This window comes from Mizuhopecten yessoensis, unplaced genomic scaffold (genome assembly GCF_002113885.1).
Source record: "Mizuhopecten yessoensis strain PY_sf001 unplaced genomic scaffold, ASM211388v2 scaffold9385, whole genome shotgun sequence".
NCBI lineage: Eukaryota > Metazoa > Mollusca > Bivalvia > Pectinida > Pectinidae > Mizuhopecten > Mizuhopecten yessoensis.
The window spans coordinates 350,464-418,025 of NW_018408021.1; the positions used below are offsets into that span (position 1 = coordinate 350,464).

General features: G+C 35.4%; 6 protein-coding genes across 7 annotated transcripts in view; all 6 read right to left on the reverse strand.

Moving 5' to 3' along the window:
• LOC110457979 (perlucin-like) overlaps window positions 1-112 on the reverse strand; it is a 5,352-nt gene extending 5,240 nt beyond the window's left edge. The window contains exon 1 of the mRNA XM_021509498.1: window positions 11-112. Coding sequence (XP_021365173.1) covers window positions 11-83 — 73 coding nt within the window. The 5' untranslated portion in view covers window positions 84-112. The remainder of the gene's footprint in view (window positions 1-10) is intronic.
• A 6,432-nt stretch (window positions 113-6,544) lies between these two features.
• LOC110457978 (C-type lectin lectoxin-Phi1-like) lies at window positions 6,545-13,157 on the reverse strand. Of its 2 annotated transcripts, none has more exons than XM_021509497.1 (5): window positions 13,026-13,157; window positions 11,369-11,457; window positions 10,329-10,416; window positions 7,265-7,487; window positions 6,545-6,625 (listed from the first exon to the last, which is right to left on the reverse strand). In XM_021509497.1, the coding sequence occupies exons 1-5, from the start codon at window positions 13,096-13,098 to the stop codon at window positions 6,595-6,597; spliced, it is 504 nt and encodes a 167-aa protein (XP_021365172.1). In that variant the 5' UTR covers window positions 13,099-13,157; the 3' UTR covers window positions 6,545-6,594. The 2 variants fall into 2 exon arrangements, with proteins under 2 accessions (XP_021365172.1, XP_021365171.1); XM_021509496.1 differs by having other exon boundaries at window positions 7,265-7,505.
• A 4,558-nt stretch (window positions 13,158-17,715) lies between these two features.
• LOC110457976 (sialate O-acetylesterase-like) lies at window positions 17,716-25,652 on the reverse strand. Its single transcript, XM_021509495.1, has 9 exons — window positions 25,518-25,652; window positions 24,011-24,345; window positions 23,333-23,474; window positions 22,269-22,431; window positions 21,940-22,022; window positions 20,434-20,564; window positions 19,494-19,651; window positions 18,529-18,724; window positions 17,716-17,988 (listed from the first exon to the last, which is right to left on the reverse strand). Exons 1-9 carry the CDS (start codon window positions 25,570-25,572, stop codon window positions 17,758-17,760), a joined length of 1,494 nt encoding a protein of 497 aa, XP_021365170.1. The 5' UTR covers window positions 25,573-25,652; the 3' UTR covers window positions 17,716-17,757.
• Window positions 25,653-28,031: 2,379 nt separating this feature from the next.
• On the reverse strand, window positions 28,032-32,227 carry LOC110457952 (sialate O-acetylesterase-like). The gene is made up of 5 exons (XM_021509469.1): window positions 32,186-32,227; window positions 31,518-31,648; window positions 30,345-30,499; window positions 28,665-28,860; window positions 28,032-28,262 (listed from the first exon to the last, which is right to left on the reverse strand). The coding sequence occupies exons 2-5, from the start codon at window positions 31,596-31,598 to the stop codon at window positions 28,032-28,034; spliced, it is 663 nt and encodes a 220-aa protein (XP_021365144.1). The 5' UTR covers window positions 31,599-31,648; window positions 32,186-32,227.
• Window positions 32,228-33,402: 1,175 nt separating this feature from the next.
• Window positions 33,403-38,521, reverse strand: LOC110457953 (sialate O-acetylesterase-like). Its single transcript, XM_021509470.1, has 7 exons — window positions 38,438-38,521; window positions 37,595-37,615; window positions 35,988-35,993; window positions 35,512-35,819; window positions 34,667-34,808; window positions 33,620-33,782; window positions 33,403-33,520 (listed from the first exon to the last, which is right to left on the reverse strand). Exons 1-7 carry the CDS (start codon window positions 38,490-38,492, stop codon window positions 33,403-33,405), a joined length of 813 nt encoding a protein of 270 aa, XP_021365145.1. The 5' UTR covers window positions 38,493-38,521.
• A 1,949-nt stretch (window positions 38,522-40,470) lies between these two features.
• LOC110457974 (sialate O-acetylesterase-like) lies at window positions 40,471-60,295 on the reverse strand. The gene is made up of 9 exons (XM_021509493.1): window positions 60,200-60,295; window positions 59,431-59,765; window positions 58,870-59,011; window positions 54,203-54,362; window positions 52,778-52,866; window positions 52,250-52,380; window positions 43,676-43,830; window positions 43,002-43,197; window positions 40,471-40,735 (listed from the first exon to the last, which is right to left on the reverse strand). Exons 1-9 carry the CDS (start codon window positions 60,252-60,254, stop codon window positions 40,559-40,561), a joined length of 1,440 nt encoding a protein of 479 aa, XP_021365168.1. The 5' UTR covers window positions 60,255-60,295; the 3' UTR covers window positions 40,471-40,558.
• Window positions 60,296-67,562: the final 7,267 nt, after the last annotated feature.

The window sequence follows — 67,562 nt, forward strand, 5'->3', positions numbered from 1 at the left end:
CATATCTTACCTTCCGTATGATGCACTCCCAAACCGAATATAACAAATTTCAAAGCCAGAAATGCAAAATGGAGTCTAGCCATGTCTGGGTGAAGGATATCAGGGACGGGCGTACTAAATGCCTGAAGGACGCACATTGAGATAAGATCATGTTCATTGTAAAGTCATAAGATAAAATTGTTTGTACTGAGCGAACTGTTGGCTCTTTAGGAAATACAATGTTGTTTTCATCGCATGTTATATATAGGTTAAGCTCTATTAACGTTTACATTTATAACATAAGCAGATTTTGTAAAAAAATAATTGGCAGCACGAAAACTTTTAGGAGATAATAAATACATGCGTTGTTTGCAATTTAACCGTATTTTGTTATCAATGTGTAAACGAAATAGCAAAACAGTTTTGAGAACGCACATAGATAATACCTATGTCATATTTTATTAACGGAAGATAAGCCTTATTGGTAGGCATGGGACGACCTTTTGAATTCACCAAAATTTAACAACCGCGTATCACCTTTATCTGTAATAAATACTTTTTTATTTGAAGAATCCAGGGTTTCCTTTTTGTCTCCTGCTCAAAACACTTAGAACACTGAAGAAATCACAATTGACCTCCCTTTTGAAAGGGCATTTAACAAACAAACAAGCATAGAAAATGCTTTTAATGAAGATCATTTCATAAATTGAATTATTGTTTATTGATAATAATTCCTCTACTGCTACAGCATACATATACGTTTTTTTCCCTATTTCAGTTAAAGGTATTTTTGTATTTGTCACTCAGCTATATCTGTTTTGGTAAAGTATTGTTCTACGGTCTATATTTAATTTGAGTTATATGGGCTTGACAATACATGTACGGTCAAGAAAAGACGTTCACAAACAAGGAATACATAAAGAGTGTTTTTATAAAATGCGAAAATCAATTAAAGTCAACAAATTTGTAGTATGATAATTATATCTTCTGGTAAAATTCAATTAACGATTTTTATTTGTTTAGTCTTAACGGGCCCTTGGCACAAGGTCATTTTTGACAATATGCATAAAAAATAAATTAAAAAGACGTTATCAACATCAAACGCAAAGAAAATGTTAAAATTGGCAAGATGTAAATATCGAAATTGTGGAAGTAGTATTAACGCTACATTATTATGTAACGGTCCATTTCCTGTATGTACAAGGCAATAGTTGTCACATGGACTTGTTCAAAACATTCTTTCATGTTTGTACATTGACAAAAATATCAAGAACCTATTTCAGATCACAATATGTGAACATGTAATGTTCAACAGTGTATGGAGGTATACAAACCAAGTAAGGTAAGCCTTCACCAGTTAGCAAGTGTGGATGACTAATATATGTATGTCTCGTTCTGTTTCGGACCAAAACTAATTATCATTTCCTATTGATTTTATGACAGTACAATTGTAACACCGTTTACCCAATAATATGAAATGAATTAACAGAATGAACTCAGAATATGCGTTGACGAAGTATGCTCTGTATTTAACATATTTTGTGAGAACCTCAACATTTTAAAGGGGAAAACAAAATTTCGGTATTTTTCTATCATCTTTTCGACTTATATTTTGACAAAAAATATATGAATATAATATGGTTGCCCATTCAACTTTAGTATCTTCACGAAACGGTCTTAAAACGAAACTATGACAAAATCTAGCGATGACGGGTTTAGCATGTGTTGTCGGTTACTGCCAGGCTTGTATCATTTCAAAGAATTTGTTAATGGAATATGTAAACATGGCATCATCAAGAAAGAACTGATTGAGTAGAGAACGTATTGAGTTTTTGGATACATTGGTGAAGATTGAATATTACCCTATATACATAGATCTCTATCATAAACCTACAGACAAGCTGATGTATGTCGGTATGACACCTTCCATCCGGCCCCACCAAGAAGAATATTGCATTCGGTCTTGAACCTATGTTACAGCGTACCTGTGATAAGGACGAAGACAACGATACGTATAGAGCAGACCTCGAATCCCAGCTACGAATGTGTGGTTAATACAGAAAGTAGAGGGGATAAAGAGGGAAAATCCTCAGGCAAATATGTTCCGGAAAGAAGCATCGGGTAGTGTACCTATGGTTGTTACGTTTTCAAAACATTTACCCGATGTTTCCCGTCTAATAAGGAATCAGCATCATATACTACAGAAGTGAAGACGCCTTAATTCAATCTTTCATCAACCGCCTTTGGTAGTGTTTCAGGGGAGGAAACACTTTTGAGTGATGTGCTTGTAGATGACAAGACAAACAAAATTGTCAATAAAAATGTATCTGTTGTTGCTTTGCTTGAAGATAAATCATTAATTTCCTGGTCAGTAGCACTACTCGCATTGCGAGTTACAGCTCGGTAGAGTATTGATAGTGTACTTATATGAATACATGTTCTACCTCATGTTTGGTATGCAGAAATCTCTTTTTGGTTGTATATGTGGATGAGACAGAACGCTCGTTAGAATAACAGTTCAAACAGACATTTGAGACGTAACACTGAAGGCCCAAAACAAAATGTCCATTCCGACCATTCATACGATGATGTGGAGTGGCGATGCTACGGTGATTACACAAGTTAGGCAAGTCATATAGACACTAAGTTAAAGACATATTGATTAGGGAATTTATTACCAATTTTCCACATTGATTTGATATCCAGAGAAGATGTTGATGTTGACTCTGGACATTGTTCTGACGTCGTGCTTTTATGACGTCATAATATTTAACGAGATAATGTGGGGACACACTTTTGTACGTCATTTCCGCTACAAATGACGCAAGATAGATACAACTTGACTACATTACTAACTTTCGTAATTGAAAAAGGCCAGGAGGCTGAATTAACAATTGTTTTATCATTTTCCATCTACGGTATCAACTGTTGTTTAAAATTGTTCATTTGTTCAAAAATATAAGATTAACCCTAAACAACTTTACATTTGAAGATGGCATTTTTCTTCAACCATTTTGTTTGTTTTATGTCGTTTCTGTTAATACATCTATCTTTAATTGGCCCTAATACCTACCCATTATTTGCCTCACGGCATCTACGGTGTTAATAGGTCGTTGGAAATGAAATAACCAACTAACTGTTGTCAAATGACTGACGTTGGAGATATGGGTTCAAGTTGACCACCGTAACTTCTAATTGGCTGCGACACGAAGTAAAGGTATAACTTAATATCTATTCGGCTAATTTTGTTGACACTTAAACATTTAAAAAGCTGAGAAAATTAAGATCGTTTATTTTCATTTGGAACGTCGATTTCGATAAAACTTTGTGTGTCGCTTCGACATACAGCGAGATACAGCAGGTCAATGTTTTGCTGAACTCTCCAGCAGGCTCAGGGATTACCTTGTTTTTTCCAATGTAAACGAGACAGGTGAATATGCGTAGCTGTAATTAAGTATAACTAACTAAACAGGTACATGATAACCTCTTCGAGGTAAACAATATTTTATTGATAATTGTAACCGAGGTATTGATTGAGTAGATTGGGCTGACTGCAACTATAACTTCCAATTGCTCTAACGTCCTATAACGATGCATACTGACACTCACAAGCATGGGAGAGTTGCCTCCCGGTGAATTGCCGTTACAATAGACATCATTTGAACATTTAATGTATCTATTTGTCCTTTTGATAAGTTGAGCTACTCTGTTATTCTAATGATACTGCTGTAGTTTTGGTTTAGATTTAAAACTGGAACCGTTGGAAAATCTTTGAAACTCTTCGTTGTTACTTGCGGTTGCCTAACAGCTACTGAATGGTACATTTGCACGCAATTCAAGAAGGGGACTGTAATACTGAGGAAAGATGACGTTTTATTTTACTGATCATTCCCACTTAAATAAAGCTGTGGTAGAATGGTGGCGCTGGAAGTTCAGTGGCCCGTCCGTAAACTGCGCACTGCTTGAATACACAGGGACTTTCCCGCCACGCATACCGAACAGCAGTTATGGTCACGTGGCCACACTGACTTGTGTTTTGAGTGACAGATGCTACATTGTGTGATATTATTGGTGCATGTTTCCAATTTCCGTTGTTTTGATTATAATGCGCTGCTGAACAACATACCTATAGGTGGAGAATTGATAATGTTACTCAAAAAAATCTTTGAACAAAAATAAATAACTCATCTCTAATATTTCACATAAGATCTTATGTTAATCCCACTGATACTCTAAGTCTCTATAGAGGTGATTCGTATCCTGCTGTGTCTTCAAAGTAATGGTTAAAAACTCTGCTAATTATGTATTTTTTGTAAGATTTTGAAATAGCTGCCCAATACAAATGCGTCAGCGTTCTTCTGCACTCGTCTGTCACAATCCGTATACAAGAACTGAACGCTTGAAATCGGTAACTGTGAGGCAATGTGTAATCCGTATTGCTACTGACAAAGGGGGTAACTCTCATTATTTAACTATACCGTAACAATTGCTCAACACAATTGCATCTATGTGGATTTACTGTTTTCAAAATTTCAAATGATGACATAAGAAAAAAAGTTGTTTTCAGTTTGAATCCGTAGGCAGGTACCAGTGTGTTACCATTATATTCAAGACCTAACTGGAAACTCCTGTCCAAATTACATGTAATTTATCGTATTATCTGACACATACCTCAAATTGGAGACGTTAGTATTGACCATGATAGAAGCTCGTCCCTGGTCATACTCGGTATGTTGATGTGCTTGCCTCCTAGTAATAGTGCGGATCTGATGTAGACTTATAATGCTTTCTCACTGAAATACCATGCCGAAAGCACCCAGCAACGCATTTCGCCCGGTCACATTATACTGACAACGGGTGAAGCAGTTGTTGCCATTCCACTTAATGCTTAACGTTAAGCAGGGAATAACAAATACCATTTTTAAGGATTTTGGTTTGTCCCGGCCAGAGGACAAAACCCATTGCCTTTCTCACCTGGACGAATGCTCAATATTCAAACCAAAAGTGAGGTGTTGCCAAGAAAGGCGCTAGGAAATAAAGGATAGTTAAAAGTAGAAAGAAATATAGTGATCCCAAATACTGCAACGGGGACAGCAGATTCATTTTGGTCGCTATTGTGTCCCCAAAATAGAGGACACCAGAGCAAATCCCCAATTCTGTAGGAGGTTCCGACATTAGTCGCCTCCTACGATACATGCCCTGAGTAACAGCATGTGTATTCGTGTCCCGATCCCTTATCTGTAGGGGTGAACTACCATGATCTAGAAATGCAATGCATAATGAATTAAATAGGGTACTTTAACCATCATTGAACACACGCACATACCTAGACATGCTGACGACCAACACATCTCTACGTTCAGGAACAATTAGCTGGTAATTGTTTTAAGTTTGTGAGCAATAACAATGTATTACAGGACCCTAACAATATTTGCTAAAATAATCAATATCTATAATTAAATTTTGAAAGAGTTGTTATGCTTAATTCAATTATTTCGAACAGTGCTCTGAACAGCAAATAAGTGTAGACGACAATTAAATCAGTGACGTCATAAAAGAGATTGATGACGTTACACTAGCAAATGTATTTATAATCTTACAACAACATATGCATCCTCAATGCACAATGAAAGGATGCAGTGCAAATGTAAATGGTTACGTATCAACAAAAAGGAATATATCTCATTTTGATAATCATTATTTATAATCAATCTCCGAAGGAAAGAGCGAAATGAATAATGAATATATGATTAATTACAATTTGGAGGATATGCTACGAAAAAATTGCTGTTGAAATGTTATTTAATTCCTTCAAATGTTGTCCATACGTGTGAACCTAGTGATTGGCAATACATCAAAACAAACCGGATAATAGCTGAGAGAAACATAAAATAAGAAAGATCAACATTTTTACTCCAACATTTTCTTAGGTGGGTAACCATACAATTGAACGTCGAACTTGAAACACTGAGCCAATCACTGCTCCTATTTGTGTTATTTGACTTGTGTTCAGAATGCAATTTTATATTCGAAGTATTTTAAGGTCAGAAACAATTTGTTTTGTTTTGGTTTTAAATGTTTTGTTTGGTTTTAAACTTTTGGTTTGGTCAAAATTCAAATAAATAGCTTACGTCACCCAATGCTTGCCCATTACCTATAACGGGAATAGTCCTTGGCGGTACACGATAGGATGGCTTCACATAGTTTGCTTTGATAGCTTCAGTATCCGTACGCACTCTAGTTAGGTGATAGGTTATGACAAAACATACGACTGCAAACAGAAGATAAGGTTTTCATTTGCTAAAAGTAATGGAGTGATGACTGACTGATTTAGATGTATGGCCACCATCTGGACATCGTTTTTTTCTGTAGTCAGAGACGGCTCTCCCTATGGGAATAGGGCAATCTACATACAGATACATCTGAACCCTATCCGCTCTTGTGCGTTTCACTCAATCACGGGGCACCTGATGGAATCAGTACAAATATACATAGTGAGTCGGGAATAGTTGGCTGTTTATTTAAACACCTTATACAGCAACAAAGAAACTCGCATACCATTTTATTACGACGCAGTTTTATTAGCTAAGTGACACGTACAGCTATAAAGAACTGTTACCCGAGTGTTATCCAGTGGCCATGTGGTCTGAAAGATCAAAATACATAAGTAAAGTTGGTTACTTCAAGACCACATGCGTTGCAGAACATGTCATCAAATAAACTCTCAACACTAAGCTGAAGCGTGATATTACCAAGTAAGATTGTACAAAGCGACGAAGTAAATAGATAGGAGAACAAAATATAAGGGTTCAAAATGATGTGATTGATATAGCAGATTTATTTTGATTTAAGTCTCGAAGCAGAGGACCTTCAATAAAATCCATAAATCGGGAGGGGTCTCCTGCACTTGTCGCCTCTTGTAAATCATAATGAAAGTAGTCTTACGGAAATATAGTGAACCACAAGTTTAAGTATTTTCAAAATATCTAAAATGGGAATGAAAGTGATCCAACAGAATGTAAATGACGAAATATTGATTTCAACTACTTTTTGATGCATCATGTTCTACAAAGCTTAGTACAATGCTAAACAAATCTCTGTACCAATAACACAACTTTGGTTAATTCAATTATGATCTTTTGAAATTGAGAAAACTTTTAGATGATACATTTCCATGTAAACAAAATTCAAAATTGATGTAATCCGTGGTTATTTATGTAACAAAACCATAAATCGAATTTTGTATAATATTTGTTATATCTCTTATGGAAATAAAGACACTTACTTTGGTTTTGCTTCACAAATTGCTCCGCGTGATAACGTGCATTCGTTATCATTCCAATGAACGTAGATGTTTAGCTCCAGGCAATGTTGGTGTCTGTGCAAATTATTCGGTTCGTCCTCGCCCCACGCACAGAAATTGTTAGACCTACCACAAGGGGGCATGGGAAGAGGTGTATTGTCTTCTATCCAAACCCAAGTGTTGTTTTTGTCTATATCTGTACCTCCTATCCAAAACGATACACCTGTAAAGTTAGAGTCTACTTTATGTGTTAAAACATGAAATGAAATTTGTAGAATGTGCGAGTGTGTTAGGTGAATGTACGAGTGTGTTAGGTGAATGAACGAGTGTGTTAGGGGAATGTACGAGTGTGTTAGGTGAATAAAGAGTTTGTTAGGTGAATGTACGGGTGTGTAAGGTGAATGTATGAGTGTATTAGGTGAATGTACGAGTGTGTTAGGTGAATGTACGAGTGTGTAAGGTGAATTGAGTGTATTAGGTGAATGTGTACGAGTGTGTAATGCGATTTTACGAGTGTGTTAGGTGAATGTACGAGTGTGTTAGGTGAATAAAGAGTTTGTTAGGTGAATGTACGAGTGTGTAAGGTGAATGTATGAGTGTATTAGGTGAATGTACGAGTGTGTAAGGTGAAGGTATGAGTGTATTAGGTGAATGTGCGAGTGTGTAAGGTGAAGGTATGAGTGTATTAGGTGAATGTACGAGGGTGTTAGGGGAATAAAGAGTTTGTTAGGTGACTGTACGAGGGTGTAATGTGATTTTACGGGTGTGTTAGGGGAATGTACGAGTGTGTTATGTGAATGTATGAATATATTAGGTGAATGTATGAATATAATAGGTGAATGTACGAGTGTGTAAGGTGAATAAAGAGTTTGTTAGGTGACTGTACGAGTGTGTAATGTGATTTTACGGGTGTGTTAGGTGAATGTACGAGTGTGTTAGGTGAATGTACGAGTGTGCTAGGTGACTGTACGAGTGTGTAATGTGATTTTATGAGTGTGTTAGGTGAATGTACGAGTGTGTTAGGTGAATGAACGAGTGTGTAAGGTGAATACAGAGTTTTTTTGTGACTGTACGAGTGTGTAATGTGATTTTTCGAGCGTGTAATGTGATTTTACGAGTGTGTAAGGTGACTGTACGAGTGTTGTAGGTGAATATACGAGTATGTAAGGTGAATGTACGAGTGTGTTAGGTGAATGATGTAGTGGTTAATGCATGCATCGGGCAAAACGAGCGTAAGCGTAGTATACATTAGATTCACGTTCTTTTTCAGAGGAAACAAATGTTTGCCGAGTACAGAAAACTTCATTTTTTTCTGTTTTGTTTTTGTTTTACGGCACAAATGTAGCTCCAGGTTGTTTATTTTGACCAATATTATCAACGCTATTGATACAATTCGTCAAATGGTCTCGTGAAACTATCATATTGAGATGCCGATATACAAAAGTGTAAGTATGAAAGAGGCATTTATATCATTTGTAATATCACAAACTTTATCAGACCTATACTTGTAAGCATACATGTACCACAATACCGCTTGTACTGTACACACCAGAACATGTTACAGCTTGTTCCGAATTATTCTGACGATTTATCGACTTTTTTATATCGGTCTGTCGTCGATTTACGTCTGAACTCCGGCCCTCTATAATATGCGGGAATTAAGCGACCGCGCCTGGGTCGCTCTTCGAACTGATATTTTAGTAACAAATCGTCACCTTCACCCACATGTCGCACATGGATCGAAAGAAACAAAACGTCAGAATAATTCGGACTAGTTACAGTTTTTGTCTAACTAATAACAACTTCTGTCTCCAGGACGGACCATATCAAAGTCTTTGAAAATAGCAGTTGCTATTCCCTACTTAACGTCTAGCATTTAGGGGATGGTAACTTCTGATTCACCCGGAATAATGTGACCGGGTGGAATGCTGTGCTGGGTGCCTTCGGCATGGTATTTCAGTGAGATAGCACTATACAGTTGGCAACATAACCGCTCTATCACTAGGAGGCAGGTACACCAACATACCATGTATTCGTCATACATGCACACCTCTTCAACACACATGGAGGCACGTCCTTAAAGGACCAACTTTGTTGATTGGACACTAAACAAAATGAAATTAACCAAACTAAAATAACTCAAATGTCTGGATATTTATCGTCTTTATGTTTTAGATTTGCCGTTTTTAAATCGTTTTTGATGTTATAAACAGCTTAGGTCATTTCAGTACGTGCCTCCATGTGTGTTATGTATTCATGCATGTGTGATGGTGTGATCGAGGCAAAGCTACCGTATATTGGTTTGATTGCCTCCTTTCGATAACGCGGATCTGATGCCGGCTTTATAGTGCTACTTCACTAAAATATAATACCAAAGGCACCTAGCATAGCATTCAGCCCGATCTCATTTTACTGACGAACAAACTGTTGCCATTACCCTAAGTGCTTAACACTGCACGTGCACTTTCAATGACTGGGCATTATATTAATGAGTCATTCGGCGATTGGTCAATGAAAGAAAAATATAGTAGAATGAGGGCAAATGAAAGGTGCGAGCTGGAATTTTAAACAAAATGACATATAACAATCAACAAGGTTAAATACAAAATTGTAAATCTTTTAAACAAAAGTGGCTATATCTATATCTATTTAAACAGACCAACTGTTTTTAAGTGGTTTAGAATTTTTATGTATATATTTATTCTATTATTTGAAAGTGTTAAATTGTATATTATATATACATTGTAGCTGAACAATTTGTGGTAAAAAATATAATATCAGTCGTCCAAATTAGTCGTTTAATAATAATCTTTTATTATATGTATTCGTAGTCGAATTGTGTCATAAGTTGGAGAATCTCGGTAAGTTTAATTGGATGCAAACATGTGACTAGCAAGGCAAGTTGATGTGCCAACTTTATTACCTTTATAACCATAAGTGTTTTCACATAACCAATGCAACTCGCATGAAAGGTTTTTAAATTACTCATTTCCCTGTCTATAACTGGTCTAATAAAGCATAGTTTTAAAAATATCCATTAGCATACGTCGCCTCTGCACTTCTGCCTCAAGAAATGAATTCTCTGCTGCGTTGTTAACTGTCGCCAAATGTCCATCAACATCAATACAGTGTTGCTGAAAAAGAAATATGCATCGATACACACGGACAATTACAAAGGTTTACTATTAAAGCTAAAGGGGAAAACTTGTTTGACAACGGTTTCGTTTCTTCGCAATAGCCAAGGTCGTATGAGGGCGGATAGGGCCGCACAGAGCAGCTTTCAAAAGTTATCTCAATCTCAATAAATCGTCCAACAACCGGTGAAGGAGATGTGCTTACAGGGTTTCTTGAGCACAAATGAAGGTTTCAAGGCCAAACTCCATAAAACTAAGCGAATCGTTCTTCATGTATAACGTTTACTTAGCTATGAAAATCAATCGAACAGTGAAGAAAAAGTTTCGCTTAAAAGGTTTTTGGAGCCAAACTGTAAAGTTTCAAGGGCGAAATCCAACAAACGGTTCATAGTTTCTTGAGAAGAAATAACAGTCTCGATGACCATATATAACCCTAAAAAATCAAAATCCCCAAATGCCCTTCGTCATGCACATCTTCATATGATTTACCTTCGCTGTGCCAAGTAACGTAAAATAAAAATAAAACAAACAAAAAGAAAGGACGACTTTCTCTCTACGGTTCGCTTTGCTTCTTTTTGGCAAACACAAGCGCTATTTGTTTAGTGTGTGCCTTGATTTGCCGATGTTCTTCAACGTCTTTGTTACAGCTTAGGTCATACCAAGATTGGTGAAGAAAATTGTCAGCTTATCAGATGACAATGCAGACAACATCCATATTCTGCAAAATGTTCCATTATAGTCGGCTTTCGAAAAATACATTGGGATACAGCAGGAATATTGTATTCCCCAACCGTACAGGTGTTGTTTGTTCCGAAGTTTTATATTCAAAATAACGTGATATTGTGAGCAAAGTAGATCATTTCAAGTGTGGTAACAACTCTTGGAATGGTATTTTCAACAATTTGCCTTTCAGATGGCTTTTTGTAACATAAGCTGAAATGATGTTACTTACCATGTGTTCGACCCATGTCTCAGACGAAGTGACAAAGAGGTAACATGATTGTTCATACTGTATCCAACCATCACGACACTTTGCAATAGCTAAATGAATGGAATATGTATGTCAACATATCAACAGTAATATAACGAGAAGGCATAATTTACACACCATTTATTTTTTGGGAAAATATGTTTGACAGTTAAAGGTGAAATAATTTTCCTGGAGCAACAAATCATAAGAGATATTGAAAAGTAAGGTGTTAGTTACTTCCTTTCTTAACGGAAGGCAATGCTTAAGTTATATCGGACCCTGAAAAAATAATTAGGTGCACTATCAAAACATCACACCAGGTCATGTCGGAATACGTGGAAACGAGAAAGTCACAGTCAAATATTTTATCAATGAATGCAATAGTTTGACACAAATCCCTGAACGATTCTTCAATATTGAACCATCGGTGAATGAAAATTTTATTTGATTCAGTTGTTGATCCATTATAATAAGTATATGATTATTAACACTTAATTGATTTGTACAGTAAGATTTGTTACATTTTACAAGCAATTCGTATGATGCTTGTTTATTTTTACACCAACATATTTAATTCTTGTTTGATGTACTCTTTTCAGTTAACATCTTATTTTTAATGATGTTGTTTGCCTAAAAATGACTCCCATTGTCGACGGTCGTACGCTCACAGTGATATGTTGATACAAACATATTTTCATATCAGGCACGTTAGAGTATCTGTCTTGAATCTTACTATATCGGCACTGTTGATCAATAGGTGAGGCACTATCATATGTTCGTTACATGGATAACAAAAGGGCTTATCATCTCGCCACGAAACCTTCGCAAAGTTGTGAGAGGACAATGTCTTCTCTACGGTCTTCTGTGATAGCGAGTTTTGTCCAAGATTGGATTGAATGGCAACAATTTTTTGATATCAACTGACGATCTCCTTTGGCAGTTACATTTGATGCAAAATGGCAAAATTAGGTTTTAAAAGAGATTTATTGATTTGTAACTTAAGTGTTGTTTTTGCACATAAGTTTGGATTAATTGATACCAAAATTACCTTACACCATGCAATCCTTGTAAGTGAGAAATATTTATTTATAAGTTGCCTTTAATTAATAGCACAGCAATAATGATGAGGTCACAGTTACAAAACGTAAGTCCCTAAAAGGACGCTGAATGAATAACAAGTTTTTTTCAAAATTTGCATTTTATGGCAGATGTAATGCCAAGTTTCAATTGTGGATGCATCTCATCATTCATACATGTGTGTTAGTCTGCACCTAAATACATGTGTCGATAGTGGGACCAGGATTGCGAAATGACCCGCCTTCATAATCCTCATTTATTAAAACGAGTATTTATCCGTGTTTGTTGCACTTCCATCTTACGAATCTATCATCTGCATGGTTAATTTATTGCAGATTATACTGGTACAAGCTGAAATGTTGGAGAAGTAAAGCCACTCTTCTCTGGTGAGAGCAAAAATATCAATTCAATACAAACACGTAGCACATTCGGTAAAGGTATTTTTTACGGTAGACACAATCTACATACCTGTCCCGTATCGGTGACAAAACTGAACAGAAAGCGGTTAGAGATACAGCTTGTAATCGGGCAAACTTTTCAAAGGCAAAGACACATATCTTACCTTCCGTATGATGCCATCCCAAACCAAATATAACAAACTTCAACGCCAGAAATGTAAAATGGAGTCTAGCCATGTCTGGATGAAGGATATCAGGGACGGGCGTACATGTACTAAATGTCTGAAGGACGCACATTGAGATAAGATCATGCTCATTGTAAAGTCAAAAGATAAAATTGTTTGTACTGAGCGAACTTTTGGCTTTTATGAAATACAATGTTTTTTTCATCGCATGATATATTTAGGTTAAGCTCTATTAACGTTTCAATACATAATCTTAATGCAATTACAATGTGCTTTTAGCAGATAACTACATGTGTTGTTTGCAATTTAACCGTATTTTGATATCAATGTGTAAACTAAAGAGCAAACCGCTAATAGAAACAACGTTTTGGGAACGCACATAGATAATATCTATGTCACATTTTATTAACGGAAGATAAGCCTTATTTACAGACATGGGACGACCTTTTTAATTCGACAAATTTTAACAAGCGTGTTTCGGCTTTATCTGTAATAAATACTTATTTGCAGAATCCAGTGTTTTCTTTTTGTCTTCTGCTAAGAGAACACTGAAGAAATCAAAATTGACCTCCCTTTTGCAAGGACATTTAACAAACAAACAAACATAGAAAATGCTTTTAATGAAGATTATTTCATGAACTGAATTATTGTTTTTTGTAATAATTCCTTTATTGTGACAGCATAAAGATACGTTTTTCCCCTATTTCATTTAAAGGTGTGTTTGTATTTGTCACTCATCTATATCTGTTTTGTTAAAGTATTGTTCTACGGTTTATATTTAATTTGAGTTATATGGGCCTGACGATACATATACCATCGAACAAGACGTTCACAAACAAGGAATACATAAAGAGTGTTTTTATAAAATGCGAAAATCAATTAAAGTCAACATTTGTAGCATGATAATTACAACTTCTGGTAAAATTCAATTAACGATTTTGAATTTGTTTAGTCTTAACGGGGTCCTTGGCACAAGGTCAATTTTGGCATTCAGAGTAAAAAAGAAATTCAAAAGTCGATACCAACTTTAAACGCAAAGAAAATGTTAAAATTGGCAAGATGTAAATAGCGAAATTGTTGAAGTAGTATTAATAGTATAGTATAATGTAACGGCCCATTTCCTGTTTGCACAAGGCAAATATTTGTCATTTGTTTCATGTTTGTACATTAACATAAATATCACGAACCTATTTCAGATCTCAACATGTGAACATGTAATGTTCAACAGTATATGGAGGTATACAAACCAAGTAAGGTAAGCAAGTTAGCAAGTGTGGATGACTAATATATGTATGCCTCATTATGTTTCGGACCAAAACTAAATATCATTTTCTAATTTGTTTTATGAAAATAACACCGTTTACCTAATATATAAAATGACTTAACATAATTAACTCAGAATATGTATTGATGGAGAATGCTTTGTATTTGACATCTTTTGTGAGAACCTCAACATCCTATAGGGGAAAACAAAATTTCGGTATTTTTCTTTCATCTTTTCGACTTATATTTTGACAAAAAATATATGAACATAATATGGTTGCCAATTCAACTTTAGTATCCTTCAGAAACGGTCTTAAAACAAAACTATGACAAAATCTAGCGATGACGGGTTTAGCGTGTGTTGTCGGTTACTGCCAGGCTTGTATCATTTCACAGAGTTTGTTAATGAAATACGTAAACATAGCATCATCAAGATAAAACTCGGAAGGAGTAGAGAACGTATTGAGTTATTGGATACATTGGTGAAGATTGAATATTACCGTATATATATATATATATATATAGATCTCTATAATAAATCCACAGACAAGCTGATGTTTGTCGGAATGACACCTATCAACCGGTCCCCACCAAGAAGAATATTGCATTCGGTCTCGAACTTATGTTACAGCGTATCTGTGATAAGGATGAAGACAACGATAAGTATAGAGCAGGGCTCGAATCCCAGCTACGAAAGTGTGGTTAATACAGAGAGTAGAGGGGACCAAGGGAGAGAATCCTCAGGCAAATATGATCCGAAAAGAAGCATCGGGAAGTGTACCTATGTTGTTACGTTTTCAAAACATTTACCCAATGTATCCTGTCTAATAAGGAATCATCACCATATACTACAGAAGTGAAGACGCCTAAATTCAATCTTTCATCAACCACCTTTGGTAGTGTTTCAGGGGAGGAAACACTTTTTAGTGATGTGCTTGTAGATGACAAGACAAACAAAATTGTCAACGAAAATGTATCTGTTGTTGCTTTGCTTGAAGATAAATCATTAATTTCCTGGTCAGTAACACTACTCGCATTTCAAATTACAGCTCGGTAGAGTATGGATAGTGTACTTACAGAAATACATGTTCTACCTAATGTTTGGTATGCAGAAAATGATTGTTTGGTTGTATATGTGGATGAGACAGAACGCTCGTTAGAAGAACGGTTCGAAAAACCTGTGAGAGACGTCACACTGAAGGCAAAAAAAGTATATACATCAATAGGCTGATGAGAGAGAGACCTGACTCTCGACATTGTGTTGACGTCTTGTGATTCTGACGTCGTGCTTTTATGTCGTCATAGATTTAAAGAGATAATGTGACGTCTCAATTTTGTACGTCATTTCCGCTATCAATGAAGCAAAATAGATGTAACTTGATTCAATTGCTAGCTTTCGCAACTGAAGCAGGCCAGGAGGCCGAATTATTGGGACTTAGAGTGACAATTGTTTTATCATTTTCCATCTACGGAAATCAACGGTTATTTAAAATTGTTTGTTTGTTCAAAAAGATATGATCATCCCTAAACAACTTTACTTTTGAAGATGGCATTTGTCTTTAACCATTTTGTTTGTTTTATGTCGTTTCTGTTAATACATCTACCTTTAATTGGCCCTAATACCTACCCATTTTTGGCCTCAACGCATCTACAGTGTTAATAGGCCGTTGGAAATGAAATAACCAACTAACTGTTGTCAAATGACTGACGTTGGAGATATGGGTTCAAGTTGACCACCGTATATTTTACTTAGCTGAGACACGAAATACAGGACACTTTAACTTTTAAAAAGCTGAGAAAATTAAGATCGTTTATTTTCATTTGGACCGTCGTATTCGATAAACCTTTGTGTGTCGCTTCGACATGCAGCAAGTTACAGCAGTTAAATATTTTCGCAGAACTCTCCAGCAGGTTCAGGGATTCACTGCTTTTTTCCAATGTAAACGGGACAGGTGAATATGCGTAGAAGTAATTAAATATAACTAATTAAACAGGTGCATGATATCCTCATCGAGGTAAACAATATTTTATTGATAACTGTAACTGAGGTATTGATTAATTGATTAGATTGGTCAGACTGCAACTATAATTTCCAATTGTTCTAACGTCCTATAACGGTGCATACTGACACTCACAAGCATGGAAGAGTTGGCTCCCTTCCTACCGGTGAATCGCCGTTACAATAGACATCATTTGAACATTTCATGCATCTGTTTGTCCTTTTGATAAGTTGAGCTACTCTGTTATTCTAATGGTACTGCTCTAGTTTTGGTTTAGATTTAAAGGGACAATTTAGTGTAAGTTTTTTTATAACCTTGTCAAATAAATCTTCATGATTATGTAGTTTGATACTCCCTATGAACAATTGATGTCGAGGCATTGACAAGAGACAATTTTTTCTTGGCGTTTTTATTCAGTAGAAATCCTTAACTGTACAGCCGTATGTTTTAGCGGCATCTGTCTGTGAATTTCTATCTAACAAAAATGTCTTTCCAGCTGAGGAGAGAAGGTGACTTCTGATTTTATTCGCATAGCCTCTCTGAATGCATATATTCTGAATCAAAATCATCTTCCATTAACATATAAAACATCGTTAGAAATGAGTGGTCTGTTGTACGTTTAAACCTATTGATATCGTACTTTCTGTGGATTGAAATTTTCCCTGCGGCACCCTCTCAGTGCGTGCATGCTCTGATTGAACCTGTTTGTTTTTATTCAAATCCAAATGTGAACAGAAATATCTGATTAAAGGTTTATATTTTTGAAACTTATAAGTACAACAATGTGATACAAATGTAAGTGTGAACTAAGACTCAAAACTGACACTGTGTTGTCGGTCGACAGCGTAGTGCTGTACATGCTTACTTCTCATTGAAAGGCCCGGTTATCGCGCTATTTCGGTCGTAGCTATTTTCACCACCGGTTTTCCGAAAAGATGAAACTGACCACACTGGACGGCGGCTTCAGGTCATATCATTATCAACTATGTAAACTTTTGTTAGGAGATATACATTTTCAGTATCGACTATTTTTCAGGTAATCAAAAAACTTTCTTCATTAAATAAAAAAGTATAATCCAACGTGACCAGTGTTTACTGATGGGAAGTGGGTGTTTTGGGCCACTTTCCTTCAGTAAACCTACTGAAATACTGATCAATACTTTTTTGTTCATTGTTTGTCACGCTTCAGGTCTCAACACTTCAATTTGTGTTAGATACATGTACATGTACTTGTTTTCGTGTCTGTCATGATGATCAGTATCGTTATTTCTAAAAGTTGAAAAACGAGCCAATTCGTTAAAATTGAATGAGGACAATTAAGAATGTCCTGATCTATTTAAAGAAAACTGAAACCGTTGGAAAATCTGAATGGTACATTTGCACGCAATTCAAGACGGAGACCGTAATACTGTGGAAAGCTGACGTTTTATTTTACTGATCATGCACACTTAAAGAAAGCTGTGGTAGAATGGTGGCGCTGGAAGGTCAGTGTCCCGTCCGTAAACTGCGCACTGTTTGAATACACAGGGACTTTCCCGCCACGCATACCGAACTGCAGCTACGGTCACGTGGCCACACTGACTTGTGTTTAGAGTGACAGATGCCACATTGTGTGATATCATTGGTGCAGGTTTCCAATTTCCGGTGTTTTGATTACAATGCGCTGCTGAACAGCATACCTGTAGGTGGAGAATTGATAATGTTACTCAAAATAATCTTTGATCAAAAATAAATACTCATCTCTAATATTTCACATAAGATATCATGTTAATCTCACTGATACTCTAAGTCTCTATAGAGGTGATTCGTATTCTGCTTTGTGTCTTAGTAATTGTAAAAAACCCTGATAATTATGTATTTTTTATAAGATTTTGAAATAGCTGCCCAATACATATGCGTCAGCGTTCTTCTGCAGTCGTCTGTCACAATCTGTATACAAGAACTGAGCGCTTGAAATCGGGAACTGTGATATGTGTATTCCGTATCGCTACTGACAAAGGGGGTAACTCTCATTATTTAAATATACCGTAAAAAATGCTCAACACAATTATATCTATTTGGATTTACTGTTTTCAAAATTTTAAATGATGACATATGAAAAAAGGTTGTTTTCAGTTTGAATCCGTAGGCAGGTACCAGTGTGTTTCCATTATATTCAAGACCTAACTAGAAACTCCTGTCCGAATAACAGGTAATTTACCGTATTATCTGACACATACCTCGAAATTGGAGACGTTAGCATTGACCATGATAGGAACTCGTCCCTGGTCATACTCTATATTCAAAGAATGACCTGTCAAACGATAGTCCGATGGGAAAGGACCTTGGAACTCCAACCCTGACTGGTGGTATGCCACCCCCAGAGCTGATAGTGCCAGACGGGAAGCTACGTCATGCTTGAAACGGGGATGGATGCTAAATTGAGAAACAGAAACATCTGTATTAGTAATATGAAAATATTATATAATTGCATCTTCAGGTCAAAGTACAAGTTAACTGTCAAAATATAATAGTTTGTGCAAGTAAAAGAAAAAACTTCAGTCAAAATTGACGAGATTCTATGAATTTCACTGAGAGACTTGGTATAGTTAAGGGTTTGTTTGGGGTTTAACGTCCTCGTGGGTGCCTTGGCCTTGAAAGATGAGTACATAAGTTGCTGCTAGATTTAATCTGCTTACATTGATGAACAAAACTGATATACGGATTGATATGTGGTCGTGTTGAGAGGCACGAGTCTTACGCATCACCAAAATGTATCTGGAGAGACACATAGGTATCAAGGGAATGACTAGCCTGTGCGTATTCATGGTCTATGCATGCATCGATTTAGCAATCAAGCTAAGACTGACACTTGCCAATATGAATACGCAGATAAATTCGTCTGAAAATCAATTATATTTAGGAGCGGTATTTCACGAAAACTGGAAACCAATAACCTTTCATAAGTCCTTAGGTACATTAATCATGTGTTCATTTGAACGCATTGATTTGAACATGAAACTGAGACTAACACTCACCAATACAATTGTGCAAACAACATTTGGGTGAATTTGAACCACGTATAGAGCAGTTATTGTACAGGAAACAAGCGTGACAGACACATGCCCTAAATTAGTATCATCATATTCTTAAAAATCGGAGAAATGAAAATGTCAGAGAAACGCGTGGATAAAGTGAACCGTACCTGCCGTATGGTGAGCTAAAATCTGGTAGGTCTAATGCAACAGACATGAACGTGTTCGGCATCTTGGCGTTCGGTACTTTCCCATAGCCGGCGGTTTGGGCCCATCTCAGAGACGGAATTGGTATCACCTTTTCTTGCCCAGGCCTATATGGTGCAAGCTGTGTACAATCACATTTATTGGACTTTGTGATTATCAATCATTACGGATTTTGTATATTTGCATGCATATCAAATATTGAAAATGAAACCGTGACGTTACCAAACGAATGGGAAATCTTAAAACAGGAACAATAATACCTAAAAAACAAATACAAAATTGATATTTTCTGCGTGTAGAAGAGAATCACGCTATAACTTGATCAAGATTGTTATTTCTAACTTGGAATCTAATTCCATATAAATTTGTATTGTTTTATTTGTTGTAAGTGTCTTTATGCTATGCTTTGTACATAAAAATGGAAGTAGTTGGGCACAGTGGGTAGCGCGCTGGCCTTTCACCAAGACAGCCGGGCAATTAGTTATTGCATTCTTAACGGCCTTTACATCACACAAACGAAAGTTAAAAACACAAAACTTGTAAAGAAAAAGTGGCTATGGTTTGTTATTCAGGTAGTTTGAAAATGAATGATCCATTCGTAGACGGGCAAGGGCACTCATTAAGACCAAACGAGAGCGGTTAATGCATGAGTTGTTTCATTACTGTTGTAAAATAAGTATTTATTTTTAAACACTATGATTCAGAATTAAATAAATTATATACAAGAGTTTATTTTTTACTTACATTTTAATGATACGTTAACTTTGATAAATTCAAAGAAAGAGCAAAGGAAATCGTTCTTTCAATGAATAAATGTCTGTTACATAAGGCACCTAGCAGTCACGAAGGTTTATTGATAAATAACTTGTTTTGTAAGATATCAAATTATGTGAAGTATTTCACCTGAACGAATCCGAAAGGAAATTCTGCGGACGTTGTATGCAGAGAGGCTGAGCTAAACCTTTGTCTCCAGTCGTTTATCATGGCAGGGAACTGGCATCTATACAAATCATATGCTCCGGCATTAGACTCTCCTACAAAGGGCAAGTGGAATCATTTGTTTGTTTGTTTGTTTGATTTTGTTTAACGTCCTATTAACAGCTAAGGTCATTTAAGGACGGCCTCCCCTGGGTGCAAGATGCATGCGTGTAGTTTATGTGTGTGTATTTTGGGAGGCTGCGATATGTTCGTGTTTGTCTCCTTGTGATAGCGCGGAACTGATGCCGACTTTATAGTGCTACCTCACTGAAACATACTGCCGAAGACACCCAGCAGGACGCCCCACCCGGTCACATTATACTGACAACGGGCGAACCAGTCGTCCCACTCCTAATTTGCTGAGCGTTAAGCAGGAGTAGAAACTACCATTTTTAAAGACTTTGGTATGTCTCGGCCAGGGGACAGAACCCAAAGCCTTCCTCACAGGGGCGAACGCTCAACAAATGGCCAAAAGTGAGGCATTGTCAAGGGAGACATTAGGAAGAAGAAAGTTATTTAGAAAGGAGAGAAGAGATAAGGTCCCAAATTTAGTCGCCTCTTACGATCATGCAATTGGGGGCAGCAGGTACAATTCTTACGCCCTACCTGCAGGGTAAAAAAAAAACTTGTTACATTTACACGGTAACGCTGAGATTGTGGAATCAGTGTTATATATATATATATCATATTTATGAATGTGCCGGAGATAAATTTAATGTACTATCTTTGTATCAATTAATTTCATCCGACACTATTCTAGGAGAAGAGAAAGAAGATCAATAAATAAAAATATTAAAACCTAGTCTCAACAGGCTACGGTAAAATTTCGCGCTAGTCTGTCCATCAATCTTGAGTACTTTGTGACGTCACGTTACTATTGTAGTGTGATGACATGTAATTTTGACGTCACGATGTTGTCCTATTTAAATATACCTGAAGAGCCATGTGAAGGGTGAAAACAGCTTATTTTTTAGTCGGTCGTTAATCTTATTTTTTCTATATTTACTTACTTCAAATGGACATTTAATCCTTTTTTATGATATATATATATATATATACAAAAGTGTTGCGTGACTAGTATACGTGTTTCAGAATAAAATATAAAGGATAAAGTTAAATTTCAATAATTGACACGACATGTTGGTGACTGTCACATCAATATCTTTTTCATGGATACAAATGTACACGTGGGCATTTCTTATAATGTACATTAAATAAGATGAGGAACTTTATTTAATGTCCACTATCATAACGTATATCAACTATCGATACTGTCACAGCAACATGAAATAAGACACATACAATTATCCTTTTAAAACAAGAATGCTGAGAAAAAAACGCCAAAACTGGTCTGCACTGTAACAAGTCCTTTTAAAAGAAGGTACTTTTGTGTTCGCATCTGATACATGCAGCAACCAAAATTCACATTACCTTGATACCAGATAGCTCCGTAAATAGTATTCCTAGTTAGAGGACTCATCATTGCATTCCATAAATCCGAGTTTTGAATGGCTCTGAAATTGCAAATATTGGCATGAATGAACAATTATGTAATTCAGGTATAACATTTGTTTATTTCTTTCTAAAACTTATCGCTTGAAGCTCAAAAATAGATGCAACCGTGTTTGGTTAAAATACAACTTCATCACATGCGATACAAATAATATACTATCGAAGAAAATGCCAGCTTTTTTTTGTACGAAACGTGTTTTTGTAAAGAATTATAGTGTTTTTATCTTTTTAATCATTTGATTACTTACCGTTTGCCATTGTGGGGACATTTACTAAGGGCAAGCGTCGAAGACCACCATTCAATTTTCGTTCCACCCCAGTTTGATTCAATTAATCCGATCGGATATTTGAATTGTGAGGATAATTGTTTTCCAAACAACCAACAAACAGCGGAAAACTTGCCCAGGTTTGCTGAAAAAAAGTGGCATGAAACGTTGTTTTAACAGCTGTTGTATTGAACATTAGCATCCCGTATCTCATTTAATTTTCGCCAAATCTACATTTGTGTTCTGATCTGCAAAGAAGGCTAATCGTGATTGGGAAATGCAGAATACATGATAAGTAAGTTATTTATTAGATTATTAACGGCCAATAAACACAAAAAAGGTCATGAGGGTTAATTGAAAGTAATTTAAACATGTTAATTAAAATGTCATCAAACGAACGTTAAAGTAAAAGACAAACTTTGACGTAAAAAGTGAAAGTGACTGGTTATTAATATATTTTTGAACAGACAAATAATTTTTAGGTAGGTTAGAATTGAAGAGATATTACCTGTTTCGAAAAGAGATTTGTGATCTGTTATATTATTATAAAAAATCTCTTGTTGTCTGAACGTCAATGCAAGCTAATAACAAGTGTTTTACTATAAATGGTTCATTGCAAGCAATGCATTGAGGCCGGTCTTTGTGTTTCAATAAATAAGAATGGGTTAAGCCGCAAGAGAACAATGAACATACAGCTGATGCTCTTTTCTAAAAATTACAATCCTCCCGCATCAGTTGCAACTGGAGCAATAAAAGCAGATATACACATGATAAGTAACAGACAACACCAACAACACATATATGCGTGTTCAGAGATAAACTAATTTAATGACGTAAATCATTTATTTATAAAGGTATATCGTTATACTTCTTCTAATGCCCTTGACCAAATTTGATAAATTATGACCCTATTTCGGCCATTTAGGTAATAAACTCGGCAAAATTCTGATCGCACGTCTACAATATGATTTTGTAGATCATGTGTTATTATTGTTAAACAATCAAATACTGTTTTGTTAAAGGATTATAACCAAGATATTATTTACCTCGAGCTGGAATAGACCAGTGCAGAGCAGGTGTCACATTGAAGTCATCTAGTTCAGCATTGGACTGTGCGTGCGTGGCCTTAAATAGGCGGACATTTCTGTAGCTTGAAGCCTCTGCGTACTCGGCAGAAGCGTTTACGACCTATTCGACAGAACCATATTATTCAAATTAGTAGTCTGTACGGATTGATTTAAAAAGATGTTTGCAGCAATGAAATTAAGATACATTACTTGTAAAACATCGGCAATAAGAAAGTAACCATGTTATCTCGTGTAACGTTTAAATTGATAAAAAATGGGTCAACTTTGTAAAGTAAATTATGTTTTTAAGCTTTAATTTTTGTTTCATTAAAATGTTGGGTGAAATTCTCCAGATAATTTCAGAAATGGATACTGAAAGTTTTGCACTTGGTGAACTCTTATGACCCTGACCCTTTGTCACCTTGGAGACAACGCGCTTCCAGAGTATACATTTTGATCCTCATCATCTAAGCATCACTAATGAACCGTTTGTTAAAATACACCCGTTAGTTTCATAGGAGATGATTTTAAAGGTTTTGCATTTTGCACTCTGTGACATTTTACCGCCACGCCCCTCAGCCCCATCTTAAGGATTGACACTTGAGTATTAATCTCAAAATAAACGCCCAGTTTGTCAACAATACCATAAAAACTCACCCCACTCATGGTAAATTCCATGTTGCTCTGTCCGGAACAAATCCACACATCACCGAACATGACGTCATGTAGAGTTATGGTCCCTTCACTCGACTTTGCCGCAAGAGTGAATGGACCATAGTTATCGCCAGTGACGACAACTTTCGATATCCACGTTATGACTCCTTTTGCGTTTTGCGTGACAATATCTTCACCGACCTTGTGACCGTTTAGGAACAGCTGTACTGTGTCGCCGAGGTGAGAGGATGTCCCCCAAACAATCGCCCCGCCCGCTCCCTGCTGCAGCACCATATGGTTGTTGTAGTACGATGCAAACTTAAATGTCGAGCTGCCCACTGGAGACAGGAAATTAATTTCTATGTTGGTCGACTCATATACTATGCTTGTAAATAACACCATATGCAAGTGGAATTGCTAGGATTTATACGCTTATCTCGACATTGTGCGGGGATATTGTTGACATTTTTAACTCGATTCTGATTATTCCACGTAAAATGAGATTTAGTTGGGGGTCACTGCAGCATAGTGTTTTTTTCTGTGTGTTCTGCTAAAAGAACATGTAATATGAAAGAATCAGACTGCTGCCCAAATAGCAACACTTTAGGTCGTTCGCATTTCCTATCGTTATATATGTATATATTTGTATTGTATATTGGCAACCATCCTCATTTGACCCGTGCTTTCGAATAGAAGTTAAACGCGATACATTTTTTTTCATGAGTGCTTTAGCTTGGTACAGATTCGTGCACTACACTTCCGCTTCTCAATCAAGTTCTGGTGTCGGAGCTTGTCTAATTTGCTTGATCAGAGTTTGGCATCATTGCAACAGAAACAAATTAAATAAAAGCCTATTTATAATCATATATTTACTGCCTTTTTCGTAGGAAACACGTTTCTATGTTTCTCTGAGAATTATAATGATGCGACCCTCGTGAAACATGGTAAATCATAGAGAAACAAATAATCGTGTTTCCCTACAAAAAGGACAAACCATATTTTATTACAATAACACTATAGTAAAGATGATCAGATTACTGAGCCATTGTATTCTGCTTCAATTACTTGTAACTCAGTTGCTCTGAATAAGGGATCTATGACCGGGAAAATGCGAGCGCGTGAAATAGACATAATGTTTGATTTCCCTAATGCAATTTACATAACCTAATCATGTAGTTATAAAGATGAAGTAAACTAATAATATTATTTTCATATGAATTAGGTCCAAAATCAACAACTCATGTATATTCTACAATATCTTGGGGAATTGCTATTCTTTTGCTTTCAAATTGTCATTATTAAATTTACAAGTTTACCCTAACAAAATTTGTCTGTCCTATAGCTGTTGATAGTTTATCATTAGATTGGTGCCAAGGGAAACACCACAGGAAAGAAAAGTAGAAAAGTAAGAATAAGTTATAGATAGACCTGTTAAGGTAAACACGTATTGTATGCTTAAAATGGGCCTAACTAGGAACCTTTGAAGACATTACATAGACAAATTACTTACAGCCCACGACATTGCAAAAGGTCACACAACACAACAGCCAATGGATTCCAGTCATTGTTTTCGAGTCGTTTCCTCACTGACTGGTTAGATAAGACTGTGTGATCTAGTATAAGACTCGTACCTCTTATCTCTTATCTCTCCACACGCTATGACCGTTGCGTTTGCAAGCATACGTAAAAGGAAAGGGATCACCTCATTTAAAGACATTCAAGTCGTAACAACTGAATGTACCACTGCAAAGAGTTAAAACGTACGTATGTAGGCTATGACGTAGCTTACGTGGCTCAAAACAAAAAACATTGTATTTGTATTACTTATTCTTTCTAATTTTACTTCCATTTTGTGAGTGTGTGTTTCTTTGAGTTTTTGTTATAGTTTTTAACCTTTATTTCATCTTCTAATATCACACATTCATAAGCTTTTTCAGTGTATGTCTGTGCCATAATAGGTTTAATATTTTATATTTCTTGTAAAAAAAAAAACGCTGTCAAAAATACGTTCATCAGTCCGGGGTGTTTTTATATATGTTTTAATTTGTGTAAAACTCCCTCTCCCCGCTCTAGTACAGTGAACTCGAGGAACAATACCTCAACGGGGTCGGGTTTCTTTTCGCCACTTTATATTCAACACTTTGTTTTCATTTTGTATTGTTTACGGTCAATCTACACAGAAATGTCACTAAGCCTATAGCGATAAAAATAAACTCTAAGCTTACATTGGTAAAAAGAAACGACTGAAATGTTAATATTCCTAAAGAAAAGATATATTGCTCGATTAGTGTAAACGCTATATTCTATAATAGAGGCCTATTTCTTGCATTTATGTGATGATAGTACCGCAGTAACTTGTTACATGAAGTAAGGAGTGTTAAGTAAGTGAAGTAATGTTGATAGCGCTTCTTGCTTTAATAAACGTAAGCATACTGTTTTAGGTATTTTTCTGTTACGCGTGGTTTCTTAATCGTTGAATTGGTGTTGTATAAATGGCTTTCATTACTGTGACGACAATAAAGACAGCAATGGAAAGATAATTAATAATTCGAGGTTCTTATTTACCGCTTTATCACAACCAAGTTCGTAGGTTGTCTTAAAGCGGTTCACAAATTATTAAATGATGATGATTTTAACAAATTCGACAAACGAACAAAAATTCGTAAATAAATAACTACATGAGGAAGTCATGAGGAGGGAGGGCCGTAGGTTAAGGGGGTTGCTATTTTTTCGAATTTGTTTTATTGAATATATTCTGACAGTATTTCTTAAAAAAATATTACATCCCTTTTAATGACTGTAACTTATTATGAGAATGTTCCGGTCCATATTATAGTTACAGCTGTGGAATGGCACAACGTTACACGAGAAGCAGTGTGCGCAGCATGAAGAAATACTGTGCGATACTAACGTTTGCACAAATGTGCGATGGTTTGATGAATATTAAGAAATGGTCAGTGAAGATATACAATTTCTGATTTAATGTATATCTTTTCTGATTTAAGCATGTTGTCATACATCTACGTTGTATACACAATAAACATAGGTAAGGTCTAGTTGTGTTTTAATACGTTAACTATCGAATTATCGATGAACTCTAATTGGCAATTAACTCCATGCAATTCACGACGTATTTGTACTAGAAATGTACCTGACGGTGCAGCCCCATTATTAACAGTTTTACGGTTTATGAAATAATGTGAAAAATGTTTTGAAATAAGAAAAGATGAAACAATATACCTATCTGATATTTAAAAGATGTGACGTTGGTGCGATCGGTAGTTAAATCACGCAGTTGTGCGCTATATGTGCGGATGATGCATGCACAATGTGCGCACGTTAATTTTGCTGCGTTATGCTATCACACAACTGTATCACACATGATCAATCCATACAGGAGAGACCCTGACAGCCAATACATTGTCTATTAAAATCAAATGTTATATGAAAATGACATACAACAAACGTGAAGGTAAACGACAAAAGTCAACTTGATTATTGAAAGTTGCTATGGGGATTCTTTGGAAAAAGACCAATAGCTTTCCGATAGTTTAAAATTGTAAAGAAAGTCATTATTTTAAAGAGAGAATTAAGTTATATTACGTTATCAAAGAAGTTTTCTCGAGTCGACTGAAGGTTAATGCAATCATACAACAAATGTTTTACTGTAAATGGTTTCTGGCATGCTACATTGTATACAATGAGGCTGAAAATCATCGACTCGGTGACTTTCTCTGTAGGTACGATGTTGGAGTTCAAAATTGATGGAGTGTGATTGTTGTCTATGCGTTCTTATAAACTTTGTAATAAGTATTTGAAAACAAACAGGTGGTATCAACAGAGCTGCTTTCGCGGTGCAAACTGCCTTTCTATTAGCGAATGGAACCGATGGTATGCCATAAACTCACTAATACATTCTTAATTGCGATTGGTGACGGCGTGTGAATGCTATTTCCCATTAAAGCAAAGAAAAAGTCTTCAAATGCGCTAAGATTTGAAAATTTATTTTTTTCATCTTGCACGCTCAAAGAAAGCTGTGGTAAAATGGTGGCCCCGGTAGGTCAGTGTCCCGTCCGTAAACTGCGCACTGCTTGAATGGACACGGACTTTCCCGCCACGCATATCGAACGGCAGCCACGGTTACGTGGCCACACTTAATTGTGTTCAGAGTAACAGACGATACATCTTGTGATGTCATTGGTGCAGGTTTCCAATTTCCATTGTTTTTATCACAGAGCGCTTCTGAGCAGCATACCTTTCAGTAAAGAAATGATACATTTACTATAATATATCTACTAACAAATAGTTAGTTACTTAACGGTCAAGCAAGGGTCAAGTCACTTCGGGCCTTACAACAATGATAAGGTTCACTTAAACACTGGCACTGTCATGCGTCGTCAGAGGATAATTCAGATACTGATCAATTATATAATATACAGTGATTATTACGCGTGTCGATACATTATTACATGTATGACCCTTCTTGTATTAATGTAAGATTTGCATACTTGATCCATACAAATGTAAATAACTTCTTCAAAATCCCGTCTTGCATTTTTCTGTTTAGTAATCATAAAAGGTTACTGGAACTTCTTGTTTATATTTCAAATAACGTTCATATATAAAGATATGCTTCATAATATTGTGTTTACTCTACCTCAAAGTTAGTGGTGTTAGCATTAACCCTGATAGGCGTTCGTCCCTGGTCATACTCTATATTCAGGGAGTGACCGGTCAATTGGTAGTCCGAAAGGTATGGGCCCTGGTACTCCAGCCCAGACTTGTGGTATGCCACAGCAAGAGCAGATAGGGCCAGACGGGATGCCACATCATGCTTGAAACGGGGATGGATGCTGAATTGAGAGAGAACACCAAATTAATATTGCAGTAAAGATAATAACAATAAAATACAACATAACCTGAAGTAAATTGACATATTTGAAAACAATTGACATTTACAACGAAGCGACTATGTATTTGATGTTTTGTGATATATTCTCGAATTTCGGGAGTGTTTGGATTATTTTTATTGTGGTAGGCATCCTTCATTGACCAGGCCATTTAAGGACGTCCCTCCATGTGTATTATGTATGTGTGCAAGCGACGTGTATTTGATGCCCACTTGAGAGTACTACCTCAGTGAGCGAGACGCAATGCCGATACGCCTGGTTAAAAAATCTACCAAATCACATTAATATATTGACACCGGATTACGATTACCCTGAAAGTTAAAAGTGTATCTTGGAACAAGTACCATTTAAAGGACTTTGGTATATCCCAGCCTGGGCACACTACGTAGGAATTGGATTGCACAAAATACACATAATTAGACATGTATACATCTATATACCTACATAAAAATAACAGAAACTAAAAAACGATTGTAAAACATTGCTCTTGAAGATATCTTACTGATGATTTTTTTTTTTTGCAAAATAGCAAAGGTGGAATGACCAACATGTATGCGGAATTCTTAAACTTTGAAAAAAGTCTATTGAGAAAGGAGTAGATAAAGTCATGAAAATAAATCGTGATGCGATGGGCTGGATGGGATAGACATGGGCAAGCCTTTTCCCCACTTTTTATGGGTAAGGGGGTGGGTGGGGGCATTATTAACAAGGGTAAACGCTTAGCCTTGGGTTGATGAACCTGATAAACAGAGGCAACTGGGCAAAAACATCATAAACTCTCACAGATGTGCCACAGTCCACTAGTGTATGGAGTATAAGATGCAGATATAATGATGGACACGCTTGTGGAAGAAAAAGGCTATCTGATCATTTTCGGCTGATATGCTAGACTACGATTTTCATCTTTCGAATTGGAACAATTTCATGTGCATGAACGTGTAATGTATTTACCGAATACATATAATTAGAAGGTATGCTTGCGATGTCTTTCGATTATAGGGGAGACAAATGGAAAAATAATTACGATATCCATGTCGGGTGCAAAAAACGTTCGTTGTTTTGCATGTATTACAGATATAATTTTCTTCTGCTATTTAGCGAAATCCCGCCATTAGAACAATATATTTCCGTATTTTACCAGCAACGTTTTTAAGCTTATCCCTTATACATTTTAACCAGACATGGTCAGAAAGACGCTTGGTATCAGTAAGTGCCAAATTCAAATGCAGCGGTGCAGTTGTTTTTTATTAACGACTTCAAATTGTAGAAAGGGGATAAAGAAATCAGGAACCAATGCAGGTGTGATTGGTTAGAGAAAGATACATAAACAAATTGATTTCAAAGGACATGCTCTTTGTATCTTGAAAACTATTTTGAAAACTACATGTAACAGTAAAACATGTAGAAACGTGTGAAGTGATTCGTACCTGCCGAATGGTGAACTAAAATCCGGTAGGTCTAAAGCAACAGACATGAAGGTGTTCGGCATCTTGGCGTTTGGTACTTTTCCATAACCGGCTGTTTGCGCCCACCTCAGGGAAGGAAACCCTTTGCTTTCTTCTCCAGCCCTAAATGGTGCCAGCTACAAAGATAAGTTTCTATATGCAATCCCATAATATAAAAAAATGTTATATTATACAGAGAGAATCTTCTGTACATTATATCAGCGTCAACTAGGTGGGAGGGAAGGGGGATGGGGACATATATAACCCCGCATACACGTATATATTAAATATATAAATATTATTCTTTGTATTCTGATGTTATTTTTTATCGAATTGCCTTTTTATTTTTTTGGGATGATCTCGCGTTGAGAACACATTTTCCCGCCATTTTCTCGCTAAAGAAGGGGGATGTGTGAACACTCTGTCACATATAAGCTTCAGTTTCTAGGCTTATTCAAAACACCGAGAACACTGCTATCAGGATATTATAATGAAACGATGTGGACACGGTTACAGATTTCCGGAATCGGCAGAAAAAATACTAAATCATAGAGTGAATAGGTAAAATGTTAAGTGTACTTTTTTATGTTAAAATCGTAAGGATTACACCAAAAGAGGATGGGTTGGCACTTCTGCATTATACTGCCAATACAGAAGGATTAAAAAAAGATTGAAAAATGAGCAAATGCAAATGAGTGTTGTACAAATGTTTACGTAAAGGGGCATTACTCTCTTAAAAAGGTCCAAAACATGAAATTATAAAAGGGGGGTAACTTTCTATAGTAATGTCACTACGCAAAAAAAATCAAAGAAATCTACCAAAATGCATAACCGGACAAATTATGTCTACGGAGAGACGGAGAGACGGAAAAGCTGATTAAAGTATACCCCCCCCCCCCCNGTGGTTGTAGGTTGATTGGGTATAGTAATCGAATTGATATTTTCTGACGAAAAACAACTTGTTTTATCACTGTCAATTTCTAAATGATGGGGATATGAATAATCTAAGGCGTTTTATAAAATTCTAGGCATAATTACAAAACAAATTACATCACGAATATTGATTGTGATATATTGAGCTCGATTTATCAGATCGATTTATTAGGATAGCTTGATTAACTGCATTCTGTTATGTCGTAAATACAAGCACTCAACCTGTACAAATCCAAATTGAAATTCTGCGGATGTCGTATGAAGGGATGCTGAGCTAAACGTTTGTCTCCAGTCGTTTATCATTTCTGGGAACTGGCAAGTATACAAAGTAGACGCTCCAGCATTTGCCTCCCCTACGACAGACAAGTAAAATCAACATCTTGTTTTTAAATTCTGGTATTCGTATGGCTAATAAGTGTCATAAAGAAAATGTAAAGCTTCAAAAACATACATGAAAAGTGATATCAGTAAATAGTATGCCCTGTCGTGGTGATTTTGCTGCAATACTGTGCTGGTGTCTTTTGCACGTTATTTAAGTTATTTACAGAAGAAATTGCTAGCACATGTAGATACTATGGGCCAAGAAATAAAATCTAATATAATACTTGATCAGCTTAGAAACCATGCTAGCAACCAAAACTTGTATATGGATCATCTGAATGACACACCAGCATGCAGATATGGACATGAATTTGTTTTTATTTTTATAAGCCCACTCTATAATAGCATTAGAATGAAATTAGTACAAAACATTTCTCAATTTGGTATTATTGATAACCATGATCATTTTAATCTGAATAATCATGATATGCTGCACTGATACCAACAAATACATTTTATAAAATATGTAAAAGTGGAGATAATTCGGATACTTAACATTCGATATTTACGATTGACAGTTCACCACGTTTCGTCGTCCATCTTGTTGTTTTCACATTCAGAACCTAGTTACGTAACCGGAGTGTTCCGAGTAGCTTTTGCGCGGCTATTGCACGTGCAAAGTGCCGTGTTTCTGTCTATATAAAGCGGTGGTTTTGTTTAGAAGGAAAGTCCTCGTAAGGCTATGCTTATAGGAGTAGGCCTCGTAGCCACTAGTATTAATGAACGGTGTTGTATAGTGTGCGTAGGATGGGTTGTCAATAAATATACATGATTAATTTAATTGTTAATATCAAAAACATAAACAGAAAATGATTGAATAATAGTTGAAAACTATTTATTTGACAAGCTAAATTAGACTTATCTCCCCTTCTCTATTTATTTGGATTGTTTTGACAATATATATATATATATATAATGTTTGTAAATAAGAAAGGATTTAAAAAGTCCTTGTCTGATGTCTAATCTAACTAATATATAAAGCCAATCAAACCTGTGGAAATTGAAATTGAACATTTAGGTTTGTAACATGTACAATTCTAAAAGGATTCATTTCTAAAGTACAATGCCAAAGGCACGCAACAGCATTCCGCCCGGTCACATTATACCGACAAAGGGTTACCAGTTGTTGCTTTTTTATAAATCCTGAACGTTAAGTAGGGAACAACAACTATCATTTTGAGGATTTCGGTATGTCTTGGCCTCGGGACAGAACCCATATTGTTCCCCACTTTAGCAAACGCTCAACACTAAGGCCGAAAAAGGAGGTATTGCCAAGCAAAGCTCTACGAAACAGAACTATTTCAAGACATTAGAGATAAATGTAAATATCCTATTGATTCAAAATGTGCAGCAGATTTACAATATCTTTATACTCGATTTAAATTAAGTGCATCTAAAGGAGACGTTTATTTGATACAGTTTCTGTGCAATCAATCTATGATCATTTACATTCAATTAATCTTCATAATAAGATAAGATATATTTTATAAACAATTCGTTTGCTATTGATATATTTGGACCTCTTTACACATCTTAACCTTTTGTTTCTGGTTTTTATGTATTCAGTTTTTTTGTGAATGTCAATTTTTTACATGGTTGATTGGCCCTAAATGACTCAAATTGTCGATGGGCCGTAAAACAATACAAAACACAAATACAAATACGTTGGTTTAACAGCTTAATACTGGTAAAATACTACATTTACAGCCGACCGAAAGCATATTTGTTAGGAGATGTCTACCAAATTACAACCAGCCTTACCTTGATACCAAAAAGCTCCATAAATAGTATTCCTGGTAAAAGGACTCATCATCGCATTCCACAAATCCGAGTTATGGATTGCTCTGAAAATTGCAAGTATTGCTATAATTGAACAGCTTTTTGATTCGGGGATTTTGTATTTACTAAATAAATAAACTTGTTCTATGTATGAAATCGCCTACCTTTTTCCATTGTGAGGACATTTACTAAGAGCAGACGCCAATGACCACCATTCTATTCTCGTTCCACCCCAGTTAGATTCAATTAATCCGATTGGATATTTGAATTGTGAGGACAACTGCTTCCCAAACAGCCAACAAACAGCCGAAAACCCGCCTAGGGTTGCTAAAAAGTGATATGAAATGTGATTTCAATGATAGTAATGTTTGCCATGAACATAATGTATATTGTTTCATTTGCGCTAGGTCGACATGTTGGTGCCGATCATGAATTCGATATTACTGATGTCCTTTCCTAAATTTGAAATCATACAAAATCGTTAGAGCACTCATAAAGATATGTAATTGTATTTATCTCAAATTTCAAAACACTAATTGTACCTCGATGATTGTAAAGAGATACGCCAAAAAAGTCACCTGAGGTTAACAAAAAATGAAAAATGGAACGGAACTCAAAATGGAACACTTTTTACATATATTCATGTAACAGTCATTTTGTTTCTCAAAATAGACGAATATATTCATTTCAAAATTAAAATAAAATATTGTTTAATTCAATTTAAAGGAAATTTTATCCGTCTACATTTTTATGTTCAAACGAGGACAAATATTTTGAATTCTTTCAGTTAGTTTTGTTAAATGATTTATATGACGAATTGTTCCATTTTGGTTACCCGCAAGCTAAATCTCTTAAGTAAATCTTTGGTTAACCACAAGCTAAATCGTTCAATCTTACTCAACTAAATTAGCTGTATGAATAGACACACTCGCTGGTATTACCAAAGAAATACAGGAAATAAAAGCTAAAGGCATTTACTATTTCATTTTTGGCAAAATGTAGGTATTTTAGACATTGAAAAGGAAATGTTTATTTTTTTTTTCAAAAGAATTCCAATTTTGGTTCTCATCTCTTACCCATTTCATTAGCTTAACAACCTTATCGCCCGTGTTAAATATGTTGTTTTTCCTCACGTCACACGAAGTTAATTCTAAACCTATAAAAACTATATTATTTTTTGATGACAGAATTGCTGTTTAAGTATTGTTTACCTTGAACTGGAACAGACCAATTAAGGAAAGGTGTGTCGTTGAAGTCGTGCAGTGCAACGCTGGACTGTGTGTGCTTTGTTTTGAATATGCGGACATTGCTGTAATTTGAAGCCTCTGCGAACTCGGCGGAGTGATTTGTAACCTGTTCGACGAAACCATATTATTAAAATTAGTACTGTCTAGCAAGGATTTGTTTTATAATTACTGTTGATGATTCTATTTAAATGCTTTATTGGATACAGCATGTTTCCATCGACTGACCCAATGTTTAGTTTAGTATTGTTACCATTTTTCTTTGTAACAGCCGCCTTGACTGGTAATACCTTGATGGTAATACCTATCTCGCTATTGCCGTTTGGTTTCCCAAATGAGGAAAATGAAAGGTTCTGTACGAGGACAAACACCAACCAAAGTCGCGTAAAAGTGATACATTAAACTTAATTTTGTTCTTTTAACATTTAAATTTTAAAGAAATCTAAGAATGTGTTAGCCCGGTATCAGATGCGACTGGCTCGGAATTCAAGCTTGATCGTTTCCTAGTGTGGCTGTTAACCAGTGTAGACTTACGAATATACATTATCGTGAACAGTCGCAATATTGCCTGACTTATGGCATCGACTAAAATTCAAACAAAGCAAAACAAAATCTGTAATTGTTTGTCAGGGTTAACGACGTAGTAGCAGTTAAGTAATATGAGGACCCCAGCAAAGGGAAGGGAAGACACTGCATAAAAACAAAGATTTAGTAGGACAAATGATTGATGTCACAATCTTGCATTGTGGGCACGGATCAATTATGCTTATACGCAAAACCTTCAAACATATTTGAACATCATCCACACTCACCCCATACATATTAAATTCCATATTACTCTGTCCAGAGCATATCCATACATCACCAAACATGACATCATGTAGAGTTCTCGTCCCTTGACCCGACTTTGCCGCCAGGGTGTACGGACCATAGTTGTCGCCAATGACAACAACTTTTGCAATCCAAGTCATGATTCCTGTCGAGCTGTGGGTGACTACATCTTCGCTGACCTTGTGACCGTTTAGGACCAGCTGTACTGTGTCACTGAGGTTAGAGGATGTCCCCCAAACAATCGCCCCGCCCGCTCCCTGCTGCAGCACCATATGGTCGTTGTAGTACGTCATTTATTGTGGAAAAACGACTGCGTTGCTGTCCGGTGAGATACCATTGCATAATCTGTTCTTGACGTTTTACAGTTTTGAGTTTAGCTGGTGAATTCATTTTCTCAGCTTCATCAGGCATGATAATCACATATGTGTAATTACCCATTCTAAATTGTACACTCGGCACGCGACGCCAATATTCAAAAGCCACCCAAGTAACCATTCAGCTTGTGTGTTCATAGGACGGTGGGGTCACTGATAAGGTGGGGTCCTTACCTGGAACGATGATTGGCTTGTTTCGCAGGTGATTGATGGCTAAGAAATTTGCCGAAAGAGTTATCAATGTACGTTTTTGTTAGAACAAGAAGTCTATTGTCTACTATTACGGAATTAGATAATCAGTTTTGACCATATCGGCCTTTGAAAATTGAAACTTAAAGCCTTTCATCGTTTTTCTTTCTTCTTTACATATACAATTAATATACATTATTGTTTTCAAAAACAGATAAGGCCTATGTGGTCAAACAATTTAACATATGGACTCCCATATTTATTTACTTAAACACGTCTTTCAATTAACTTATATTTACATATAGAATATTTAATTTCCAGACTGATGTCCGTTTTTTGAGTTGGAAAATTGCATATTTTCTTTGAAAGATACTTAGAAGTTTCCTTTGATTGAACTGTTAAGCGTTCACATCGTCTGCACATAAATAAGTACAAGAACAAAGGATAAATTCAACCTTAATGGCTTCTTTTATAAGATCGTAGACGTGATGGTATTGTAATCGACACATTAACACCAATTAATATACTCAAAATATATTCATGCTATTTATTAAGAGTTGAGTATAAGTTATTAAAAATTTGTTATCATAATGTCATTTCCAATGTTTCATGCGTTATGACATCGCAATAACAATCTCATATATACATGTATCAATGAGAAAATAACCCAGATACATATTAATTATATATGTAATATATAATTCTCTGAATAACCCTTTTGATAGAATAAAACAGACATATATTGGAACCTCGGCCTGGCAATTTATATATATATAATTTAGTCCGATCCTGCCCCGTTCCTGTAATTGCAATTCTTGTATCATATATACTTTATACCCGATAAGGATAACTAAATATATACAAGAAATATATATATATAAGTCCGATCCTGCCCCGTTTCTGTCCGTTCCTGTAAATCGTCGCCCATTTCTGTCCTTTCCTGTAAATCGTCCCCCGTTCCTGCCCGATCCATATCAATACAATACTCGTAAATCGTTGCAATTCTTTTATCAAATATATCTTATACCCGATACAAAATATATAATAACATAAATATAGGTATCATAAGTAATAACGACATAAATGTATATATATAATTTAGTCCGATTCTTTTATCATATATATCTTATACCCGATAATGATTCTTAAATGTATCCAATATGAATATTCATTAATGTACATAATGATTAATAGATTTCTTCCCGTTCCTGTCCGTTTCTGCCCATTTCTGCCCGTTTCTGCCCGTTCCTGCCCGTTCCTGCCCTTTCCTGTAAATCGTCGAACCCCCAGAGACGTAATTGTTTTCCCCTCTGAATGAGTATGTAATGATAGGTTTCGTTTTTAATCTATTGTTGCAAAACATGATATGTTTCCTCAAACGATGATTTGTTTCTTTTTGTTAAAAGTATGTGTATACTGTAACGTCACGCTACCACAATTGACATTCTACCCAAATTGGTAACACGGTCAGAAAATGGTGCGAATAGTACTTTATAATTAAACTGAAATGTCGAGCTGCCAACTGAGAAAAAGTAAATAAATGTGTCTGTGTTTATCGAGATATTTTTCGTTGCTTGCTTGTCACACTCTGTATACCAGTCGAATTGTGAACAGAGAATAGTAATTTGGGAACCGTACTATAATGATAATGTCCACACTGAAATGTATTTACGAAGTTCATAAGTTTGTGCAATCGTTTTATGTATGTTTGTTTTAGGAACTATATATTCAATAGTTGGACGCCATTCAAATCCTCTTAAACCAAAGATGGCTATGGTCTGGGAAACTATTGTGACACCCTTAAGTTAGGTATATCTTTCCGTCATCATATATTACATTTTGCTGTTGAATATCCATAGATCTTCTTTTTTGCTTCTTCAAGTTTATCTCTTCCATTCTAAACTTCTGTAATTTCACGACACAGTTAATTTGACAAAGTCCAACTTAAACAGTTTATGGCTTATTTTTACATATTTCCCAACACAATTGATTTAAGGCAGAAAATCGAGTCATATCAAAACTGTAACGAATCTTTTTTGTTAAATATTATAGGAGTAGGATTTTGTTTTATGTTTTGTAATATTTAACGGCCCATCGACATTGAAGTCATTAGAGGTCAAACAACACAGAAAAATTGAACACATTAAACTTGAAATAAAATGGGTTAGCAGGTGTTCACTGTAAAGTATAACAACAGGGAACAAATTGATTGTAAAATATATCAGATTTTATTATAAAGATCAATTGAGTGTAAATAATCATATGTTGATTTCATAGAAACTGGATCAAATACGTTTCAATTAGTCTATTATCTTTGAAGAAACTTCATAGAGAAAATACTTACAGCCCACGACATTGCAAAAGGTCAGACAACACAACAGCCAATTGATTCCAGTCATTGTTTTCGAACCGTTTCCTTACTAGCCAGACACGACTGTGTTCTTTAGTATAAATTCCCTTTCCTTATCTCCCTTAACGTTATGACCGGCTAGCTGAATTGTTTATCTAGAACAAGTACATTGTAAGTGATCACCTTAGTTGGACTTGATATAATCGTGACAACTGAATGGCTACCACTGCGAAGATTGAAATATACTAGTACAGGTTATGACGTACCTGATTTCCAAAGTGCAGTGTACGGATGTAATGGGAAATATGCACAAGAGACCTAAAGGGCCTGTATCGCTCACCTGGATATTTACGCAATCATCACAAAATATACATTTGTATTATACAAGTATATACCCAAGAACCTTATCCCTAGGATTGTGGCAAGACCCAAGGCCCGATTCTGATATCATGATTTTGTTTGTCTTTTAATGCCCAGCAATTGTATATATGGTTATGGGGTGGGGATCTCAACTGGTTCAAAGTTATGACGCAGGGATTAAGTCTCCACGCTCCAGGGATGGATCAAGACCTCCCGGGTCATCCTGATATTATATGTGCATTCCTCTCATTATGTTCAGCTTTTGTTCATATGGTTACACGTCGGGGATTTTAAATCTTAACTGTGTCCAAGGTATGTACTCTTTTTTTTTTGCACCGCCCCTCAGCCCCTTTATTTGTACAAGTTTGAATCTACACCACCGGAGAATCTTTGTAACCATATATGGTCGATATATATATCTTAGTTCCAACGAAAAAGTCTTTTATAGCAATAACGCCAAATTTCCATGTATTGCAATAACGCAAAACCCCCATTAATCTAACTGAATGCCAAAAGGAAATAGCAATAAGAAAATGACACCAACATCAAAAATCCTTTTTACTCGATGTTGTATAATACTGCGACAATGATGTTGGCTACAAAACACTACATACGTTTTGTGGCAGTTTATATCGTTATCCCAGCAAATGAAAAACAAGATATCGATTCAAACAGTCTAATTTCGTCATCTTATTACCTTTTTGGCTTCATTTCATATGGAAATAGGCAAACAAAATAATTAGTATACTGCGAATAACATACAATGTATAGAACATCAAAAGTCAAAAGTAATTTCCCTGTTAATTTTCCTTCTCTATCAGTTTTCAAAAGGTCGTTGAAAGGTTAAGCACTGAATATTCAGGTACAAACAAAACGCCTAATAACTTGCTGAAGATGGCCAGATAAATGTTTCGAGGAACAATATATTTTTGATAGACGTGGGTTATCAAAATAACTTAATTGTTTTTCCAAACATGTGAAATTGTAATGAAATTGAATTTTTTTTTTTTTTTTTTAGTTTTGTTAAATAAGAGTTATGGTGTGACGCAAAGATTTTTACGATTATGTAAAGCTTAGCCATAAACCGTGCAAGCAATACTTTTAAACCAATTCCGAATTATATTCCGGTTGGCAGAGTTATCTCGCTTTATGTCAAGTTTCAATTTGTTCCACGAACCCGAACATAGATATTCATGTCATTATATTTTATAGTCATAAAAGATTGAGACAGATTAAAGCGAATTATTATGACGTGCCTGATATGAAAACATAGTTCTGTATATCAACGTGAAACTGGACTATACTAAGAAATTGTTTTATTTAATACTATTTTCAATAATTTCTGATTATTTAGCTGTATACAAATGTTTTTAGAATTCAATATTTTACCTTTCATTGTTTTGTTTGGTCTATTGAACTTTGAACTAACTCTGTAAATAGTTATTTACGCCTTTGTATCTAAGGGAAATGCGTGCGAATCGATTCATACATTTTGTATCTGTAATTTAAAGATATCTCCAGCGGGCCAGAACCACATACCTTTCTAATGAGGTATCGCCAACCAAGGCACCAGAAACAGAAGGTTCAAAGGGGTAGGGATACATATTTCCAGGTGTAGTATCCAAATTAGTGCATACTGATTAATAAATAACTGACAAAGATAACAATCGATTTATTTTCTTGAAACAATCCCAAGTTCATTTAGTGTAAATTATGGTAAAACGGTGGTCCTGGAAGGTCAGTGTCCCTCCCATACTAGGCACACTCCTTAAAAGCGCAAGGACTTTCCCTCCAGGCATATCTGACGGCAGACAGGGGTACGTGACCACAAGGACTTGTATCAAGGGTAATGGACGATACATCATGTGACGTGATGGGTGCCGGTTGCCATACTCCATAGTTTAAGTTGCATTCACGATACGAACAACACACCTGAAATCCATTAAACATAGTATAGACAAGATACAATATATTTATCGTACAGAACGCAACAAGATATTTAAATAGTTAAAACAAAAATGCCACTAATTTTTTTTATTTTTTTTATGGGTCTTTTCACAACGTGAATGCTGCTTCGTCACTCTGTAAAAATAATCTACATCTGCTACAGCCTATAAGCACAAACATACATGTACGCATACACAACTCTCACAGAGGCACGTCCTTCAATGACCTCAGCTGTTGGAAGGACATTAAAGCCTGTACCAATAACCAAACATAATGTCCTTCCAACAGCTAAGGTCATTGAAGGACGTGCCTCTGTGTGTGTTGTGTATGCGTGCATGTATGTTTGTGCTTATAGACTGTAGCACATGTATATTATTTTTACAAATTGATTGTAATTGTAAAGTGGCGAAACACAAGACAAGATATTTAAATTGAAATTTATAAATATTAGATTAAAATGTAATGTATTAAGAAAAGTTTGTTTTCTGTATTTATACATGGTAGTTTGTATTAATTAGCTACGGATTATATCTACATAGTGGACAAAATACGCTTATCCTTCTGATCTGATTCTGAACAACGGTATTGAAAAAAATCTACATGTGCTACAGTCTATAAGCGCAAACACACATGCACGCATACACAACACACACAGAGGCACGTTAGCTATTGGAAGGACATTATGTTTGGTTATTGGTACAGGCTTTAATGTCCTTCCAACAGCTGAGGTCATTGAAGGACGTGCCTCTATGTGTGTTGTGTATGCATGCATGTATGTTTGTGCTTATAGACTGTAGCACATGTAGATTTTTTCAATACCGTTGTTCAGAATCAGATCAGAAGGATAAGCGTAATTTGTCCACTATGTAGATATAATCCGTAGCTAATTAATACAAACTACCATGTATAAATACAGAAAACAAACTTTTCTTAATACATTACATTTTAATCTAATATTTATAAATTTCAATTTAAATATCTTGTCTTGTGTTTCGCCACTTTACAATTACAGTCGGTCTTTTGCGGTACATACGTAATCTCTAAAACAAATCAACATTATTGAGGCGAAATATCGATGTTGCGATTTTTTCCCCGATTCCGTAAAGTTTGAAACACCGCAGTTTGACAAGATTTACATTCTTAAAGTGAGAATCAGTGTATAAGTGAAATAAAAAAAAAGTTGGACCAATAAATTATAACTTATACTTGTATAGCACACAGATACTTAACATTTTCCAATACGGTCATAATGGCGACCGCAAGTTTTGCTTTCAGGTAAGTCAATATGCATCTCTTGAACCAAACGTGTTGTAAGTTTACCCCTCAGCAATCGATACGTATATAATTATTGGTTCTATGTCATTCAAACATATTACTCAATTGAGGGAAGTAATATGTCCTGTCCCCTGATAGAAACAAAATCAAGCTAATTCAAATTGGTATTTTACGTTTCACTGCTTGACATTCACTTCACAATTGATATTGGTAAGGTCTTGGCAGTTTGCTGTGAGTAAGATATGACAGGGTGAAATGTCATGCTAATTAATGGCTACACGTTACATGTATGACAATTCAGTGAGTTGGTACTTAAGTGTTGCCCCATCATCCGTATAAACCGTCTTCAAATGACCTTGGCTTTTTCGAAACCATAGAAATCCAGCAGTACCAACTCAATAGTATTCCGTTTAAACGGGAAAAAAATCCTAGAACGATTTGTTTTTGACTGCCTAAGGGAGTGCCACATGTACGTTAAAACAGATAAACAAATGCTAAAGTCCGCAGAAAAAGACATAAACTTCAGCTTTACAATTCACTTGATCCCAACAAAGTTAACATCTCAGAAAATATTTTAGGTGAAGACTAAGACTGAAAAACAAAAGACACATTTGTTTCTTTGGGGTTAAAGTCCTCGCAACAGCCAGGGTCATATAAGGATGGGTGTCTAGGGAGGTACAGCCTAAAACAGAAAGTAAATAGAAAAACGACAAGACAAGAAAGTGTTGCAATCGGGGCAGCTAATCATATTTTGGGTTCTTCCATGTCCCCTTCCTTGAAGACACGGCCCCATAAGTCACCCTTTTCGATACTTTGTCTATTCTTGATTTCTTCATTGTCCCCTAAATGGAAGACAAGGAAGAAACCACCCCAGATACTGCGGGGGCCCATATTAGTCGCCTCTTTCCATCATGTAGTGGGAAACAGCAGGCCTTTTGTTTTCCCGAACATGCTAGGATTAAAAAAAAACACGTACCTCGAAATTAGTTACATTAGCATTCACCCTAATGGGGGTTCGTCCCTGGTCATATTCTATATTAAGAGAGTGACCAGTCACATGATAATTTGATGGGTAAGGACCCTGGTACTCCAGCCCAGACTGGTGGTACGCCACACCGAGAGCTGACAAGGCCAGACGGGATGCTACGTCATGCTTGAATCGGGGATGTATTCTGGAATGTAAGAAAAGCAATTATTCATTAAATGTTTTATGTTGAACAGCGCAGACCAAATTTTGTTTGGACCACTTTATGAATGATTTCGTGTATAAATAAATAGTACAGTACTTTTGCAGTCCACTATTTTACAACAAAAACAGAGGATATCCACTGGAAATTTTCAGATTTAATCAACATTCAAGATCAGATGGTACAAAATAAAGGCAAAATACTAATGATTGCTCTCTATAAGGTACAATTTAGAAGTACCTTACACGTACAACCGAAACGCTATTATATTTGGTTGAATAACATACATTCTATTTACGTTTTTAGTCTTGTCTTAACTTTGTACATTGAGTTGTTAAAGTCGCGCCATTTTTAGAAGTCAAAAGCATTCATTGTGATAATATGTTTGCAGAATCGAACATAAATATCAACATTAGTATCAGTAGTTTTCAGAGCATTGCTGGCTGTCTGGATGTTGCCTTACGTTCCGTAAGGAGATTTAAAGTCTGGAAGATCCATAGCCACTGCCATAAATGTATTTGGCATCTTTGCGTTTGGGACCTTCCCGTAGGCTGCTGTCTGGGTCCATCTCATCCACGCAAAATAGGTTCCGTTCGTACCATTGTGGTTCCCTGCAAGCTAAAAACGTTTCCTATGTTAAAAAGCGTTCATACGATGTACATCTACAGAAACGTTATAGTATATAACCAGACGATCTTACCAAAATAAATTAAAAAACCCCCAAAAAGTCTACCACACAACTGTTTTACATTCTTTGAACAGCTTGGGTCACAAACGCTAAACAAAACGAGAGCAAAGCTACACTTAACAATATATTAAGAGCCAACCTATCCCACGTAAACAACAGTAAACGCCACATTATAAAAAACAACCTGTCATATTAAGAACAGCAGTAAGCACCACCTTATCAAACCAACAATGACCAGAGAGCGCCTTGTTATAAAACGAACTTGTCCCACCTAAAACAAAAGTAAGCGGCAAAGTATAAAACCAGCCTGTTCCACACTGAAAAGTGGGCACCTTATTATAGAAACAACAACTTGTTGCACACAAAACAACGGTAAGCGCTTTATTATAAAACCAACCGGTCCGACATAAAACCAACAGTAAGCGCAAAAGTATAAAACCAGCCTGTCCAACACTGAACAGTGGGCACCTTGTTATAGAAACAACTTGTTGCACACAAAATAACAGTAAGCGCTTTATTATAAAACCAACCGCTCCCACACGAAACCTACAGTAGGCGCCATAGAGGAGAGTTGTCTACCTTAATGGTGTTACAGTGGCTCAAAACACTCTGTGCATTTTTCACCAAACTCCACATTTAGTTAGAGTCTACAGCTGTGAATCGCTACCTAAGCCCATGTAACATTCCAGAGCATACAAGACTCATCAAATTGTTATAATGGACACTATTTCTAGAGAAGCCAATGTGCACTAAGCTTAGCCAGCGACAACAAAGGCAGTGTTACCTGTGCTAGAGCCCAGACAACCTGGCTAGAAATCGCACAGGTAAGGCTACAAATAAAACACAGCAAATGGGTACAGGTGAACTGTCAGTGGAGCGTGGGTCCCACGAAGAGATTAAGGACATGCCTCAGTCAAAGGATGACTGTATTGACAAAAATCGTAGAGGCGATTAAAGGGGAACATAACATTGCAAAGTGTACAGGCAATGGGTCACAAGCCCAATTAACGCCTATGCAAAGTAATCAGGAAATACCTAATGTGACTACAGTTATTCTTTGGGCTTCCAACTGCAAGAGAATGTGCATAGTCAATCAAAATGCAAATATTATTGCAAAATCCGGAGTGACTTCACCCAGAGTACAGGAACTACTAGACTTTGCCGGCCGCGACAAGGACATAAATACGAGTGACATACAGGAGGTTTTTGTAATCCTCGGCACCAACAACGTGTCAGGAAATAAAGGTGATGCAGAAACTGTGGAAATAGCATTTGCAAAAGCTGTGGACAGTACCAGACATTTCTTTCCAAACGCACATGCGTACATTTCCGTTACACTACCACGGAGAGAACAGTCCAAGCATTTACAAACCTTAAACAATACAGCAAAATGAACTCATTTATGCAGAAATGGTGTAAAAATGTAGAGCGAGTGATCTACATGTACTTAGAAATAGACAAACTATTCCTTAATAAGGATGTCCCTATCAAAAGGCTCTATGACCTGAATGACACTCAGGGGGTTCACAATAGTTCTCAGGGAGCAGAAATGATTGTGGCATCCTACAAGGGAATTTCAGAACAAAGTAACAAGAAGTGACATTTCCATGGACAACCCTCCAGATGCCAAACAGGTTCGATGTGGTAAGCATTCATTTGAAAAATGATAAGGTATTGAGAATATTACTTTTCCAATGATTTTCTATGGCTCTTTTAATATACACCATCAATGTTAATGGTCTTAATAATTCTGGAAAACTAAGAAATTTATTTTAATGGTTTCGGAAAATTGAAGCAGATACATTTTATGCCAAAGAAGTTCATTGTGGTGATAAAAGTAATATGCTTAAATAGAAAAGAGAGTGGAATGGGGAATGTGTTTTCTCAAGAGGTACATCCTCTTCTAGAGGAGTTGCAATATTAGCTAAACGTGGTTTAATTTTAAAAACATTATGTATTGAAACTGACAAAGAAGGTAGATATATTATTTTAATTTTTGAGCATGAAAATGTGAAAATAACTTTATGTAACATATATGCACCGAGTGATACTAAAAGTAAACAAGCATTCTTTAATGCAATACGACAGAAACTGTCGACAGAAAAATATTAAAACAATTCCATTATAATGGGTGGTGATTTTAATTGTGTCTTTAATAAGAATTTAGATAGAAATATAACTGTACCTCCTTAAAAGCAGAGGGTGGGAAGCTAGAGCTAAACAAAATAATCCAGTCAGTGGAATTAGAGGATGTTTGGAGAAGGAGAAATCTGGATAAAAGACGCTTCACATTTAGGGGAAACAATAAACAATCAAGAATAGACAACATTTTAATTTCTACTTATTTAGACAGTAAAGTTTCTAAAACAGATATAGAGTTCTGTCCCTTTACAAAAGGTGACCACTACGGCGTGCGTTTTATTAAAATGATAGGATACTGCCAGGATACTGGAAAATGAATAGAAACGTCATAAAAATGATATATTCGAAGAAATATTTACCAAATTCTGTAATGAATGGAAAAACAGAGATAATCGTTTTGCATCAATTAATGGATGGTGGGATATTACTAAGACAAAAATAACAGATACATGTATATTTGTAAGTAAACAACTTAATGTTAAAAATGAAAAAAAAAATAAACATCATGAAAAAGAGTTAAAAAATACTGATGGTAATCCTGAAACAACAAAACAACTAGAAAACCAAATCAGCTCGTACTATGAAATTAAGGCAAACGCTGCTTTGGTAAGAAGTAGGATAAAATGGTATGAAGAAGGTGAGAAATCCACTAATTATCCACAAACAGTGGGTCTCAATTAAATGTGAAGACGGAAGCTATACAAAAGATATAAACGATATACTTAAGGAACAAGTAAAGTTTCATAGCAATCTGTTTACTACTGAAATAGATGTTGACGAAGCAAATAATCTACTACAGAATGTAGAGGCATCTATTGCAAATGAGGTAAGAACTGACTATGAGAAATTGCCTATTTAAAATGAAATGTATTCGTCCATTAGAAATTTGAAAGCCAACCGATCACCTGGTATGGATGGTATTATTGCAGAGTTTTATCAAACTTTCTGGAATTTAATAAAGCACCAATTTACTAATGTTATAATAATTATATTCCAAACAAAAGAGCTATTGTCATCTCAATATAGGGGTTTGACAATCCTTTTTTACAAACAGGGAGAAAGGGAGGGCATCCAAAATTACAAAAATTTAACCAAAATTCTTGCAGGACGCATTAAAAGGGAACTTTAAAATATTATTCATAGCGACCAGAAAGGATTTGTAAAGGGAAGAAACATAGAAGTATCGAGAACTCCAATGAAAAAAATAAAGGTGGAAGTATTGTTTTTTTAGATCAACAAAAGGCATTTGATCGGATGGAATGAGAATGGGTAGAAATGTGTCTTAAAAAAAATGGATTTGGGAAAGCAATTATAGAATGGTTAAAAATGACATATAAGCAATCATCTAGTCACATCCTTACAAATGGCTTCATTTAAAAACCATTTAAGTTATCACAACCCGTAAAACAAGGGTGTCCGATAGCACCGTTGATGTATACCCTCCAAGCTGAACCCATGGCATGTTCTACTAGGAAAAATATAACAATAAAAGGAAATGCTATTCCATATAGTACAAATGGAAAAATTGAAGCAAAAATTGATGTTTGCCGACGACTCACAATTATTTGCTGGGAATGAAAATTCTATTCCATTAAGTTTTAAACCAATACGAAAAGGCATCTGGTCCCAAAATAATTAAGAAAAAACCCCAAAAGGTATGTACATAGGTACATGTACATGGAAACAGAGACCTCCTAACTTTAAGGAAATTACTTGGGTAGAGAGAGTAAAGGCTCTTGGGATAATGCATGGTTATGGAATAAACACGGATGAAATTTAGGAAGATAAAATAAGAAAAAATTAATCAACCATATATTGTCGGAAAAAACCGAAATCTTTCACTTCAAGGAAAAATTCTTATAATAAAATCATTAATACTCTCAATTATCAGCAATGAAGTATCACAAACAATCATACCAAAGATACATAAAATCACCATAAACATTTTTTTACACATACTTATGGAACTATAATGTAAATAAAGTTGCAAAAGAAACATGTTATATAGAAATTGAAATTGATGGATTAAATATGATTGATTTTGACTGAATGGAGACGTTAAAGGGTATTAAAAGTATATTCAATATCATTCACTCAATATTACAAAGCTGTATGCGTTGGGGGAAATACTGGCTTCAACAATATGATTCTACCTTCTTTTAGTGTAAATGTAACACTACAAAATCACTAGAATTACAAAATATTCAACAGTTCTATAAGATCTCTCTTCAATGTTGGCAGGTTATGCTAAAACAACGTTCGGTCAAAACAAAAAATGAAATACTTAATCAAATACATGTATCACATTAAAAAAAAATCGATGTTCTGAAAAACTGGACAAAATCAAATATAATGAAAACAAAAGACATATGGAGTGAAGAAAGAAATAATTTTATAAATTCTTAAGAATTATTGGAGAAGTTACGATTCAAAGATAACTGGATATCAGAATTCTCCATAGTCAAGAAGGCAATTTCTTCATGTAACAATTGGTTACAAGAAATAAAACCAATTAACCATGATACTCCAGAAATTGAATAGTTGTAACTGATGAACTAAACACTAAAATAAATAAAAACGATGAAGTAATAGATCCGAATCGATTAAAGAATAAAATATTGAAAGAACTAATTTGGAATAAGAACTATTATCCCAAATCACAAAATGGTTGGGATGCTGTATATCATAATAATGACATAGATTGGGTTAAAATTTGGACTTCTTTGAAGTCATCTATAGCAAACAGGAAATGTAACGACTGCCAATAGAAATGCTTACATAATATTATTTCTACGCAGGCAAAATTATCTAAAATGAGACTGTCAAATGGTTTATGTACACTTTGTCATTTAGTTCAGGAAAATCAAATTTACTTATTCTTCAGATGTAATAAAATAACAGACATTTGGAAGACAGTTGACTCATTAATAAACAAAGCCTTACAGAAATATCAAATTAAAATCAAATATACCAAATAACTGAGAAAGTTGTAATGTTAGGAAGCTGTAATTTAAACCAAGAATATAATGCAATAATCAATTTGTTTGTCTTTACTACAAAGTGGCACATATGGAAAGAAAAAAATAAGATAATAATTGTTGACGAATATGAAGTTGCTGACTTCACACAGCATATTTTAAAGTGTATAAAACAAGAACTAAGGTTCACAATCAATGCAATTGAAAGCGTTCAAAGATACCAACAATTGTGGAATAAGTTACAAGCAATTTTTTCAAATTGAATTGAAATCAATGTAAGAGAAATTAAGTGGAAGGAAAGAAAATGATAAGAGAAAAAATGGACAGAGTGAGGAAGATGAGCGTACAAAATAGAGAGAGTCGGATAATGAAGATGCTGCATGCACTATTTACACGGATTAGGCCAGGCCTTATCCTGATATTCCCTATTGTATTCGGGATAATAAACTATAAAATAAAAAAAAAAAAAATCATATCAGCAGAAAGTCAAGACTTTATCATAGTCATAATAGAAAAAAATAGGATGCTAGCAATATTAATTACATACAATTTAACATTAGTTTTTGTTAAGATGAACACCAAAGTCGGATCCAAAACTGTCAAACAACAGACATATCGATCTCTTGTAAGACCTTCCTTAGAGTATACCTGTTCTTCCTCGGACCCACACACCAAATCAGACATAAACAAAGTTGAAATGGTTCAACGTAGAGCAACCCGTTATGTCTCCAACATGTTTAGGAACACATCCAGCGTTGGCGACATGCTAAACACTCTAGAATGGCACTCTTTAGCTGATAAAAGAAAAGATCAAAGGCTTACTAATCTCTACAATATTAAAAATGACTTCATAACTATAAGGAAAACTCAACGCGGAGAATGAAGATGATGCATGTACTAAGTACAGGGATTAGACCAGTCCTCATCCTGGTATTCCCTATTGTATTCGGGAAAATAAACCATAAAATAGAAAAACAAATCATATCAGCAGAAAGTCAAGACTCTATCATAGTCATAATAGAAAAATTAAAAATGACTTGGTAACTATAAGGAAAACTCCACTCATTCCACTAAATCGCCTCTCCCGCGCACCATTCCCATCAAAATTCTTACCAAATACCATCTTGCAAAATACAGTGTAGAAAATTTTCTTTTTTTCCAAGAACTAATTCCGACTGGAACACCTACCGCGACATATCACCTCTATTGATTCTCTTGATTCCTTCAAATTAGCACTTTCTCACATTTATTAGACCTCTTGTTATTCAGGTTTTTACAGTTTTTAACCAGCGTAGCTCTCTCTCTTGCAAATTATCTTCTATTTGTTGAATATTAAGCAGTATCCAATAGACAAAAACAGGATTCTGTAATGATCATAAAAGAGAAACGGAAATCCATAGTCAGGCATCTTTCATCGGGGAGTAAGGTTTGTGTTATAAATAAAACATGTACCGGGGAGTTAGGTTTGTGTTATGTATAAAACATGTACCGGGGAGTTAGGTTTGTGTTATGTATAAAACATGTACCGGGGAGTTAGGTTTGTGTTATGTATAAAACATGTACCGGGGATTTAGGTTTGTGTTATGTATATTACCGGAAGTTAGGTTTGTGTTAAATATATTACTGGGGAGTTAGGTTTGTGTTTTATATATTACCGGGGAGTTAGGTTAGTGTTAATCATATTACTGGGGAGTTAGGTTTGTGTTATATATATTACCGGGATTTAGGTTTGTGTTATATATGTTACCGGGGAGTTAGGTTAGTGTTATATATTTTACCGGGGATTTAGGTTTGTGTTATATATATTACTGGGGAGTTAGGTTTGTGTTATATGTATTACGGGGGAGTTAGGTTAGTGTTATATATGTTACCGGGGAGTTAGGTTAGTGTTATATATTTTACCGGGGAGTTAGGTTAGTGTTATATATTTTACCGGGGATTTAGGTTTGTGTTATTTATATTACTGGGGAGTTAGGTTTGTGTTATATATATTACCGGGGATTTAGGTTTGTGTTATATATATTACCGGGGAGTTAGGTTTGTGTTATTTAAATTAATGGGGAGTTAGGTTTTGTGTTATATATATAACCGGGGAGTTAGGTTAGTGTTAAACATATGACTGGGGATTTAGGTTTGTGTTATATATGTTACCGGGGAGTTAGGTTAGTGTTATATATTTTACCGGGGAGTTAGGTTAGTGTTATATATTTTACCGGGGATTTAGGTTTGTGTTATATATATTACTGGGGAGTTAGGTTTGTGTTATATATATTACCGGGGAGTTAGGTTAGTGTTATATATTTTACCGGGGATTTAGGTTTGTGTTATATATATTACCGGGGATTTAGGTTTTTTATATATATATTACCGGAGATTTAGGTTTGTGTTATATATATTACCGGGGAGTTAGGTTAGTGTTACATGTACATGTATGCATACATATCTTACCGGGGATTTAGGTTTGTGTTATGTATATTACCGGGGAGTTAGGTTTGTGTTATTTATATTACTGGGGAGTTAGGTTTGTGTTATATATATTACCGGGGAGTTATGTTAGTTTTATATATATAAATTATCGGGGATTTAGGTTTGTGTTATGTATATTACCGGGGAGTTAGGTTAGTGTTATATATATTACTGGGAGTGAGGTTTGTGCTATATATATTACCGGGGATTAAGTTTTTCCATTCTTTTGAAACAACAACAAAAACACACAAAAAACTGTAAGCGCCATAGAATAATACCAACCTTTGTCACACTGAACAACGGTAAGCGCAATATTACAAAAATGAAAGGTTCCACAACACTGTACGAAAGGGTATGACAATGAACCACAGTAGATATTAGCAACAGTAAACGCTGTATTATACTAATTACGATTACGAATTGGTACGAAACAGAAAAATCCAAGTACCATTGTATAGAACCGAACGAGTCTAAAAGGTACCTCATTGTACATAATTAAACGAGGCTGTATCAGAAACAAATATGCAACAAAAACGACATCCGAACACGATATTAACTATTGCTGTCAAACCTTTATTTCATTTGCAAGGAGCTTCTTTATTTTAAACAATATCATTATATCACCCTTTCAGTTTTAAGGACACTAAACTAACACTCCCGGTAAACGCATATCAGTAAGCAAGGGGAAAGTTCGACCAGAACTCTTGCTCCACTGGAGTTGGACGGTTATCGAGGCAGTTTTCACTGAAGATCCACTACATACCTGTACGAACCCAAATGGAAAGCTAGGGGATGTCGTGTGAAGCGAAGCGTCACTGAACTTATGCCTCCAGTCAGCGATCATGGCAGGGAACTGACATGCATATTTTCCGGGATTTGGTGTGTTAGATTCACCTTTAGTAACACACATACGAAGTATTACTTGAAGGAAAGAAAATGGTATACTGATTGATTGTTAATGATTCCGCCAACTGATTAAGAAAGTAAGAAATTAGTTGTGAAGGTTAGAAAAAGATAGGTATTCTCAAAACTGACCCATTTCTCCTTACCAATGATTAACCCTTCCACCACTGTAGACCATAATGGACTCATCCAGATCAATGCATGGTAGAGTTTATTAAAGTTACATAGTGGTGAAAGGATTACGGAGGCAGTTTTGCTGAAAACATCGAAATATGCAGGTGACTAGTAAACTTTAATAACTATTCACACCATGGGCAAATTTAAGGAATATAACATTGTCAATATGACTTAATATTTAGTGAAGACGTAACAAATCTAGCTAACAAACCTTGGTACCAAATCGTGCCGTATATTGTGTTCCTTAGCAAGGGGGAGATCATGCCATTCCACAGTCCCGAGTTAGCAATATTGTTCGCTCTACAAATGAAACGCCAAGTTAAACAAATAAGTTCGCAAAATAATGTATTTAACACCTCATATTAAAAAAACAAGAAGCAAAAATGAAAAAAACTAATTAAAGCAAAATAGATACTATTCGCAGTACAAATTAAAGTTAGTTAGCAACGTAATGACTAAGCAAGAGTTATGTCGAGCCTGAAACAACATGACGGAACATTTACAAAACATAATTCATCAAAAGGAAACGGAAAGACCAAAGGTTAAAAACTGCAGTGTAAGTACACTGCGACATGAAATAATGTTTGTCTCGAATCCTGTCCGACATCAGTGAGTCGAATTGTAAAAACGTTTATTGTTAATATGTTACATGTACCATCATGAAATTAAAAATAAAACACTTTCTTTTCAAAACTTATTTTGCAACTCCTCAAGATAAAGTAAAGTTTCAATTTGTTCATTATGACAAAGAGGATTTGAAGATAAATGAAACGGTCAATAATGTTTATTAAAACTTGAAATAAGACACTTATTGATTGAGTTACACACTCTTTTAGACCGTTATTGTTTTACTGGATTTTATGTTAAACATATTAACGTATGCGCTTGACAAAGTCAAAAACGTGTTTCGGTTCCAAGTAGTCTGTTTCATCTGAAATTGTATTTTATATTACCAAAAAGATGTCCATGCAATAGTGTGTTTTTTTCAAAATGATAAAGAATCATTATTTTATGGTGACTTATCTTTATTTTAATGGTTAACCTACGTATAATATCTATATCATATACTTCAGTACCGTCACGAGGTTACGTGTACTGGTAATTAAAAGATAATTTTACAAATAGAAAGGATGATGTCTCGCCTCAGAATACGCAACAAGTATTCCATCAACTGCTTGGTTAAGTCCTGGTACATGTATCACCTTTAATTTCCTTGTAATTATTGCAACGTGGTATGCAATGGTCAGATTTGCATTAGATTTTCACATTTATATATGTCGCACTATAAAGTCGGCATTAGTTCCGCGCTATCACAACGAGACAAACACGAACATATCGCAGCCTCCCAAAACACACACGCATACACTACACGTATGCATCTTGTACACAGAGGAGGCCGTCCTTAAATGTCCATAGCTATTAATAGGACGTTAAACAATAATAAACCAAATCAAAATATATATGTATATATATACTCCCCAAAAAAACAAAATACAAAATGATAAAAATTGATAATTAATTAACATTACAGTTTTGTTACACTGTCAACTTGATCACCATTACTTGGTTATTTGTGAAATGATTGTAATAGTTCTATACTTACTATGTGTCGCATACATTGGATTATGAAACTCACCTTTTTCGCGATGAACATTGGCTAAGAGCGTCAGGTGAAGACCACAACTCGATTTTCGTCCCACCAAAATTTGATTCTATCAATCCGATCGGATATCCAAACTGTGAGGACAGACGCTTTCCAAACAACCAGCATACAGCGGAAAAGCTTGTCAGGGACGCTGTTGGGAATGTAGATGTGAATCATTTGAGAGGATGTTTATAACAGGCTAAACGTCCCGCAAACCCAGATATTGTTCAAGGTCAATGAATGATCAACAAATTGTAAAATCACGCAAAGTCATATAAATGACATTGAACATGTTTCTTTTTTAATTGTCAATTGTTAATTGAGTTACTTCACATTGATAATAAAAAAGAACGAAAGAGGTAAATTAACATTGATAAATCAGATGTTTTTTATTACATTGATTCAGATAATAAGAAATAGTGGTTCCTCAATGATTGTACATACGTAGTTGGTTATCATGTTTATCCAACTAAAGTTACTTAGTTTTCGAATTGTATCAGGAGGTGTAAAGAGTGCTATAACAATTTGAAAATTAACTTAAAGAGTTAGACAAAAATGATAATCAACCATATATCATGTTTGTCTAACTCTCTTAAGTTAATTTTCAAATTGTTATAGCACTCTTTACACCTCTTGATACAATTCGAAAACTAAGTAAAAAAACTCACAATCCCCCCCCCCCCCCCCCCCCCCCCCCCCCAACACACACACACACACACTTAAAGCGTTTTATCAGAGCCTCGAATTAGAATTATTATTATTATCATATTAATGTTCCAGAAACCCAACCCATGTTCTTTTTTGTAAACACTATTCTTGTTTCCGATCACGGAAACAATCGCCATGAACTATGACATTACAATAGCAGATGACTTCGCAAAGCATTGTTACTTGACGTCATAATTAGAAGATTGACCGATGAAATTTCGTTCGTGATGCTACTCACTAGTGGGTTACCAAAAACTGTTTACCAACTCCCAGTACAAATGAGTCGGGAGGTAGAAAACTTTAAGTGTTTTTTAGAGAAAATCTGTGTACTTTCTTTTGAATATAATGTCGAGATTGACATCATTTGAAGACACTATATCCTTTATCAGTTTTTGATGGTTTTTGAACTGAAAATAATTATACAAACACTCTTTAGCATACAAAAAATAGGATTTTCACGGAGCCAATCTAAAATTGCCCGAAACTAATATCACATTATATATCGGTACAACTCTATACATATAAGTGTCGGTCTTCAACTACATGCCTTCATATCATACCTAATGCATGATTTCAACAACTACCAATAATGTTTGATTGTAATTGTTAAATGTAAAATGTTGGTTTCCCCTGATCGATTGTTCGTGTTTTATTTTCAAAAATTGTTAATCAAGATATATATAATTATGTCTGTACCAGTTTTTGGTTTTGCCGGATTTGATGTCCAATGAACAACTAAGGTAATTTAAGGACATGTTTCCATGTGTGTTGTGTATGCGTGTGTGTGCTGGAGTTTCTTCCTTGTAATAGCGCGAGTCCGATTCCGACTTTATAATGATTCCTCACGGAAATATCATACCAAAGGCATCCAGCGCAGCATTCCTCCCAGTCACATCATATTGACAACGGATGAACCAGTTGTTGTCATTACCCTAAATGCTTAATGTTAATCAGAGAATAACAACTACTATTAAAAGAACTTTGTATGGCCCGGCCTGGGGACAGAACCCTTTGACTTCCTCACCTTGGTAAACATTCAACATGAAAGCCTAACAAAACAAAACCAGTGATGTATTGGAGATGAGTTTAGAAAATAATCATACAAGATAGCTTTATCCTGTAAAGTGTAGGCAAACAACGAAAATTGACATTTCGCAGCGTTTTTGACCATTTCCCGATCTATTGTTTCCGTAGTTACCAGTCTTGTAGACAACGGGGCAGGTGATTATGGGGTTAACATATACATTAAGATTATTACCAAACTCAGCGGGTTGACCCTGTTGTGTGCATTTTCGATTTTGTCTGAGGTCGTTCCAGTTTGTCTCTGTCGGTGGTTAATGGAGTTTTCGTTCAAGTTATGACTTGGTCTTTCATTTCGGTAGTGCCTCCTAGGCACCCGCTTTATTTGCCATTACACATAAAAATCCATCGGATAAAAATTGTAATAGGTAAAAGAGAAATATATTTGTCATTCATTTAAATATGAAGTATCAAGTTTATTCCACATTTAAATATATCAAATACAATTACGTAAAACTGGCCTTAAAGTATCATCCATTGAAATTGAAAAATCATTTTTCATATATTGTACTGCGTATTCCTGTCTTCGTATGCTCGTATAAAGAAGACATTTATTTAATGATTTTAGAGATGAAATTTTATTGCTTATTTTAAGGAAAAATTAAAGCATTTGAATGTTTTAAATGAAAACTTGAAATTACATATTGTAGCTTGTATTTGTAAATATACAAAAGAAATCGTCGGCAGCGATCACACAATAGATACAATGAAAACCATAATGTGTTCGTTCAAACGTACTTGTACAAGATTACTTGCGAATAAATAAAAAAAAATTGTGGTTTCAGTTATCTTCGGCTATTTCGACATTTTTGTTTGTATTACGGTCATTGACAATGTGAGTCATTTAGGGCAAATAATACTATTAAAAGAAATATTCACAAAAACTAATACAACCAGCAAAAAATTAAAATGGTAAAATGTGTAAAAGATGAAAAAAACATCAATAGCACACACATTGGTTATTTTGTTTTGTTTTTGTCATTTAGGGTGAAACAACACTGTATAAAGAAAGATTTGAAAACGTGAGGACTTCGAACTTGAAATTGGAAAAGTAAAAAGGTATACAAATGCAGGTTCATCAACAGGGAACGAGTTGGTTATAAAATATATCATTACTTGTTTTAAAGATCAATTGAGTGTAAATAATCATATATTGATAGCAAAGAAACTGTATCAAATAAGCTTTTCGTAAGCAGTGTATTATAGTCTGTCGGTTGTTTGTTTAAAATTAGCGCCTGCAAACATAAACTGTTAATGTTTAATCACATGCATACAAATAAGGTTGTATCTTTGTGTGACCTAGTTATGACCTAAGCACAGTCGCGAGAGGACAAATTCGGTTTGGTATTATTTTGTTTATCATACTGTTAACAGCTAAGGTAATATAAAGACGTGTCTACTATTCTATTATGGCCCTTTCCCCAGGGCACTGTTCTCTTATAGTGTTGTCTGAGGAGGTATAGTGCCCTAGCCGTTAGACAACACTATAAGAGAACAGTCCCCTCGGGAAAGGGCCATAATATATTTAGTACATCACAAGACTGTCATTTGACAATAAAAAGTAACATATTTCATAATGAACAACAAATGTCAATAAGATATGTAGATCTCCTTTTTTTTGTTGCGTATTCAATTCAGTCGTTTGAATCACCGCTAGGTCACATACGGTCCCCCTTTTCAGTAGGAAGTCTTTTAAGGACTGTGACGTCAAATGGTTTCGTCTGCTTCGTCTTTATGCATTGCTGAACCTCTGCGAAGCAATCGGCATTTCTGGTCCCGAAATTCGAAGCCATTTTGGCAGACGACAACTAACAATGAAGTGAAAGTAGAATATATATAGCGCACCCTAGGAGAAGGGGCGCAACTCTTAGCGCCACGCTACTTTTCCCGCCGTCTCAGCGGTTCAAAACAAAGGTACAGTGCCTGTCTCCAGGTATAGTTCCCGTTGTCAAGGGCGGATGCTAACTATACCAAATACAAGGGTAGTTTTCCAATAGCTTACTTAAAAATTATCATGTGATGTACTGAATGTGTTTAATGTATGCGTGCCTATGTTAATGTATGCTTGAGGCAGGGTATGTTGATGAATGCATCTCCTTGCGATTGCGCGGATCTGATGCTGACGTTACAGTGCTACCTCAGTAAGATACTATGCCACAGGTACCCAGAGCAGTATTCCACCTTGTCACATTATATTGACAAAGGGTTAACCTAAATGCCAAATGTTAAGTAGGGAATGACAACTATCATTGTTAAGGATTTTTGTATGTCCCGGACTGGGCAAAAGCTCAACAGAAAGGCAAAAAGTAAGGCATTGCCAAACAAGGCGCTAGGAAACACACTTATTTTTAGAAAGTAGAGATAAGACATAAAGTTCCCAAATGTTGCAATGTTGGCCACACACACACACATATTAAGACCCCCGCGCTAACATCCAGGCCAACAAGAATGATTAATTTAAGTTGCAAAAACTTGTTTCATAATTGTTGTAAAATAAATAAAGTTAATATTATGTTAAGGAAGGAGAGTATAGCTGCCTCTCTGCGGTCTGCTAGACCTGTTGCACATGAACTTACATTAGGTTGAATATAGCGCAAAATAACTTAATGTTATTTATTCAGGCCATTTATTTTCCTAATTTGTTTTCATAAAATTTGTCAGTACAGATTTAAAATCATTATCAGACAGTTTGATATCATTTGAGTGCACTGTGCTAAACACATTTTCGAAAACGAAAATCATTGTTTGGATCAAACACCGTGATAAGATAATAAATCACCAGTCCAGCTACTCCTTCGATTGCAAAAATGTCATATTCATCTTATCGATATCATTGACAACATCACACTATATTGTGGTCAGATACCTACATCTTGAAGGTTTTGCCCAGCTTGCGATGGTATGTGGATGAAAATCCCCCAGACTGGACGAAGAATGGTAATGGTTTGCCTTGAACACTCGTATATCTTGGTAGTTAGAGGCGTCCGCGTATTCAGAAGTGTCGTTGATAAGCTGTTAGTCAGAAAGAGACACGGATGTGAACATTTCTACCAAATGCGTACAGAGAGAGAGAGAGAGAGAGATTTGTATCAGCTTATTACAATAAAGATATTACCTTTAATGATTTAGGTAACGTTATGTCTGTATACCTATAGCTATAGGGGTTGTTATGTATTCACACAAAAAAACAGCCTTTCGATGAAGATAAATGAATACCTGTCTTCCATTCAAGCTAACAATTGTGTAGGTTTACAATATGACTTGCGCATTATTAGACATTTTATATTTTCAAGTAGAGACGTAATGACCATAACGGCAATTTTCTTTTCTTTGTCATCATATCAAAATAATGAAATCAATGTACTGACATCAATTTACTGAAAGTATATTAACTTAAAGACACCTAGGATTTGTTTTTTTTATATATTTACCTTACTTAGAGTAAATTCCATGTTGCTTTGGCCAGAGCACAACCACACATCACCAAACATTACGTCATGAAGAGTTATCGCCCCTAGACTTGACCTTGCGGTCAGGTTATATGGACCATAATGATGTGACGTCATAACTACCTTAACCATCCAAATCAGCCCGCCGTATGCATCATGAGTAACGTTACTATGAGCAACCTCATGACCATTTAATGAAACATGAACGGTATCGCCAAGCTTCGAAGACTTGCCCCATACAATTGTACCACGTGTTCCCTTCTGTAACACCACGTGGTCAGAGTATGAAGAGGCAAACGTAAACGTTGATTCGCATGCTGAAACAAGGAATGCAGCACATCGCGATTCATAAGATACGCAAAAATAAAATATTGGTAAAATTGTGGCAATCGTTTCCCAAACTACAACACTAGCCACGATAAAATTGTTTTACTATTTCATACACATCAAATCTGTTATTCGTGTGAAAAATGTTTTAGAAGACCTTAATAAAACCAAAATCAAACCAAATTTTCACAAATTTTACAATATTTTCTAAGAGCAACTCTCAATTTCATATCTCTGCAATATATAATATACATTTATCTATCAGCTTATCTACATTATAGTACGTGTGTCAACACCCGACTTAGTGAATCGTATGTCGCATTTCAAACTGACCTTGTAAGCAATGCCACTAAGTAAAACTTTTGAAAATCTTTTACGTTACACAGCATTCTTATGTTATGCATTAATAAGATGTAATACGTACACGTTATGCATAGGCTCAGACACACAATGAACAGTATTGTTTTCAAGTCCACCATATTGAACGGTCCTTTAACGGTCCTTTAACGTCAATCCATGTTATCAGTGATCGTGGAACAAAACTTGCCTTATCTCGAGTCCTAGCCATTCACATATGTCCTCTCATAGTTAAGAACCGTACGAGTTGAGTAAAATGGCCTGCTGTATCCAACTGTATGTAATCGTACGAGATGACTTATGGGGAACCCTATTCAAGGTGTTGTTTCCTTAAATTATTAAGACTTCTGTTCATTTCAATTCGTGTTTTTGGAACGTAAAAACCTCACAGCAACGATTTATTTTAACTGCATTATTACGTAAATGTCACGTAATTGTTTTTCCTTCCAATTTTATACAAAGTACGGGACCATTCGATAAAATGGTTTGATAAAACAAGACATAATGACTGTAACAATGATTAAAAACAAATATAACATCATATACAATCAAATGTGTTACACAAATTCTTCAAAACTGTAACGCACGATACATAAATAACTTAATTTAATTAAAAGACGGATTTCTTTAGGAATTGATACAAAGTATCAATGTTTGTAATCAATGAATTTAAATACTGTGGAATGTAACGCTTCTACAAAATCTCGAAATTTATCTACATGAAGCCAAAAGAGGTCACCTTTATGACTCTCAGTACACAACTCCGTTGTGTAATCGTAAGAGTTATCCGATATGTCATTGCACAATATTGTCACTCTTAAGGCAAAACAAATACAATATCAGAACAGATGATTTAGTATGTAATGCTAATATATTGGACAGCGTGTAATTAAATATCAGAGTTATACGCTGTAATGATATGCCTGTGTTATAACTCAAATGCATTGCCACTCACAATGAAATTGCGTTGTACCTCGAATTCAAACATAAAACAATATTTGCGCTTGGTTTTCTCTTCCGTAATTTAACAAACTGACATGTTTATGTCAAAATACATTTTTGTTCCACGGACAACCTGCACTGAAGAGGTCAAACTGTCATTTGTTATTATTTTTTGACCCACTGTATGGGAATTATCTCAACAATCATTATGTTTTTGTTTTAGTTTCATTCATTTATATGTCCACCGCACATCATAATTACAAATTCCTCCAACCATTATTTTGAAATTTCTATTGACATTAAAACAACCTCGGTCCTCCATCGTGAAGCTAAATTTCAACTACGTGAACTTCTACCTCTGTCATAACAACGGAATCCATACCTAGTAGTTCAGCAGCGTATCGTGCATCTACACCATGGAGAGTCAACAGAAAAACAATCAATGAAATAATTACATGCAAATGTTTGTCAAACATTTAATCCATAACAAGACACAAAACACTGACAGAGAATGATTGCTATGTTCGAAGCGACCTGCCGTTTCGAGTTTAACGACATGTGAAGAGGGGTAATTATAGTTATATTGTGTCGTTACACAGATACGATAAACAACTCGCAAATGCTTATTTGGTGTTGTATTTCTGTTGTAATGCTGCGCAAGGCACTAATTGGGATACAGTTATCAATTATAGCATTATACGGCGATGTGAGACAAGACTTTTTCTGGTGGTTGGTTTAACGTCCTCCAAACGAATATGATCATATCAAAAGGAGTGCAATGTACCTAGGGGGACAACGACAAAAAGAACGAGTAGATTAATGTGATAACGAGAAAAAGATTAAATCCTAAGATCAATTATTGTCTCTTTAATATCCCCTTAGCAGTACAATCTACAACCGAAAAAATAGTGTCAACAAAAAAGCAAAGGTGACTGAACTATGTATAGCTTAATTTATATCCTTGTTGAGGCTTTTTAGCAAAACATTTGAAGAAAGTTAGTTGTCTTGTCAAAATTCTAAGGGGGAATACTTCCGTTTATTATGCATTCACGTCAAATATTTGAAACATTTTAAGATATTGTTTCGGTCGAATAAGTTTACGATTTTACAAGAAAGCATTAAGAGATTACCGAAGTGTCGACAAACGCCTTAATTTGAACTAGAAGTCAATGCAATTATGGCAAAGTTGAGAAACTGTGAGGGAACTGACAACAATATACCCCCGCGTCATCTTATCTATGTTTTCCTTAGTGCCTCATATACATCTGGATGTTATGTACTTTCACTTTTCTAGGTTACAAAAGATATCCAGTTAACAGTAACGTAGCTCTTCAGCAGGAATTACATTTTCAAGGGCCATAACTGACTGAAAAACAATTGGATCGCACGTTCGTTTCTTTATGCACTTCTACATATTTATATATCTTCCCTGTGCAAAGTTACAAAACTATCCAACTGTTTAGGATAAGTTTCCCGTTCAAAGTTAGACGGACAGACAGTGTTATCATTATGTATCTACTTAGACGTCGATTGCGGGGGTGGGTGGTAAATATGAACAAAAGAAAAACGTTATGATAATTTCTTTTTGATAAGTAATGATCTTGTTTTTGTAACACCTTTCGATTAGTTGTGTTTTGCGCTAAACAACAGTGTAAAGAAAGATTAAAAATGGTAAAGGTCAAAATGAAACAACCATTAACGATGACCTCGAAAAAGAGCCTAGGGACATCCTAACTCGAACTTGTTCAAAGTAAGCCGGAGGCAAACATAACAGTGAAACCAAAGTTTGTTAAAAATACAGCCACGAGAGTGCTGAGTATGATATCCAGATGAATATAAGGAATATTAAGCTTTGCCTTAATCGGAACATGAACTCGGCAAATCTATAGCTAGTTGTATACATGATGTAATTAGTTAACAAACGTAGCTGTCGAATTGCCGGCGAATTTCTAGTTTCTACTTTATCAACAGACCTTGACCATTGTCGATGGTAAGGTCAATGCAAACATAAGTGAAGTTTAACAAAACATCGGTGAAGTAATTATAGCCGATAGAGTGATGACCCCAGGGGAAATGTAGGTAAGGACATAGTCCGAATTATTCTGACGTTTTATCGACTTTTTTCATATCGGTCTGTCGTCGATTAACGTCAGAACTCCGGCCCTCTATAATATGCGGGAAATATGCGACCCGCGCCCGGAGCGCACTTCAAACTATTATTTTAGAAACAAATCGTCACTTTCACACACATGTCGCACATGGATCGAAAGATCTATTCTTTATGCACTANGCCACGTAAATTGATATGCCATGTCACTTTAGCCGTAAGTGTTCCGCCCTGACCGAGTAGTCATTACACAATATGCCTAATGAATGTTAAGGGAACTATCAGTGTCCCTGTCTTAGTTTAAGGACTACATAGGCTATGATATTCTGTTTTTTTGTGTGTCTGAAATGTTATATGCTCGATTCCAGAGTAAGATATATATATATGCGTTTTGTTAGGTTTTAAGTGGAGCTACGTTCGTTTCGCAGTTTCGGATTTTCTAGGAACGGAACTAGGTTCTAGTCACTGGTGTAGTGTTTCTTTATAACAACGCTTGATTCGGTTTTATTGTATTTAACGTCCTAAGGAATGCTAAAGACATGCCTCCATTTGTGTAATGTTGGCGTGTATGTGTGTTGGAGACAGTATCTTATAATGAATCCTCATAAAAAGGAAAATCTGTTTGATAAGTTGCGTTCGTACTCGTTATAATTGAAATCAAATCAATAATAATAATAATTCAAGGTTCCTACCTTTTTTTTATCACAAACGAGTTCGTAGGTGGTCTCAAAGCGATCCACAAATTATCAAACGTGGTAAAAGGGCCTTTGTAACCAGCCAATATCTTTCTCAACTCCCTGGAAAGCATAGCTCCGATGATGCCAATCCGGCAGCAACAGCTAGTTTCAGCAATTCTAGCAATGCCCAACCACGTATTCATTTACAGCTGAGGTGACTAAAACAAGCGGATTCAAATATCTTGCTCAAAGGTACAACACAGTGTCGTGCCGTTACTCGAACCCGCAGCCCTCGGTCACAATCCCGGCAGTCTATACTAGACTACCATGCCTCCTAAACTAAAGACAATATCTATCATAAAGTGCTACTAAAAATAATATGGTGGACTCTATAGCAGCCCCAATCGATCATACTATTTTGATAAAGAGTTAACCAGATGTGCCAAGGTTTTACAAATCATTTACAACAGCAAAGATCATATGAAGTTGTTTAAGAAACCACAACTGGAAAAACGTGAGAGAGAGGTTTGATTTGATCTGATTTACTGAACGTCCTATTAACTGCTTATATTATTATATAAAGGACGTGCCTCCACTTGTGTTGTGTATACATGTATGTATGCTGGAGCCAGTGTGTGGTGATGTGTTTCCGTAATGTTGAATGACATCAATCAAATGAAAAAAATAAAACCAAAACCAAATAAGAATGAGGAAATATTCACTTTTTGGAAAAAGAGATTTTACTTTTAGATTAAGTTTAATGAACTCCATTTTTGTTTACCCCATATTTAAGCATTACATAAGAACGGTTATTGTGTGAAAGACTCTCACGGAGACGGGTAAGGAATACCTCGCCATGGCTCCTTTCAAAGGTCATATAATAATGGTACAGAAAATGTATCAATCTCTTTTAAATATTTCCTATCTGTTACATTATAACACGTTTCACATTATTGTTTAAAATTGGTTGAGTTGATTATAAAACGTTTTGAATTTCGTAAAATGTAAGAATCTTTATTGTATAAGGTATAGCCGATTTCAAGCGCACTTCATAAGCGCATTGCTTTACGGAAACTGAAGTTTTCCACTGATAAACCAACAAGAGGAAATCTTTTAACATAACAGATCTCAATATTTCCACAATTCTTACATACCTAAAATTGTTGGTCTGTTCAACGAAATATTGATTACTGTACCCATTTTTACTTTTCAAGTTGGCATTTGCCGTTATGTTCGTTTGAGGTGTCAGTTCTTTTAAGATATGCAGTTTACTTTTTATTGACCTAGTGATCTCTTGTGTGTTAGTTGGCCGTAACGAATCGAATAATTTACTATCTAACGATAGTTAAAATACTTTTTTGAGAGAAGAAAAATGTTGTGCTGAAGAAGCTAAGAAGAAAGATACAAATGTTTCCCTCTAAAACAATAACCTGGATGATTGCGGGCTTGCTCAGCGCATTATGTATGGAAATATGGCATCAAGGGATATAGAAACAGACATGAAAAAGAATATAGCCCAAAACTTATCAACACTTTCCGTAGATTCAAAATGAGCAATGCAAAAAAAAGCTTTAGTTTATATTCGCCTGGATAACAGTGTATATACCTCCGAAGATACAGACCGAAATCGATTTCTGTTGTATCATTGGAACTTTAAGTTTCTAGCAACATAAATCCGTCGTGAGACGGATATATGAATATAAAGCAGTTTGTTTCATTCCGAATATTTTTTATTGATACTATTCATGCTGTTTGCGATTAGAAAATCAATTGTATTTAACACGAACATACTTCACTCGGTTTTTTAAAAACATTTTGCATACTCGGGAATATATTTTGTGTAATATATCTGTGATCAATCTGTGCACTTACATGTGAGAAAACTCCATATATCAACGACCTGAACTGAAAAATAGTATTGCCAGTTGAAAAGTATTGTTCACATCTGCAACGTATCATTAACAGCTAAATATGCGCGTAGGTTTAAAACAGAATTAAATTTGACCATATTGATTTTGGTTACAATGCAAGATACTCGACAGCCTTTTTGACAAAAGATAAGGAACTGAGTAGAAGAGCTAAATTGTGTAGTGAATGGATAGAAAGGAGGTGAGAAGCCATTTATTATTTAAGTAATAGCACCAGCTCCAGACTAAACTACTTTCACCTTTCACTTTTCTACTGTCTAAACGTCTAATAAAGAGTTTCAAAATCTTATCACCAAAAACATCCCGACTTCTAACCGCTGGATCGTAGTTTCATTCCTTCTCTTCTTCAAAATACTCATGTGGGTCTTTATCGTGAAAAGTTGGACAGTTCTCACACGGGCCACCATTTACAGTACCATCTGACGGACGATAGGTTAATGGCGAGTGGTTAGAGTAATGGAAGTGCTATTTGTTGTTGTTCTTTTCAGTTAACAAACGGAAATCAAACGATCCTTTTTAAACCTCGTAATTTTCCTGCGTATCATTAAAACACATAAATTGTTGTGAAGTTCAATTGATTGCAATTATATCAATTACAAATAAACTGTATGGTCAAAGTTGCTAATAGACGGTACATTAAACGGATCTGTCATGTATCTGTTTAAAATTGCATTCAATCATCACATGTTTTATTTATAGTTATATGCGCGGTCGCAATAGAACGACTTCTCTGCGATCTTAATTGCAGAACAGTGAAAAGTTTATTCGTTTTGATAGTGTAATCGAAATGGGAACAAAACATCAATTGGACAACATTAATATTCAATCGTTAGATTCAATTCAGCATTTTTGGCAATAAAATATTTCAAAATATTTAAATGAAAAAAAAAAAATTCTACAAATGAAGTAGATCAATATACCCGACAACGAAATATGTTAAAGAGTTTTTGTTTAATATTCGATAGAGACTGTACTATTAACCATCGATTGTGATATATTAATATTGAAAGGAATTAGACAAGGTAGTTACATGTGCTTAAATCTGTAAATACTATTTGTTTTCCTTGAGCCTGTTCGTTTATACGTAACAACCTGTAAACAATTTTGGTCCAACCATATGGTTCGCTTTCAATAAAAGCAGCACTGGAGTTGTCTTCCTTCGAATATATTAATTTAAGCTTTAAATATTTCGAAACATACGTCAAATCTAAATTCCTATTTGGACATCTCAAATTGACAATCAATGATAATCAAATCCATCAAGTGTAAGGAAGATTGGTCAAAACGTGAGGGAGGAGAGATCCAGCAATAACGTAAAGGTAAAAATATTCACCTATAACCACTCTTTGTTTCTTATAATGTACGTACTGCATGTGTGTAATGTATGTGTGCTGAAGACTGTATGTGTTATTGTTTTGCAGGTATGATGCTAATTTTGGAGTGCTACCTCACTATAACACCATGCTGAAGGCACCCAGCATGGTATTCCACTTTTCACATTGTACTGACAACGGCCCTTACATCTGTACTGAAGACATCGAGAGAGCACTGCATGAGTGCCGTCCACCTGTTCGCGTGAAAACAAATTAGAATACGTCCACTATACCAACATATGTAAAAACCTTTTATGGTTCAACAGTGAAATAGAAAATAATAAATTCATTTTGAATAACTTATTGTTAAAGAAGTCTTTTTTCCTTAATCTTTTCTCCTGATTGTGTCTCGCTAGGAAACCGTTTTAATATGACATGATATGTAACAAGGTTCTCAATGCCC

Coding starts and splice junctions, on each gene's coding strand:
- LOC110457978 (XM_021509496.1), bottom strand. CDS start 13,098: ATGGCTAGACTCCATTTTACATTTCTGGCGTTGAAGTTTGTTATATTT. Junction 10,417..11,368: donor AGACATGGGTCGAACACATG/GTAAGTAACATC, acceptor TTTCTTTTTCAG/CAACACTGTATTGATGTTGA. Junction 7,506..10,328: donor GGCAGAAGTGCAGAGGCGAC/GTATGCTAATGG, acceptor CTAACTTTACAG/GTGTATCGTTTTGGATAGGA.
- LOC110457976 (XM_021509495.1), bottom strand. CDS start 25,572: ATGACTGGAATCCATTGGCTGTTGTGTTGTGTGACCTTTTGCAATGTC. Junction 20,565..21,939: donor CGGAGCTATCTGGTATCAAG/GTAATGTGAATT, acceptor TGCCCTTTGTAG/GAGAGTCTAATGCCGGAGCA. Junction 18,725..19,493: donor TTTAGCTCACCATACGGCAG/GTACGGTTCACT, acceptor TTCTCAATTTAG/CATCCATCCCCGTTTCAAGC.
- LOC110457952 (XM_021509469.1), bottom strand. CDS start 31,598: ATGATAAACGACTGGAGACAAACGTTTAGCTCAGCATCCCTTCATACG. Junction 30,500..31,517: donor TTCAATTTGGATTTGTACAG/GTTGAGTGCTTG, acceptor TTATCTTTGTAG/CTGGCACCATTTAGGGCTGG. Junction 28,861..30,344: donor TTTAGTTCACCATTCGGCAG/GTACGAATCACT, acceptor CTCTCAATTCAG/CATCCATCCCCGTTTCAAGC.
- LOC110457953 (XM_021509470.1), bottom strand. CDS start 38,492: ATGACTGGAATCAATTGGCTGTTGTGTTGTCTGACCTTTTGCAATGTC. Junction 33,783..34,666: donor TTGGTCTGTTCCAGTTCAAG/GTAAACAATACT, acceptor ATCACTTTTTAG/CAACCCTAGGCGGGTTTTCG. Junction 33,521..33,619: donor TGTCCTCACAATGGAAAAAG/GTAGGCGATTTC, acceptor TGCAATTTTCAG/AGCAATCCATAACTCGGATT.
- LOC110457974 (XM_021509493.1), bottom strand. CDS start 60,254: ATGGTGGACTTGAAAACAATACTGTTCATTGTGTGTCTGAGCCTATGC. Junction 59,012..59,430: donor TGGAATTTACTCTAAGTAAG/GTAAATATATAA, acceptor TCTGACTAACAG/CTTATCAACGACACTTCTGA. Junction 40,736..43,001: donor CTAATGTAACTAATTTCGAG/GTACGTGTTTTT, acceptor AATGGATTTCAG/GTGTGTTGTTCGTATCGTGA.